General features: G+C 35.2%; 7 protein-coding genes across 9 annotated transcripts in view; 5 read left to right on the forward strand and 2 right to left on the reverse strand.

Annotated features, from left to right (window-relative positions):
• Nucleotides 1-133, forward strand: part of BDCG_17371 (uncharacterized protein) — a gene marked incomplete at both ends in the record, with an annotated part of 342 nt that extends 209 nt beyond the window's left edge. The window contains one exon of the mRNA XM_045426508.1: nt 29-133. Coding sequence (XP_045281803.1) covers nt 29-133 — 105 coding nt within the window. The remainder of the gene's footprint in view (nt 1-28) is intronic.
• Nucleotides 134-29,876: 29,743 nt separating this feature from the next.
• BDCG_06682 (mRNA binding protein Pumilio 2) lies at nt 29,877-36,724 on the forward strand. 3 transcript variants are annotated; one of them, XM_045422435.1, is made up of 7 exons: nt 29,877-30,405; nt 30,754-31,902; nt 31,996-32,287; nt 32,379-33,878; nt 33,949-34,227; nt 34,290-34,845; nt 34,912-36,716. In XM_045422435.1, exons 3-7 carry the CDS (start codon nt 32,249-32,251, stop codon nt 35,334-35,336), a joined length of 2,799 nt encoding a protein of 932 aa, XP_045281804.1. In that variant the 5' UTR covers nt 29,877-30,405; nt 30,754-31,902; nt 31,996-32,248; the 3' UTR covers nt 35,337-36,716. The 3 variants fall into 3 exon arrangements, with proteins under 3 accessions (XP_045281804.1, XP_045281805.1, XP_045278074.1); XM_045422436.1 differs by having other exon boundaries at nt 29,877-30,415; nt 34,912-36,501; XM_045422434.1 differs by having other exon boundaries at nt 29,877-31,902; nt 34,912-36,724.
• BDCG_06683 (GTPase activating protein) lies at nt 36,121-42,872 on the reverse strand. Its single transcript, XM_045422437.1, has 2 exons — nt 42,524-42,872; nt 36,121-42,332 (listed from the first exon to the last, which is right to left on the reverse strand). Exon 2 carries the CDS (start codon nt 42,267-42,269, stop codon nt 37,482-37,484), a length of 4,788 nt encoding a protein of 1,595 aa, XP_045278075.1. The 5' UTR covers nt 42,270-42,332; nt 42,524-42,872; the 3' UTR covers nt 36,121-37,481.
• A 277-nt stretch (nt 42,873-43,149) lies between these two features.
• BDCG_06684 (chromosome segregation protein Cse1) lies at nt 43,150-47,954 on the forward strand. Its single transcript, XM_045422438.1, has 8 exons — nt 43,150-43,426; nt 43,487-43,797; nt 43,862-44,032; nt 44,105-45,429; nt 45,496-45,578; nt 45,644-45,947; nt 46,051-46,230; nt 46,296-47,954. The coding sequence occupies exons 1-8, from the start codon at nt 43,357-43,359 to the stop codon at nt 46,744-46,746; spliced, it is 2,895 nt and encodes a 964-aa protein (XP_045278076.1). The 5' UTR covers nt 43,150-43,356; the 3' UTR covers nt 46,747-47,954.
• A 111-nt stretch (nt 47,955-48,065) lies between these two features.
• Nucleotides 48,066-50,426, forward strand: BDCG_06685 (transsulfuration enzyme family protein). Its single transcript, XM_045422439.1, has 2 exons — nt 48,066-48,348; nt 48,456-50,426. Exons 1-2 carry the CDS (start codon nt 48,190-48,192, stop codon nt 49,494-49,496), a joined length of 1,200 nt encoding a protein of 399 aa, XP_045278077.1. The 5' UTR covers nt 48,066-48,189; the 3' UTR covers nt 49,497-50,426.
• BDCG_06686 (uncharacterized protein) lies at nt 49,355-51,728 on the reverse strand. The gene is made up of 2 exons (XM_045422440.1): nt 50,832-51,728; nt 49,355-50,176 (listed from the first exon to the last, which is right to left on the reverse strand). Exons 1-2 carry the CDS (start codon nt 51,000-51,002, stop codon nt 49,757-49,759), a joined length of 591 nt encoding a protein of 196 aa, XP_045278078.1. The 5' UTR covers nt 51,003-51,728; the 3' UTR covers nt 49,355-49,756.
• An 8,186-nt stretch (nt 51,729-59,914) lies between these two features.
• BDCG_06687 (uncharacterized protein) lies at nt 59,915-60,232 on the forward strand (the record flags this gene model as incomplete). Its single annotated transcript, XM_045422441.1, has 1 exon — nt 59,915-60,232. One exon carries the CDS (start codon nt 59,915-59,917, stop codon nt 60,230-60,232), a length of 318 nt encoding a protein of 105 aa, XP_045278079.1.
• Between the last annotated feature and the right edge of the window lie 11,857 nt (nt 60,233-72,089).

Raw genomic sequence — 72,089 nt, forward strand, 5'->3', positions numbered from 1 at the left:
CAATGAAACCAACTATCAAGTATGAAAGATTGACATCTTGACAGATATGAAGATGATTGATGAAACTGATATCTTAATGAAGAATCAGCAAGTGTTATCTGAAGAATTAACAGCTCTAGAGAATGAGTGTTAATTAGTGTATATAAAAACTCTATATTAATGTATAATACAATCACTCTTAGAATCTGTCTGAACTACTATTGGCACTCTAGAGCCAGATAATGCAGCAGTCTTATGAGAGAAGATAGAGACAGAGTATGCTATCTCATTAGCAGAGAAATATATGAATGTTATCAAGAAGCTGATCATATTGTATATCAAGAATAATGACTATCTTATTTATCAGAGAAGATTTCACTATCTTGTTACATGTTATAAGAAGCTCACAGATGATCATAATAACTTCTATTATGACATGTTTCTTAATGACTTGTGAGACTATTAAAAGGTGTTTGTTAAGACTAAGCTAGATGACTTCTTTGTCATGAGTCAAGACTCTATCTCAAACATTGATATTGATGATTTAATGAAGCAGTTGATGAATTGTATAAGCAAGACAAAAGACACAGAGTGTCTGAAGTCTTAATAAGTAAATGTCACTACTACTACATTGAATATGACTACATTCAACTCATTCACTCTCAAGTGTGAGATCTGTGAATCATCTAGATATGTGAAGAATATATGCTGGTAATTACATTCTGAGTTAGCAACAGAGTGTTGAAGAGAGTTGAATAAGAATAAGATTATCACAGCAGTGAGCAGTGAGAACACTGACAGCTGCAGATGAAGAGATAAGAAGAAGAATAAGAATAAGAACTCAGATCTCAAGAAGGATGAGAACTCAGACCTTCTAAACTCTTAACTCAATGCAAATACTGCTATTGCATTCTCTGTGTTAAATGAGATCATGTTCAAGCCTTGATATCTTGATATGTGCGCGAGCTTTAATATGATAGATGAGAAGAATTCACTTAGCAGATGAAAGATATATGAGAGTGATTTAAAAGTTACTACAGCAGATGATGACAAAGAACAGATCAAGGAGATTGAAAAGGTTATTCTAGAATTGAAAGATGATGATATCATTGTTCACAAGGTTCATTGAATTCTCAATCTCACAGTTAATCTACTATTATTTATGAAGCTAGAAGATCAAGGCTTCTGATTTGAACTATTCTTCTTATCATCATTCTACTTCATTATAAGATCTCTCAATGATGTGATTCTTAATGCTATTCACATCTTCAAGATCAATATCTATAGAATCATTGAGTGAGAGCAAGAAGTCAACTTAAATCATGAGAGTATGGCAGTTCATTATATCATGAAATCATATGAATATGATAGCTCTTTGACTTTTGTAACAATCAATAATTGTCTGAATCAGAAGCTCATCAATCAATCTGACAATCAATCTGATGATTGCTCAGTGATTAAGACACTCACAGAATGATATACTGATCTAGGTCATATTCATATGAAAGCTATTATAGTACTAGTGAAGAATTCTCTATTCAGCATACAAATTAGAGACCTCAAGATGAGCTTCTTTTACAATAGCTGTGTCAAGGCAGATATGATATGAAAGTTCTCACAGACCTTCATGTCACAAGCTCTATACATGATGAAATGAGTTTATATCAATCTCACAGGTGATGGCTGTATACTAGATGAGATGACAGATCACTCTATTAAATCATATCAAGAAACAAAGTATTACATGCTTCTGACAGATGATGTCACTCACTACAGATGAATCTATTTTTTACATATGAAGAATCAAGTCATCAAGTTCTATGAGTATTGAGTTCAGTTCATGTGTAATCTTGACTTCACACTCTCTGTATACATTAGAACTGATATTGACAGTGTCTTTTAATCTGTGAGAATGATAGTGATAATAATGAATCATGACACTGTTTGAGAGTCTACAATCTCTCACTCACCTCATCAAGATGATGTCTCTGAGAGAGGTATTTATACAATTATAAGAAGGGCTAGAGCAGTTCTAATTGAGAAAAATATATCAAAGAAGTTCTGAGCAGATGTTTTGAAGACAGTAGTTGTAATTACAAACAACATATTTACATCTACTATCTTATACAATGAGAAGTACTAGTCTCAGAAGAATGAAGAAGTTGTTCACAGTTTTCATACAATTTTCTTCTCTACATTGATGAATACTCTGCCCCAAGTTACTCATTTCTGTGAGCTAGGCACAGAGATGTATGCTCATCTCCATGACTCTCAGAAGTCAGTAGATAAGTTGTCTGTCAGAGCAGAGTTCTACAAGCTTATTGAATTTCACAGCAGATCTATCTATCATCTCTGAAGTCTTACAACTGACAAGCTACTTATTACTAGCAATGTCATTTTCTCTGTGAGAGAGACAGTAGTTCTGTGAGAAGAGGTCAATTCTACTGCTAACATCTCTATTTCTATGACTGTGAAGAGTTCATTCAATCTGGTCACTCATTTGATGAATGATATTAAAACTCTCAAGATCATGAATCTGAATACTGTGTGAATTAGGCCTGCAAAAGTGTTTGCAACTTACATTCTCACTCTTATTACAGGTTCACTACTGAAAAGCTATAAGAATGCTGTAGCCAGATCAGAAAGAGTAGATGAATATTAAAAGAAATTGATAAAATGAGAGATCAAGAACTTGATGAGATGAAATACTTAAACACTCATTTCTTACTCTGACATCTCATCAGATAAATCAGTGATACTCAGCTGCTGAGTATTCATGAAAAAAGACTGCTCTGAAGATCTCAACACAGATGAAGACAGTATACTGTGTAAATCTCATTGAGTAGTGTGCAGTAATTGACTTAAGAAGAGTTCTTAAGAGAAGATGTACACACTTATAGTCACTGATACTATAAATAGAATGATATTTATAATCACAGCACTGTGAGGTTGAACACTCTGTTAAGTTGATATTATGATAACATATCTACACAGATGACTTGATAAGACAGTGTATATAAGACAGCCTACTGAATTTGAAGCAGATGCTTTATAAACACTTATCTGCACAGTTGAGAAATCTCTCTACAGATTGAATTCTGCTATAAAGATCTGATACAACTATCTTACAGCTCTATTATAAGAGAACAATCTTATCTCTAGCTCTTATAACTCAGCCCTCTGACATCATAAGACATGGAAACACCTCTATATAATGATATATATGAATGATCTATATATTATCACAGAGGATTCAGTGAACACAGATTAACTAGTGAAGATACTGACTAGCAAGTTAGAGATCAAGAACTTGAAAGAACTCATGAAATATCTAGACATGAAGATTAGTTGTGAAGAAGAAGACATAAGATTAACACTTTGATACTATATCAATTGATTGATAGAAGACTTTCATCTAGAAGACACTGTCACTGTCTGTATATCTATAAATGAGAGCTTGTGAATTGATGATATCTCTGTCTCTGAAAGAAAAGAAGGTTTTATGAAGTAATGCTATCAGCAAGGTGTCAGATGTTTGCAATATCTTGCAGTTAAACTATGTTCAGATATTACACACACAGCATTTCTACTGATACAGAAGAATGCAGCTCTCATCTCTAAGACTTGAAAGACTCTGCTGCATGTCATATGATATTTGAAGAGAATAAAGAATTTGAGTGTATTCTATACAAAAGATGAAGAATCTGCTGATGAGTTTCTGCATATCTTCTATCTTCTCAACAGATATACAGATTCTGATTGAGCAGGCTCATTGAATGATGAGCAGAAGTCTATATCTGGCTTCATTTTTAAGCTGACAGACACTTCTATCTCATGATATTCTATAAAGCAGCCCTGCATCTCCTTAAGCTTCAATGAGACAGAGTATATGACTCTTAGTGAGGCTGTATAAGAGATGACTTAGTTGTGAAATATGATGATGAATTTGGGATTTATACTGGAGAATCTGTTATCTATCAAGACAGATAATAAGAATTCTATCAATCTCACTGCAGTGACAGTGATTACAGCTCACAGTAAGCATATAGATACTCACTTTCATTACTTATATACACAGTTGAATGAGAGAGTTATCTCACTTGAATATGTTTCTACAGAGGATATAACAGTGAACAGATTAACCAAACCTCTGAGCACAGTGACATTTGAGTGTTTCATTAATTTGCTAGGCCTTACAGATGGAAGCAGTGGAAACAACTAAATCACTGTATATAGCATGTTTTAGGGAGGTTCAAGGATAGGATAGCTAGGCTAGGTTTCTCTATTAGGTGTCTCTCTTCACGTTTCGCACGCTGCGTGTGAGGGGGGGTGTTGGGCAGAAGCCGCCTAGCGGTCGCCCTAGCGAACGTGGTACGTGACGTAGCGTATATAGATTAGCTAGTTCCTACACGAATACAATGAATCAACCATCTCACAATATTCTCTTATAAGATTTAATTACAGAGTTAGAATAACTGATGAGTAAGCTTTTATCTAAAGACTCTCTTAAAGAATAATGTTATTGTGTTATATATTGTAATCTAACTACGCGAGTTACACTAAATGAATAGATTGAGATGGCACGTGACTAGGATAGGTGTAGTAATCACCAACACTCTTCCTTGCTACACTGTGGCCTATAATAAGCCGCCACCCGGGGCCTTCTTCATTCTCAAATCTTTCAAAAATGCAGTAATACTTAATTACATGAATCAGACCCTGATTTCCTCATTAGAAAAGGCGTCCGTACAGCAATAACTGTAAAAATCAAGAAATACATGTAAAATTCATTGATCTGCTGTATTATTATTATTATTCAATCATTCCTTCTTCTCAATTTTCTGAATGCCAATTCTTTTGACAAATTCTTCAAATGCAGGCTTCGCCAGTGACTTGGTAAGCTCATCAGCTATGTTCACTGTAGAATCAACATGTTTCATCATGATTTTCCCTTTTTCAATCAAATCACAGAGAATATGATATCTAATCTTGATATGACACGACCTTTGTGTTAAGAATTCTCTCTTTGCTAAATCAATTGCTCTCTTATTATCAACTTGTAGATGTGAGCATATTTTCACTTTTTCATCATTCATCAACTCAGTGTCATATAACAGGTTGCATTGTCTGTTATATTCAATCAATAACTTGCATCTTCTCTAGTGAGAGTGTTATTCCTGTTGAAAAGTGTTTTTCCACCCTCTGTCAGATTGATGAAGAATCTCATTACCAGCTTAACAGCTCATGTCATAGATGTGAAGGTTGAATATGTCATTTTTACCTGAACACAGACTTTGCAGAATGATAAAGCTCATTGATCAATAATTCTCATCTCTAGATATAAGTCTGCTATTATTTTTGCAATATCTATGAGATTTAGATGTTCTAGCTTTTAATGTCATTGCATCATTGTAAGTTCAGATCAAGTCTCTGTATATAACCAGTCTTTCTATCTCATAGATATTATTCTCATTTAATCTTGCTGTAAATAAGAATATGTAGTTGAGAGATATAATTAACATAGTATGATTATTCTCATATATCAACTGCTTATAGATATAACTCTGATGTACAAGCTTGCTCATACTCATGAGATTCACTTCTAGCTTTGAAATATAGCAGACATTATTTAACAGCATATTCATTTCTTCTGCTGAAATCTTTGTATCTTCTATAGCTGTATGTCACGCTCCCGGCCGCGTCAAGGCCCCGTTGCGGTTCCACACGGCCCATCACTTCCATGCGGATGATTTCATTCTGTCTGAACTGGTTTCCAATCACTCTATAACATCATTCAGATATATCATAGAAAGATCTGATTGATAAATATAAAAACCATGCTTCTATACAAGATTAGCAGATTACTCTTTCTTGATAATAAGACACTGCTGAGATATTGCTTCAGCTATTCTCACTTATGAAATGAGAGAAGAGTATTCACTCATTATCTATATAGAATAGCTAGATACTGACTTCTTATGAAAGAAGTCAGTAATTCATTTTTCTTCTACTGAAATATATATAAGAGTTACTGTGTGTCTTATACAATCTTCTTAGTATACTAAGTATTATATCTGTGATATTCTTGCAATAATTCTGTAGTCTATAAGCTCACTATTTAAGTAAGATAGTTAAGCTCATCTATACAGCTTTTTAATAACTATCTCTACATAATACTACTGACTAGTCACTGCTTCAGTTCTGTCACATTACAATTCAAATCACTTAATCTGATTATAAGTTTGAATCAGTCAAGCTCTAACAGACTGATATAGTCTCATGTATCTATACTAAGATTAACTCAATCTCATTCTCTGAAGAAAATACTACATTATTTTCTAGAGTGTATACATCTCTACTCTGACAGAAATCTGAGATTTCTGAACCTGCTGCACATTTTGACATGAGCTCTTCAACTGCTCTGTCACTGCCGCGGCCTCTACACACCTACATCTATCATGAAGATAGAGAGAGATTAAGATCAGAGATTCTCTGAGATATAAGAGAAATATCTTGTCTGAATTTCACAGCTTTATCTGTATTCTTGAATGAAAATTTCACCTTAATCTGAGCCAGTATAATACTTATAAGATATAAGTAATATACACTATCAACCTTCTTGAAGACATCTCTGTGACTACTTGAGTTATCAAGAAGAGAGAGCTTGAGTATATTAATACTATTATAACTTGAGAAGAATTCAAGAACTTTCTACTAAATCAAATCAAAGATTATTATAACTGTGACTTCACAGTGATACAGCAGTTCAACTCATTACATTAATAAGATAATAAGAATTCTTTTAATTTTAACACAAGATTTGAAGAATATTGAGAGGAATTAACTGATGATTTGAATTAATTAAAAACACAGCTTTATCTTATGAAGCTGACTCACAAGATATGAATAATAATATCATAATATCAGAGTTTATTAATTAATCACACTGAGCTTGTCAATCTGACTTCTTAGATCTATTTAAATAATCAATTCTCTAAGAAAAAGATTAATAAGATCTCTTCTAAGTAATTAATAATAGAATCTAAACAGTGTCATGACAGCTTTAGTGCAGAGAAAGTAAAGAAGAATTTCAAGTATTCTGATTCTTCACTCACTGTGAAGAAATAATAAAAAAGATTTGATAAAGATCTCTGTTTTAACTGCAGAGCTGATGATCACTATATCAGTAATTATAAGAAGCTGAAAAAGAGAAGAAATTAAGAAGATATCTTCTCAAAGTCAACTCCTCTTCTGACAAATGTATTCATAGAAGATAAAGAAGAGAAAGAGAAGAATTGATAATTCTTATATCTCTGAGTTCATATTACAATCACAATGTATACTCTGAATAGAGAGATACTAGTGAGATGTCTACTCAACTTCAGAGTGAATATTAACTTCATATTCTATTTCTTTTCTTTGATGAAGAGTTGAAAGAAGATAGATTCATCAGATTATGTAAAATTTACTGATGAAACAAAATGTCACTGTTTTAACATAATTCAAGTGAAGTGTGTGATCACAGACTTAGAAGAAATCTTCAAGAAGAGCAGTCTGCTTCTTCACACAGTTAATATTATAGATAAGAACATCATTCTAGATCTCTTATAATTGAGAGAAAACAATTCTCTCATTGACTGAGTCACTCAGATATAACAGTATTATCTCACTGATAAAGAGACAGTAATAGAGGAATCTGAAGAGTTTCATCAGAAGAATCTTGAGAAAAAGATTGAGTTAATATACTGTGTAGCAGGTGATTAAGACTTGAGAATAGATGAAGAAGTCATCACTCTTACTGTAAGATTAGCAGCAGTATCTGTCATTGAAGACAGATATACATGATATCTCTTTACAGATTTTAAGAATATCTTTTCAGAAAGAGAAGCAGTGAAGTTTCCTGATATTAAGATATAATATAAGATTTGTCTTGAAGACAGTGCAACAGTATCATACAGATCTCTTTACAACTTATTTATAAAGAAATTGAATGTTCTGCACAAATATCTTGAAGAAGTGCAATCAAAGAACTGAATACATTTATCAAAGAGTTCAGTGAAGCATCTATACTTTTTATACTTAAGAAGAATGATAGACTATATCTATGCATAGACTACAGAGACCTTAATAAGATGACAGTTAAGAATCACTATTCATTACTATTGATTAATAAGATAATCAATCAATTATCTGAAGCAAAGATATTCTCAAAGATTGATATACAGAATATCTATCATAGAATCAGGATTAATAAAGACAATATTTGAAAAACAGCTTTTTGTATCAAGTACAGTAATTTTGAATATCTTGTTTTATCTTTTAATCTTTGTAACACTTCAGTCATCTTTCAGATCTATATAAATGAGACACTGCAGAGCCTTGTCAACATCTTTTGCATAGTATATCTGAATGACATTCTAATCTTCTCAAAAACAGAGAAAGAACATGATACTCATGTTCAAGAAGTGTTGAGTCACTTGAGACAGTATCAACTCTATACAAACACTGAAAAATACTCATTCTACATGCAGGAGATTGATTTCTTAAGTTATATTATTAGAATAAGTGACATTTCAATGAATAGAAGCCAGGTCTTCATTATTAAGAACTGGCCAGCACTGCAGACATATTGCAAGATGCAGGTATTTCTAGAATTTACAAATTTCTACAGATAATTCATCTATACATATTCATGAATTACTGTTTCTCTTACAGATCTGTTAAAGAGAAGTGTGAAAGATAGAAAAACAGAACTGTTTATTCTCACTCAAGATACTGTACAGATGTTTGTGAAATTGAAACAAGCTTTCACAGATATTACAATACTGAATCACTTTGACTCTGACTTACTCAGTCAGTGTGAGACTGATGTATTCAAGAATGAGATCTGTGAAATCTTTTCACAGTTGACATCAAAGGCCTTTCAATATTGAAAGAATCAGAGAATAATTATCTCTGAGAAAACAGACAATGAATTGTCTGTGAAAGAAGACTTTTTCACAGAGTCTATAAGACACTGTCAATGAAGATCAGTGATTTTCTTCTTCAAGAAGTTATCACTCATGCAGAGAAGGTATGATACTCATGATTAGAAGATATTAGCAATTATCAAATTCTTTAAGATCTGATGATATTATCTTCAGAGTAGTAAGTATTCAGTACAAGTTCTCACTGATTATACAAATCTGCATTACTTCTTGATAACAAAGAGCTTGACAGAATGTCAAGTCAGATGAGTGAAGCTGCTTTCAGAGTATAATTTCTATATTTAATACTGTTCAGATTGACTTAATTCTGCTGATATACTATCTAGACAGTCTGATTATAATATTATTGATGTGAAGAAGAATTCTATAAAAGAATCTCTATTATCACTGTAGAAGAAGCTGGCTGTAGAGAGTTGAGATTCTCTGAAGCTCAGAAACAGTGCTGAAGAGACAGCTGTATAACTCAGTATAGAAAGTGAAAGAAAACTCAGATCTCTGCAGAGAACTGATACTGAAGATCATAAGCTTCTCATATCATATCTTACAATTATTGAATTGATAAAGAACAAAATGATCTACAATCTTTTAACTTAACTACTTTTGAAATTCATTGATCAGTTATAGAAGAGAGACATCTCTACTACAGCTTGAATTCAGAAGTTGAAGAAGAAAGAATCTGATTTGAACTTGAAAGAGACAGACTCTGAGCAGAGCAGTGCTGCTAAGAAATTAAGTCACTGATAACTAGAAGAATATGAACTTCTACTGCTGAATAATTCAGTCTTCATCTCTTATAGTAGAGTGATGTATCAGAAGTTATTAAGAATTTATCATAATAATTCTCATACAGAGCACTTCAGATTAGAGAAGACTGAGAAGCTTCTAAAATATAAATATACTTAAGACAAGCTCTGAGCAGATATCAAAGAGTATATTAAGACTTATAATATCTGTCAAAGAATAAAGATTTCATAGTATAAGTAATATAGTGAGTTAACATCACTGCCTGTTTCAAAGAGCTTATGATAGAATCTATTAATGAATTTCATAGTTGACCTGCTGAAGTCAACAAGAGTCAAAGAATATGACTTAATTTTAGTTATTATTAACTGCTTTATGAAGATGATCAGATATATCTCTATTTATAAAAAGATTAAAGCCTCTGAATTGACTGATCTGTTTTTAGATATCATTATTTATAATTACAGTGCTCTGAAATCATTGATAACAGATTAAGAATTCCTCTTCATTAGCAAGTACTGATCAGCTTTTTACTATCATCTTATAATACAACATCTTCTCAGTATCACTTTTCATTCACAGACAGATGATCAGACTGAATATCAGAATCAGACACTAGAACAGCATCTTCAAGTATTCTATTCATATTATCAGAATGATTGACTCAAACATCTTCTGATCACTGAATTTGTATATAACAATGCAAAGAATGCAATCTTAAAGATATTCTCTTTCTATACTTATTATGAATATAATTCTTCATTACTCAGTAACATCGTGGATGATGTTTCAAAGAGAGAAATAGACAGTCAGAATGTCAGACAGGTACAGAGAATGAAGTATTTCTCAGTATTAGAAGTAAAAGTGAGATTGAAACTTTTGAATAAAATTCATAAGAAGACAGTGAAAAGCATCTACTATGTTCAGAAGCAGTAGATAAAATACTATAATTAAAAACATCTTTTAATGAAGTTCTTAATAGAAGATCAAGTACTACTTTCAGTAAAGAATATTAAGATAATAAGACTGTATAAGAAGCTCAGTGAGTAGTGACTAGAATCTTTTCTAATAATAAAAGTGATGAGTAAGCAGATATATAAGTTAAAATTATTCACAGAATTGAAATCAATTCATTCTATTTTTCACATTTTCTATTTAAAGTTCTATAAGCAATACTCTGAGACAGAGCTGTCTCAGCTGAATAATATCAAGATTAAGAGTGATACTGAATATCTTATGAAGAAAATATTGAATAAGTAAATATATTACAGCAAGCTTCAATATCTTATTAAATGAAAAGATTATTCATTATCAGAGAATTTATGAAAATCACTTGAGTATTTGAAAAATGCTGAGCAAGAGATTACAAGCTATAAGACAGCTAGTAAAGATCACTCTATTACACATCAGAGATATTAAGTAAGAAATATCACTTAAAACTTCTCATTTTTCTCAAAGAGTTTTTTAGAGATAATCTTATGATAATAAGTCAGTGTCTTATAAGCTCTGTAGCACTCTTCTTTTATTTTCTCTCAAAGAGTTTTTAGAAGTTTAATGAGACTACACAAGTGTAAAATTCCTGAAGTGATTAATAAGAAAAGAAAGAAATATTTGAAATCAATAAAGATTAATATTATCAACTCATAGATTACTGCTATTCTAATAAGACTGCAGCCTGCTGAAAAAGTAAAAAGAGAGAATCTCAGAATCTACTTATTAATAATTATATCTTTATTAAACTCATTCTTCACTGTTAAAGTCTCTGACACTGATATTTTTATCTGTTAAGAAGTTAGTACTGCAGTGCTGTAGAAAAGCATACTGTAGAAGAGTATAAGAGATACTTGAAGTATTAACTTATTAATTTATAAAGCATTTCAATTATCTGCTTTAATTAAAGCAAGATTCTCTTCAATCAGTGATTGATCTTTATAATACTTTCAACAGCAGTACTGATTAATCTCTTCTTAAGATCAGTCATTCTGAGATGTTTTTTTATCTTATAGATTCATACTTTCATCTTCTTTTACAGATGAGTAAGAGAGATCTCTTTAGTCTTAATAAAATCTGTTAATACTTGAAGCTCTGAGATTCTCACTCTGTACTGCTTAAGCATCTGAACTTCTTATCAGAGCTGATATAATGTCTTCTTATAGAATAGATAATACTTACAGAGAGATAGAAGTTATTATTACAGATATAACAGAAATAACAGAAGTGAAAGAATAGATAGATGTATAAAATTCCTCTCTTCTTCAGCTGCTTAGTGCAGTGCAGACAAGTAGCAGTGTCAGTCAGAGACTGTATCAGAGTCTCTTCACAGAGAGAAGATAAAGAAACTGCAGAACTCTGCAGACTCAACTCAGCAGTATTCTGAGCAGAGCTCAGATGTGCTGTGAGAGAGAAACTATGAATTAAGCTTCTCAGAGTCACTGTCTCTGAAATCAAGCTCTCTCTGAGTTTCTCTCTGAATGATCACACAGAGTCATATGTCATCATATTGAATGAGAGAGAGGGCAGTGTCGCAACAGTGATGAGAGAGGCAGGGAATGAACCGGATGCAGACACATCAGTCAGCAGAAGAAATGACACTTCACTGCAAGGCATAGCAACTACTGCCACAGCTGCAAGAGAAGCAGAAGAAGATGTGACAATGAGAGTGATACTTTCACAGCTCATTAACACTGTCATCTTCAACCTGGCTTTCTTGACAGTCATGAAGACTGCAGCTGCATCACAAAGACATTTGTTACTCACTAGACAACATCAGAATAAGCTTCTTATTATCTTTCAAGAATGATGCTCTCATGCACTCACTATTACAGATGAAGAGAGAGAAGAGAAAAAAGTGTCATAGAGAGAGAGAATCTTTTTGAAAAAATCCTATCACTACTGTTAGCTTTGTCTCTTAAACACATTACTTTTGCAGAGAATTTCATATATAGAATGAAATATATTGAGAGATCTGTAAGTCACTTATTAACTACATTTTTCACATTTCAAATTGATATATAAGGAACTCACTTATCACATGTCTGATTTGAATGAAGATGAGAAAAGAAAGATATACACAGTCAGTAGAAGAACTTATCTATTTCTTTATATTATACACAGTATATGCACTGTTAATCAGTTGATAACTGTTACTATATAACAAAGATAATTTCTAATCTGATAATCTTGAGAACATAGAGACTATGCTCTTAAAGAGAAGAATATTGTCATACTCTCAGTCATGTCAAGACTCTGTTACAGTTTTACATAACTTATCACTTTTATACAGATGATTTCATCTCATCTGAACCAGTTTTCAATCACTCTATAATATTATTCAGATATATCATAGAAAGATCTGATTGATAAATATGAGAATCTCACTTCTATACAAGATCAGCAGATTACTTTTTCTTGATAATAAGATACTGCTGAGGTATCACTTCAGCTATTCTTACTTATGAAATGAAAGAAGAATATTCACTCATTGTCTATATAGAATAGCTAGATACTGACTTCTCATGAAAGAAGTCAGTAATTCATTTTTCTTCTACTGAAATATATACAAGAGTTACTGTGTGTCTCATATAATCTTCTTAGTATACTAAGTATCATATCTGTGATATTCTCACAATAACTCTGTAGTCTATGAGCTTGCTATTTAAGCAAGATAGTCAAGCTCACTCATACAGCTTCTCAACAACTACCTCTATGTAATGCCGCTGACTAGCCATCACTTCGGTTCCGCTATGTTACACTGTAGCAGAAATCACTGTTCTATCTGTTATTTTCAACATCACTTTCACTTTCTGAGGTTTTATCATAACAAGATCTCTGTGAGGTGTAATGTGAGTGCCTGATTCAGAGTCTAGAATTCAGGTATCTTTTTCTGTCTGATTACTTACATAGATCTTTTCCTTGATGTAAAATACTTACTCTATAACATTGTAAACAGAAGCAGTATCTGTATTCTCTGCATTCTTGTCTTTATTCTTGTTCTTACCGCGGCTAGTAGAGTGTTTTTCAGGAAATTTCAATCAGCAATCTGTTTGAATGTGATCAATCTTCTGACAATGATAACATGTTTTGATAGCATTATTACTCTTTCTATTCAGCTTGATGAAATCTTTGTTCTTGTTCTCAGAGACCTTCTTCTTCTTCTTATCTTAAGTATTATTTGCAGGGGTCTTTTCATCAGAGATGAGAGATTCATCAGTAGCTGACAATTGTAGAAGAATATCTTAATATAATCTCATGAAATTATCTTTAAATGTTCTAGCATTCTTATTCTTCTCTATTACATTCATTCAATTCTTTATAAAAGACAATCAATCTTTACTAATCTCTATAAGAAGTCTGTGAAAAAACATGAAATCTTCAATATTATATTTTAATCAGATATAATCAGTTCTGATTGCAATTAAATGTTCAATAAATGCATGATCAGAACTCTTTGATTTTGATATTATCTCAATCAATTCTTGAAACAGACAAGTTCTGCAGACAGCAGGCCTCTCAGTGAAATTATTCTCTATAATAAATTATAGATAATAAGCAGATAGTTGAGACTTCTTGAGTATAATAAAGTGAGATTTAGTCTGCAGAGTAATCACAGATCATATATAGTTATATAATCAGATATTTTATTCTGATTAAAAATGTTACATATTTATACTGATATTCTTGTCAGAATTAATCTGCTTATTATTAAGAATATCATCTATTTCAGATTGCCTTGCTGTGAGCAGAATCTCTTCTTTTCATATAGAATAATTTACAGAGTCAGTGAGTATAACAGACTTCTTTATAGATCTTACTTAATCTCTGAATTCATTAAGAATCTTCATCAATGTAGATATTCTACTCTTCTATTAAAGATAGTTTATCAAATCTGTACTAAGCTCTTCATTTTCATTTCTATCTGTCTTCATTTGCTTGACTTCATGCTGAAGTCTTGTAATTTCTAGTCTTATATGAGTCTTCTCACTCACAGAGTTATTGTTATTTCAGTCACTTAAGCTCTCTGCATTGTCTGACATCTCACTGATATCTTCAACTGAGTCTTTATATATATTGAACTTATCAGACTGTTTCTCTGTGATAATGTCATTCAGCTCAAACACTTCAGAAGCCACCTTCTGATTTATTATTAGTATTAACAGTGATCTGTGATCTTGTGTTTACTGCTCTGACATTTTCTTATTTCTCTGTCTTGAAAGCATGTATTCTTTTGTTAAGTTAGGCGTTCCTCTGAATCTTAGATTAACCATGAGTTCAATCACTCAATAAATTATCTAGACATGCTTGTAACAATGTGTGAAGATATCAATTACACATTATTTTACAGCTTTTCATTGCATAGAGAGCTTCATAACCTCTTGAAGAATAACATTGTTATGTTGTATATTGTAATCTAACTACGCGAGTTACACTAAATGAATAGGTTGAAGTGGCACGTGACTAGAGTAGATGTAGTAATCATCAACAGACTCAGTGTCTGCTTAACTAATTAAGACTCAGTGTTTACTTAACTGATTATTTATTTCTCTTATTTCTTATATATTATTATATGTTCAGATATCTTCTCAATGAATAATTATTTCTAATAAGAAGATAATGAATATTTTTCAAGTATAAGAGATCTATACTGAATAGATCAGTATAATATTTATAGATCTTATATAATAAAGTGAAAAATATTAGAGAAGGAAAAAAGAGAAAGTGTGAAAATCAGTGATCAGAGTGAATATTTATATATTTATATATAGTAAAGCTTTGAGATAGAAGAATAGAAATTCTATAAGTTTTTCAACTGAGAATCAGTGACTAAGAATCAGAGCTTTCAGTAAAATTTATAAAGTGTAATGAAATAGTCTATATAATTAATCAGATACAGTTTGTCACATCTACAGATAATTATTCAGATATTTATAGCTTAATATAATATATATTAATAGCTACTAGAGTATTCACAGTAGAAAGATAAAATATAGAGATTAAATATATAATAGTATTTAAGCTAAGTTATAAATAGTATTTATGAACTTCAGTCTATATAGTTGTTTATAGTCAAGAGCTGCTAACTCTATTGATTATATAAAACATAGAAATAAAGGTAAAAAATCTGTGAGAAGTGAGATTTCTTACAGCTTGAATAAGAGATAATATACTTCTACTCAGTATTAAAATTTAATTCTTGAATAAGTATAAAATTCACTTTTTATTCAAATGTAATTTGAAGATAAGAATAAATATAATTTTTAAAGAGTTTTTAAACTTTTTTTATTATTTTTATTATATATTCATAGTAAAAGAAGATAGAGATTAAATATAATTTAATTACTATTATCTGTTAAAACAGTTATATATTATTTTCAAATATATTTTTTTTCTTTATTTTTATTTTTATTCTGTTTTCTTTTTCTATCTATAGATTTAATAAGTTTATTTTTAAAACTTTTTTTTTCTTTTATTATTATATTTTTTAAATAATTTCAAAGTATTAAAAAATGTTGAAAATTCTGCAATTTATTAAAAATTTCTATATTAGAAGCTGAAATTTTCTGATTTTACATATCTGAAATTAATATTATTATTCTTCTTCAATTATAGATGTATACCGTAGCGTACGCCGCTACGTAGAGTTAGATATAAGAGTAAAAACTCATCTGATTCTCTAAAAGATGAGAGATGAGTGTATACTCTTACATATACAGTGATTATTTTATAGAGATTAACTCTTGTAGAAGAAGCAATCATCTATGAAGAAAAGAACAGAGGCTCTATAGAGAAGAAGTGAACACTTTTATAGAAGAAGTGATCACATATGAAGAGAAGAATGAAGACTCTGTAGAGAAGAAGTAAAAGCTCTCATAGAAGAAGCAATTGTATATGAAGAAAAGAACAGAGAGAGAAGATAAAAGTGAAAGCTTCAGAAAACAGCAAGAAATGAAGTGAAAGCTAGAGTTGAATAGAGAATTGACTTGAATAGAGAATGAAAGCATGTCACAGTCCCTCTATTTAAAAGAATATGTTCACAGAGAAGAAAAAATGATGTTGAAAAAAGATAATAAGTATCACAGATACTAGGCTCAAAGAGGTGAATATTATTCAGAAGTGCTAGTCTGTTTACATATACTGCAGATATCATAGAAAAGAAGAGACTGAGTGATAGAATTACTTATTCATACAAAGAATGATCAGATGTAAGAATTGTTTATTCATATAAAGAATGAAAGATGTAAGAATAACTTGAAAAGAAATGATAAGAAAGAGATAGAAGTTCTTTAATCTAAAAACAGCTGTAAGAAAAGAAAGAAATTGTAAAGAAATTACAAGAAGCTTGAATAAGAAAGAGTTCTTTGATGAGATAGATAAGAGTGAAAGTTTTATTATGATGAGAGAAAGGTTCTATAAGTGATAGAAATCAGTGTAGATAAAAGATTATATCAATATATATATTATAATTACTTTCTTCTTACTCTTCTCTTATTTCTCACATCATCTTGCTAAAATTTAACATAGTGAAATTAGTGAAAATCACAATATATAGAAGATTAGATCATGAAAATGATGAGTCTTAAGAAGAAGTTAACAGCTGTGAAGATAAGTGTAGTGAGTATGATAAAAAAGATCTTGATTTTAGAAAAATTATTTCAGTTGTTAAGCTAGAAGAAGCATGATACTCTTCTTCATATGAGTGATAGAGAAGAGAAGACAGATAAGAAGACTGATAAAGAGAAGATAGATGAGAATAAGATAAAAGAAAATAATAAAGATGAAGAGTTAGAATTCTGAATAGAGAGTGAGTCAGAAATCTTCAATTCTGATAACTTTGAAGATAAGCTTTCAATACTATCAACTTATCTTTTCACATATGAAGTGATCAAAGACTAAGATAAGAAAAAGACAGTGATGTCTTATTATGACTCAGCTAGACTGCATGATACTGCTGCAGAAGAGTCAACAGATGAATTACATAGTAAAAGCTCAAAGAGTCAGAAAGAGTCTAAGACTGTGATGTGAAAGCTTATAACATTGTTTACTTATTTGAAAAAGTTGTGACTGTTCACACACTGATTTTCAGAAGAAGATATTGAGATGAATGAGAAGAGAGAGAGTCAGAAGACTGCTGTAAGAGCAGTCAGTAATGAAGAGTCATAAGTAGAACTGAAAGCAGAAGCTGAACAGACAGATATAGATGCTGAAGAATCATTATTAATGAAAGAGAATAAGAAGTACTGAAGAGCTAGTTGAAAGCAGTATAAGACTCTGAGTGATGATGTTTTAAGAAAGTTAGAGTAGAAGAAGAATGTTGAGAATGATCAGATGTCTTGATTATATAATATAGCATGTATGAGATGTCTGCATCACAATAATAAGACTGACTTGCACTTTTATCAGAATGACAAGCTCACTCATCTGAGTGTGTCAATCATGCAGAATCTGACTGTGAAGAGGCTTGCAGATGCTGTCTCAATTATTGAAAGACTTACAAAATGTAGTGAGAAGATGTCATTTATCAATTGTGAATTTTTTATTTTACTCAGTCAGTGATTAATTAAAGATTTAAGATAGTTATTCATCAAGTGAAAGTTGCACTGATAAATGAATAATAATAAGCTAATCACTTCACAGACTGTTAATTCTAAGAATTCTGCTAATTAGAACATTGTTATTCTGCAGACTCACAGAGAAATAGCTTCTATATCATGTCAGTCTTATATAAAGAGTCAGAAATGATTTAAGAAATATGTGATTATCTCTGCAGATAATAAACAGATATGACAAGAATATAATACTTATATTAACTGTTAGTGAGAAAATAAGAGATTCTACTGCTCTTTAAATTACCATAGTCAGTATAAACTTGAGTGAAACATGAATAACTTGCTATTTGAAGAGAGTGTGTCTGGATTTGAAAAGACTGTGACTGAGAAGACAGATATTGATAACATCATTGAGATCAGTGATACAAGAGAGAAGAATGATTCATCATTCAACTATAGTTTCAATAAAGTGAATGTCTACATCTTTCAAGTGCAAGGTATTGAGTTCAATTGTGCTGAAACTCTTGAAATGTGTTCAAATTAGTGAGCAGAGTATCATCTTGACATCTGTGAAGATAGACAGTGAGATGAAGACAAGTTATTCAACCTCTGCTAAGATGATTGATGAGGCTAAGATGAGTGATGTATGATGATCATTGATTCTGTCTTCTAAAGACTGTATAATTGATTGTAGAGCTCAAGATTTGAAGATGCTGAGACAGCTGTCTAACTCTGATAAGTATAATCTGAACATTATTCAGATCATGTAAAAGAAACTGAATAAGATAGCTGAGTTCATCAATGTGATTTCAGCTGTAGAGAATACTGTGATTAATAATCATTTCTTTAAGTTACTCAGCAGAGTGTGTTTCAGTAATCTTATAAATGAGAGATTATCAGTGAATATTATATTCTGAGATACATATCTCACTGAGTAGAAGGTCAAGCTGCAGGAAGAGCTTGAAGATAATTGATAAGAAGAGACAGAATGAAATGATGAAAAGAGTAAAAGATAATAATTTTCTTATTTTCTTTGTCTTCTTATTTAATAGCTAAAATTAGATTGTAATATATTTTCTTTCTTTCTTTCACTCTCTCTCTATTTTACTTTTCTTTCTATCTTTTACTCAGCTGACTGTGAGACTTCTTAGTCATGAAGACCTTGATCAGATGTGAGATGTCTTATGTGATAACTTTAAGAGACTATCAGATCAGATCTTTATATTTCTTTCACTTAATCTGAAGATAAGTCTTATCATTCTTCATACACTTTCTTATGATGTTTTCAACTTCAAATTGTAACTGATTATCAATGTGTACTGATTCTGATGATGAGTGTTTCATATCTGCTTCTATTAACACAGTCTTTTTCAGATGAATAATATAGATTACTGAGTACATTCATCAATCAGCTGACAGTTTCAATTGAAATATGATATCTGATATCTTCTGAAGAATGTGAAATAAGCCTACTTATAAGAGTGATAGCTTGAACATCTCTTTTAATGTATAGCTCTTTTAAGCTTTTTAAGTGAGGTTCAAGAAGACTCAATTATCAATCTGAATAGTTGATTGAGAATGAAATTAATTGAAGAACTCAGTCATTCTAGCTTTTATCAGAGTGTATGAGTCAAGAACATCTTACTACACTATGTCTTATATAGTGATGAACTCAGTTATATCTAGTAAAGCTTTCTCATTATTTAATAACAGCTATCTAGACTTTACACCTGTGAGCAGTTTAAAGAAAGAGATCATTGCTGACTATACAGCTACTGAGTTTAATACTCTTTTTACTTATTTAAGCAGAGCAGTTCAACTTACTTCATATTCATCTATAAGAAGTATTCACAATGTGACTTCAATTATGAGATTAATTTACTTACTTTGACTGTTTAAGTAAGAGTTGTAGACAGTTATCATTCAAATCTTAATTCTCATGAGTTGAAGAACTAACTTTTAAAATTGTAATGTAAATTTAAGATCTCTATCTGAAATAATTATCAGTGAGAGCTGTCAGTAGTAGATTATCTTCTTATAGAAGTCTTTTACTTATCATGAAATGTCTCATCATTTCTGTTTTATAATTAGAATTACTGCTTTTGAAAATTTGTCTGTGACTGTCAATATAGTGTTATAATTGTCACTCACAGATAATTCTGTAATAAAATTGATTGAAAGAACTTTAAACAGCTGTTATAAGAGTAAGATGAGGTGTAATTTACTCTTTGATGAGTGATTCAGTGATTTGACTAGTTAACAATTGAGATATTGTAATAGATGATTCAGAATTCTCTTTCAGACATGAGAAAGAAAGAAGAACTGATGAATAAGATCTTCTGTTTGATGAAGATCAGAGTGATCTGCTGTGTTATAACATATACAGATAATATCTTACATCAGTGATTTGAGAATACAGAGATATAATTCTTCAAAGAACAATAGTCTGTTTCATACTATAAATAACTGATATTGCTCTTCTTGACTGATCTTATGAAAGACCTTTTCCAATGCTGAATCACAGAAAATATCTCAGTATAGTTACTTTTTAAATTCATCAATGAGCTCTATTGCTGTAGTTGAAATCATATATATCTTCACTGAAAATGTGTCTGTTATCAGTTCATCTATCTGATTAATGATGATCTGGCAGATTTTTTCCTGCTCTTTAGAAGAAATCTCTTCTGAATTATTATCTAGACAACACAATCTGAATAAAGTGTCAGTATTAGTATATATAATGTTCTTGTGATAGTGAATTGTCATCTGTGAGAGATATGAGCTTAGAACTAAGACTCAATTCATCAGTTAATTGCTATAATAATCTATTACTGATAACTGAAAAGTGAATATAAGAGTAACATTATCAGTGATAACTGTAAACTCACTGTCTAAATACTATGATAATTGAGAAATCTCTTCTGAATTATCATCTAGATAACACAATCTGAATAGAGTGTCAGTATTAGTATATATAATGTTCTTGTAATAGTGAATTGTTATCTGTGAGAGATATGAGCTTAGAACTAAGACTCAATTCATCAGTTGATTGCTGTAATAATCTATTACTGATAACTGAAAAGTGAATATAAGAGTAACATGATTAGTGATAACTGTAAACTCACTGTCTAAATACTGTGATAATTTCTGCAGAGCTCATATGAGTTTAAGACACTTCAATTCAGTTACTCAGTAGTGCTATTCAGTCATACTCAATTAATGAGAGAGAAATAGAACAGATCTTTCAATGTTATTTATTCTGACTTAATGTAGAACTACTCTGATATCTCTTTACTTACTAGCATTCATATACAATATGAAGAAATGTTTAAAGTTGAGATATGTCTGAGTGAGAGCATTTATCAAGACTTGCTTTACTATGTCAAATAAATGTCTGACTTTTATGAGCAGAGTATAAAACTGCAGTGAGTTTTCAAATCTCATCAACTTGATCTTAGCTATATATAATGCTCTTTTCTGGCCTGTTTTTGAACTGTTATACAGTAACTTGATCTTAAGAGTTTCTAATGCTTTCATCTGATCTGTATAAAAGCTGATAAAATTGTGATAATAATTGAAGAGACTGATGATTTCTTCTAGTTCTCTGAGTATTATAGAGAAGGTTAAATTAGTGATAGCAGCTACTTTCTCTTCTTAGATAGATATATCATATATCTAGTCAGCTGATATGATGACTCAGCAAATGCACTGAGAAGTATGTGAAATGATATTTAGTTAATGACATTGTTATCTCAGACATCTCAAGATCTGCAAAGACTTGCTGTATATAATGAAGATATTCATTCAGTGAGTGAGAGAAGATGATGATGTTGTCTACATAGACTAATGTGAATTATTATAGAAATTTCACTAGAATCTTCTTCATATGCTGTTGAAAGAACTCAGATGAGATTATCAATCTCATTATAATAACTGTAAAATGTTCAAGATCTCAGTGTGAAGTCATGAATATGATTTTGAAATGATCACTCTGTTCAATCACTTGTTGAAAGAAGTCTTAGTGAATGTTTATAAATAAGAATACTATAGAATCACTGAGTGATTGTAACATATCTTATTATATCAGTAGAAGATATGCATTGAGAAGTAAGTGTGTGTTTACTTTTCACAAATTGATCATCACTCTCAGCTTCTCTTCAAGTTAGATCACAAAGGCAGGCAAAGCAATGAACTTTCTATCTTCAAGAGAAATATATTTAATTCTTCTATCTTACAGAAGTGAGTTCAGAATCTGATCAGTGACTTCACAATCTCTTTGAGATAGAGAATAGAGTCTCTGTTTCAGGCTGGAAAAGTTGCTCTCATCAATGAATTACAGTGATATCTTAATATCATCTGAAAATAAACCTAGGCTGAAGCTAAATAGTTTGTGATGTCAGTCAATGATTACTTAAATAACTGCTCAGTCTTCTGCTGCTCAGTGATCTGATATATTCATTTAAACCTGCTCAGTGAGAGTGTCTGCTGTGAGAATTTGAAGTGAATTATTCTGATCTTTCACATCTATTAAATGCAATTTGATGTACAAGATAGAAAACAGAGAATCTTCTAAGTCAGAATGATGAATGATGTCAGTATTAATAATATAAATAATAATCTTCTTCTGCTGTCAGAGCAGCTGTGAGTTTAATAGATATCTATTCATGTGAATAGTATCTCTGATAATCTTAATATTTATGAAATATCTTCTATAAAATATAACAAGCTCACTGTGAATATTAATAGTTACTTTCACTGATGATAATATATTATTAGCTATAATTATATTGCATCTGAGATATTATACTAAGTGAAATTCATCTTCAACAATGAAAAGAGAATCATCATCTGTCTTCAAAATAAGATCTGTTATTATGAATAAATTTAATTCATCTACTTCTGAGTCAACTTCTCAAATACTCACACATTGATTATATGGCATAGGGATCAGTCAACAATGAGGGAAGAATAGACTTGCTATTATTATATTAATAAGTAATATATCTGTACCTGTATCTATATAAACAGAGAGATCATCTTGTGATGTAATTAGACTGGCCGCTGAGACCATGAATTTCACGTTTGATCTCATTTGATCTGGTCCCATACATTTCTTGGCGTGAATCCCGCTGGGACTGGCTATCAAAAAAACATGTAAAGTGACTATATATCAGATCTTAAAATGGAACCATGACTTGAAAAAAATGAGAAAGTGGTTTCATTTGGTCCCATTTAGTCCCATTCTTGGCATAAAGTTACTATTTTTAGACATTTTAAGATTTTTTTTAGACTATTTTTAATTTTTTAAAAAGTAATGCTTTTTGGTAACACTCAAATGAGATTTAAAGTCATTTAAAGCAATAAAAATAATTTAAATTGAGAAGTGGAAATCATAATCTCATTTGGAAAATGTGACAAGAGTAGACAGTAAGTCTCACTGAGACAGTATGAGACCACTATATAATGTTAAAACTGTGTAATGAGATCAGTCGAATTGGTAATGAGACTATCAAAAAATCTGGTCCTGGTCTCAGACACGGTCACACGGTCAGTCTAGATGTAATGATAGAAATGATGAGAAAGATGTAAGACAAATACTGTAATCTACTAATATATTCTTAATCACTTATAGAGATGTCACACGCTGCAACTATATATATATCAGTATTAAAGATGTTCAGATAATTATCTGAGAAAATATCTGTAGATGAGATGAGCTTCTCAGTATCTATCTCACTGATTATTTTTCTAACTCACTATCAGAATCTAGACTGAGATCTAGATTCAGCAGCTTATCATCATCTTCTCTAATACTCTTCAGTGTAACTTGATTTGCTGAATAATCACTGTTCTTCTCTTTTTTAAGACAGTGATTAATGTAATGAGAGTCTTCACATATGTAGTACTCTGCTACAGGTATCAGTGATCTTTCTTCTTCTATTATACACTGAATCAGTAACTTACTCATTGTGAGAGTACTTGAAGAAATCACTGCTGTCTCTGTGACAGAGACACAGACAGCTTTGTAGCCTCTGTCTGCTTAAACAGAGAGATGTGATATAAGTGATGATCATTATTCTGTTTAAAATATCTGAAACTATGCATGTAGTCAGTGAATTAAGTCTTTCAATCAGTTCAGATGCATCAGATGACTGACTTATTATCTCTAATTTATTATCAGAAGTTATTTAATTGTTTGACAGAAATAAGTGATGTGATTAAGAAAAGATTGAACTCTAAACTCTCTCACAAGAGTCTCTTTATCATAACAGAGTCAGAGATTGCAGTGACTTACAGTAAGTTAATCTTCTATAAGATGTATAACATCAGAAACAGTTTGTCTGACTTCTTAAAGAAAAAATACAGAGTCTGAGCTTTCATTCAAGCTTTCTCTTCTGATAGCTGAAACTTGTGTTTTAACTCATTGATGATAATAGAAAGAGAGGCATTTATATTCTTTCTCATTTTAATAGATAGACTATTATATCATTTCAACACCTGACTCTTCAGATATAGAGAGAATATGTGAAGAACTGTGTTATCTCTCTTCTATATAATAATGAATTTCAAGTGACTGATAAATGTTATTACATCTGTTTTCACTGAGTTAAATAGTATAATATCATCAGTCTGTAATCTCACTGACCTATTATCACTTCATGTGAATGAACAGAATTCACTATCAAGTAAAAGATCAAGATTGTTATAAGTGAGTGTCTGATCTCTATGCATTCAGTTTCTCTCTGAGTTATAAGTAAAATATGCAGTGTTAACTTCTCTGAGGAAATTAATTCTATCTCTTATTAAATTATGATGATACATTCTGTCTTCAGCACTGTATAGTTTCTGTGAAATTATCAGTACTCATCAGATTCTAGAAGATAATTCAAAGCCTTTCTCAAAGAAAGCATCTAATTACTGTACAAACTCATTGAGAAAATCATCAGCTCTGATATCTGTTCTGTCAATCTGAGCTAAATAATCTGTCTACTGATAATGATTCAACTTCTGTCTTTGAGTAGTGAGTGCAGCTTTCTTAGTACAGAAGCTAGTTCATACTTCTATTAATCTACTTCTTTCATCTGTCAATTATTTAAGATTATCTTGAAGTTTGCTGATATATTTATTAACAAGAGTAATACACTTATTCAACTGCTTCTTTTACTGATTAAGCTGATATTCATGTTCATTGAGCTCATTCTCTTATCAGGTTAGTCAGGCTTCTAGCTGTTCTAACTTCTTGATTATATCTAGTATTGCTACTTTATCAGAAGAAGTGCAGTTCTGACAGTTAAATTTATGAAAGCTTGAGACTATTAAATTCCTCTTCTTAGTATTCTTTGTAATGTCTGTGTGAAAGACCTGTAATCAGAGATTAATGATGTTCTTTCATTCTGCTATTAGAGTAGAGTTAAGAACTGTTTTTATATTATTATAATGTCTGACTAATACACTCATAAGAATATCTTTCACTTTGATATAATTGTACAGTGTCACTTGACTTTTAACACTCTTATACTATCTGTCTGTGTTCTGTCAGACTTCTGCAATTATAATAGCATACTTTTCAGCTATTGCTTATGAGTAAGTTTATTCTGAGTCAGGTTTATCAGTAAATTCTCAGATAAGTTGTTTAATTCTGTTAATAAGTTTATTCAGTTCAGTGAAAGAGAGTAACTGATAGAAGCTGCTCTGAGTGATTCATCTATTCTGCTTCATTATTGTAATGAGACTGATGAAGTTATATAAGAGTGTGAATAAGATAAGTTTACTGTGACTATGATTATAATCTAGACTGATCACTAGTACTATAATATTCTGAAGTGAAAGATGTTTAAATAATTATCAGCTAGATCTATCATCAGCTGTAGTATTAAATAAAGTAGATTTAAATAACTACAGATCAGATCAATCACTAACTGCAGTACTGAAGAAAATAGAATAGCTGAATAATTACAAGCTAGATTAATTACTAACTGCAGTATTAAAAGAAGATAGAATAACTAATCAGACTGATTATCAGCTAGTCAATTCTCAGTGTTCACAGCTCAGTTCAATCATCAGTGCTATGTATATTGAGAACAGAGTGAAAGCTAAAGAGGCTAGAAGAGCTTGATTCTTAACAAGACATACTATCAAATTGTAGTGTATAATACTATATAGAGTCAGATATAAGAGTAAAAACTTGTCTGATTCTCTAAAAGATAAGAGATGAGTGTACATTCTTATATATACAGTGATTATTTTATAGAGATTAACTCTTGTAGAAGAAGTAATTATCTATGAAGAAAAGAACAGAGACTCTGTAGAGAAGAAGTGAACACTCTTATAGAAGAAGTAATCACATATGAATAGAAGAATAAAGACTCTGTAGAGAAGAAGTGAAAGCTCTCATAGAAGAAGTGATTACATATGAAGAAAAGAGCTGAGAAAGAAGATAGAAGCAGAAGCTTCAGAAAACAGTAAGAAATAAAACAGAAGTTAAAGTTGAATAGAGAATTGACTTAAATAGAGAGCAGAAGCATGTTATATATACAGTCAGAGACTATAATATCTATCTGAGAACTTTTAGTTCTCAGAGTTTTTTCTATATCTATAAAGTTAACTATTATACATTCATTAATTTCAGATATGTAAAATCAGAGAATTTCAGCTCAGAATATAAAAACTGTTTATAAATTACAGTATTTTAACATCTTCTGATACTTTGAAATCATTTAACAATATCATGACAAAAGAAAAGAGAACACAGTCTTAAAGATAGACATATTAAATAGATAGATTAGAAAAGAATAGAAAGAAAAAAGTGAAGTAAAGAGAGACTGTAATAAAATAAATTATTAAAAGATAGTATATAGCTATTTTAACAGACTATATCTGATCAATTTTCTTCTCTTTATATTCAGATATTTCTGAATTTAGTCATTTTCTTATAGCTGCTTGAGTTTCTGATAGAAAGTCTATTAAGTATTTAATTTCTGTCTCAGTTAAGAATAAGAATCTTATATTTAATTAATTTAAATTATACTTCTCTTTTAATCTGACTCTGAGACTATTATATAATACACAGTGCATTATAATATACTTAGAATTCTTATTTATATTGCAGAATGAGTATTCTATTGAATTAAATCTATTATTAAATCTTTATATATATAATTTGAAATAGTCATATTCTAGTTTCAGCTGCATTATAGATGAGAATATTTTCTTTTTATATTTAATAAAACAAGATTTTCACTTAGATTTTATTTTAAATCTTGAATAATGTATAGTTTTCTTTTATTTCTGTCAGCTTTTATTTTACTTATCTAAATAAGATTCTTTTATCTTTCTCTTTATAAAAGATCAGAATATAATTTTTTAAATAGATCTGCTTAATTCTGAATCTCTTTTTACAGCTGAATCAGCTAATTCATTGTCATGAATATTTATATAAGCAGAAACTTAGTGTAGATGAATTATCAGCTTTAATATTCTTCTCTTTTGAATTTTTAAAACAGAGTTTAAAATCAGTTTAAAATTCATTTGATTATTATGAATCTGACTATTTCTAAGTCTTTTTAAAGCAGCTTGACTATCAGAGAATATTTATATCTCTTTCAAACTATTTTCTCTTTTATAAGATTTTATTTTAATGAGTTTAAAAGCTTTCACTATTATAAATAGTTCAGTGTTAAAGACTTAAGATTCACAGTCTAAATTTAAGAAATCTGAGATAAAATTGATATTATCTTTAGTATAAGTAATGTCTGTGTTTAATCTATTCAAATTCTTATTTTTTGACCTGAAATTGATAAATATATAATAATTAGCTATATAGATATTAGAAGTACTTTAAAAATTAAAAGTTTTCAGATAAATATTATAATTTTTAACTATATATATTTATAATTGAAAAATAATAATAATAATAATAAACTTTAAATAAATTTATAAATGTAAGAAGTTATTAATTTTACTAATTATTTTTATGTAAAAAGTTAGTATATATTTATATTCTTAGACTAACTCAGATATTTTTAAATTGTAAAATAATAAGTTCTATTCTTACTTTCAAATTTTTTATACAGATTCTCTTCTCTGTATGAAGTACAGACTATACTAATAATAAAAATCATATATAACTTAAGTTTTATCTTACTTTTAGTAACAGTGACACTTTTAACACTTTTAATCAAAATCTAATCAAATTATCAGCTGTGTACATTTGTATTTATTTATTTTTGACTTATTTATTTATTTTTTGAGTTGTGTTACTTTGCAACATCATATTCATGCAGCAAATACTAGTCTTCATTAAACCTAGCATCACTTAATAACAAAGTTACAGCAACTGTTGGCCCCGGTTCTTAGATCAGTTTAAGTTAGCTCAAGAAACGTCCAAGAGATCCCATCTCCATCTTGTCTTAAACTGATCGGCGCTAGAGGGGTAACTCACCGGGGGGACGGAAAATAGCAGAAGCTGGCTGGGTCGCCCGAAGTCCGCCCGTTCGCGGCATTTGTCCAGGGACCACTGTGTGATTGTTTGTGTGATTGTTTGTTAGGTAGTAATAATAATAATAATAATAAGTTAATAAATTTCTCACTTGTAACTGAGTTGTTTAACAGGACGCCAGGGCTATCAATATTATTAATAATTATATTGGTCCTGTACAAAGGTGTTCCTGGTTTCAGCAGGCTACAGCAGTGGGAGGGTTAGACAGCCCAACTGCCAAGCTCACCGCGTATCCGATCGCCCTTTGGGGTGTGGGCGAAAGAAGCACTGACGATGGCCCACAGAGTCACAGACCATGGATGGTAGCAAGGGGTTGGCTGGGTGTGGAAAGAAAGTCCTGGTTTCAGGTTTTAACGATTTTCTCTAAATTTTCTTTTTTCCACCTTTTCCCTAAGGGGTTCTTCTTTTCCCCTTTCAGATCTTGCGTGGTACTTGTATCTAGGTGGTAATGACATGGTGTTACTCGGTACCTGTCCAACGTTGGACCAGGGCAGGCGGGAAAGGGAAGAAAGGAAAAGCAATAAGCAAGGAGGGAAGGGAAAAAAAAATCCACAAAAAGGTTGGTTTTTATGCATTGCAATGTCGGCCGGTTTGTTTTTGATTCTTGGAATTTCTCGTCCTGGTTTCCCCCATAGTAGAGATATTTCTCGAATCTTCTGAAGAAATATATTTATTTCCTTTGTCAGTAATTGAGGCATATAATGTACGTAAAAGTTATCAGATCTTTTTCCTTTCTTCCTGTGGAATTATGGCCTCTGCTGGCGGCCCACTTGCCGTGGGTTTGGTTGGTTCGATGCTATGAATATGCTATGAATAGTCTACCGGACTCGATTAGCCTTTACGGCCAAGGAGGGGTGGGTTGGCGGGCCTTTCACTAAAAAAGTTAGTTAGTTAAACCCGGGAGTTTACCAGTTGGAACCTTTGGATTTAAGCAGTTTTGGCCCTTGGGACAGTTTGGGGACAGTTAGGGACGTTTTGCCTCGAAAGGTTGGCAGGGGGCGCGGGCCTCAGTACTAAGCAGGAATAATAATATATGGAGAAAATGTAGAAATGGATGGGTAATATTTCGGGCTAGAGCTAGCTTGGTTTTTTAGAACATGGATAAATAAAAATTAAAAATTAAAAATTAATAAAAATATAATAAAAATATAAAAAAAAAGCCAAACCGAGCAAAGATAAGAAGTGCAAAGAAGAAATGAACATCCATCACAACAGGGAACAAACGAACTCCGGATGCAGAAAAAACGAAAAAGCAAAGAAATAAGAAAGAAAAAAATCAAAACAAGTGGGAACAGGAAATCCTGGTTGCCGCGTTTGGAAGGAGGCCACCACCGCACCTTCACTTCTCTTGACCCCAAGACTCCAACAACAGCAACAGCAGCTCCTTCCTTGCTGCGGGAGTTGGCGAGTTATCAAACCATCCAACTTTCAGCCTCCAACCTCACCTCAACCTCCTCATCCTCAACCTCATCCTCATCCTCACTTCCTCTCCTACCTACCTACCCCCTTACGAGCCTTCTGTTCATACTCTCTCTCTCTCTCTCTCTCCCGCCAGCTCGACATACAGAGCTACTTCTTTATCTCTCTACGCACCACCCACCGGTCGAGAGAGCAATCAGGAACAAGGGAAGGGAATGCTGCCCGCTCTTTGCTCGGTGTGAGTCTTTGTACGCCCTCGTCTCATCCACTGTACCACTCTTCTTCCCTCCCCCTCCTCCACCCCAGCAGGCCCAGCAGGCCCAGCAGGACCAGCACCCTGCTAGCTGTAGCCCGTCTATCTGTGTGGTTCCCCGATCTTCGTCACCCAAACTTCCCCCAAGCACCAACGACCCAAAAATAGAGAGAGGAAAAAAAAATGTAGCCAAGCAGACAGACAGACAGACAGACAGCCAGACAAACACACAGGAGAGAAAGAACGAAAGAAGAGAACGGGGAAGATACCTACCCAACACATCTCTTGCTAATACCTCCAAATAACTAACTAACTAGTGTTTGTTTCCTCCAGTGCACTGAATTCCCTTGCACAAGGCCTGCAGTGCGATCATGCTTCCGTCTGTGTAACAGCTCAATGCGTGTTCCGCTTCTCTTTGTCTCCCTTCGATAGCCTTCCCGCCTGTGTCTTGCTTGCTGCCTCCCTCAAAAACACTTACCCACACTCTCTCGCACACGCACTTTTCCTCTTTCACCTTCTTCCTTCCCTCCCCTCTTTCTGCCTCCCGTGTCGTGATTGCTCTCGCCCATTTCTCTCCAGTCCCTCATCCCCCCTCCTAAAACTGCCTGCTATCACCCAATAGTGGTCCTCTTTGCACTTCCTCCCCACCTCGTGGTTCACATATCCACCGGTCTTGAGCAACATACGCCGCTCTCGACTTCTGAAACCTATCCTCTCGTCTCTTTCCTCACCATTGCACAAATATCAAGCGACTAGGGCATTCGCGTCCTTCCGTTCTCCCTCCCTGTCCCTGCGACCCGCCTCATTCGACCGATTCGTTTATATCCTGTCCCATAAAGAGAGAATATTATATATCCCAATGAGCTATAGGGTGTCACCGCTACGCTAATCGCGCTTCCTCTCAGGGCAGGTGAGCAGTGAGTTGAGTTGACCTCACTCTCGACTAGGCAATTCTTTCTGCTCCCTCACCCCGGCTGCCTGCGGCGATTTCTGCTGGCAAACGAAGACGGTGATTCTGTTCTTTCTTTCTTGCCCGTCCCGTTGTCCGCTTTGCTCTCAGCTAGACTATCGTTCTTTCCTAGTACATCCCTACCCTACCTCTGTACCTAGCACTTCTCTACCGGTGCCTTTTCTTCAATCCCTGCCACAGCAAATATATCCTTTGATGGGCTTTCTTTCTTCCCCTAATCTTCTTGACTCTCAATTAATTTTTATATCTTTCCCTCCTTCTCTTGCTCCGCTTCTTCGAACTGACCTCCTCCTATCCTCAGGTACCTTTTGATTCCAGCCCCGGTAACCCCTTTTCCCTCTTTCAAACGCTGTATATTGTGTGTACATGACCTGGTTATCTCCGGCATCAAACTGATCAAGAGCATCTCCTTCTTTTCTTTTCTTTTTTTTTCTATTTTTTCTATTTTTTCTTTCTTTTTATTCTTTTTATTTTTTTATTCTTTTTATTTTGAGTTCTTCTACCTTCTGGTGGTAAGTATAATAATTAACTTCTTATGTTCCATGGTGAACCTTCACTCTCCGAGCCATTCATTGTCTGGAAAAGCTAACTAACGTGTTTGATAGTCATATATATTACTTTTACCATCCCTCTTGATTCGCGATTTATGCGCATGGTATCCTGCAAATATATCTTCTCTGTGAACGTTTTATCTCTCTCTATTGTACCGCTGCCCTGTTTATTCTGTACCAACAAAACTTTCCTCAAAAGCTGCAAATACCCTCGAGATACCCTCAAGATACCCCTTCAAAGGCATATTTGATTTATCAATAGCTTTCACAAGCTCGTTCTATTTGTTCTGAGCTGCTTTTTCCCAAGATGACCTTAGCCTTAGCAGACAGTGGTGTCGCTCAGAGGGTAAGTTTTGCCCATCTTTCTTTCTTGGATATCATCGCGCTCTCGCCTATTGAAGCGAGAGCTTTACAACTAACGATACCAAACCTTGCAGAGTCGTGGCCAACCTTCTAATATCGGCTCTGCGTCCGCCATGAAGGAGAATGATCGCTCACACGTACCCCAGACTTCAAGTATTTGCAAAACATTTGGTACCCCCAAGACAAACTGGAAAAATAACATCTGGAGCAATGGTTCTATCCCTGAGGTTCCAATCGAAGGCAAAACCGGATCCGGCTCTTTGTTGTCAAGTTCAGAATCTGACTGTTGGACTGGACGTACCACCTTGCCCTGGGATCTCTCCAATTCAGCATCGCAGCTACGGGATCCGTTGGCTAATCATCCTGGCCAACCTGGCCCAAATGATCAAGGCACTCCGCTGAACATTAACAGTACACCTGGCGTCATGTCGTCTCCATACTTTTCCGTTTCTCGATCATCGGCTATCGGTAACCCCTCGCATGCTCCCAATAACAAGTCATTTATCACACAGCCTGATATGTTTCCCTCATCCCCAGCCCAAGATAGCTCTGGTCTCGTGGGGTTTAATGCTTACAGACCGGATGACGCTAGTCGTCGCCGTATCAATGGCACCCCTCTGAGGAATAATTTAGGTCCACGTCTACAAAACAAACAAGGCCTTCCCTTGGGCGACATGGATGCGCCATTGTCCGAAAACAGCATCAAACCGCTGAATCTCCGTTCTTTCTCCCCAAACGGTACCGATCAGGCCTCTGGGACAAGGGATCATGCACAGTATGGCCACATCTCCCACAACTCAGTTTCGATTGTTCCGCAGAGGCCCGCCCACTCAGCCCATGCTTCCTTCCATTCCGATTCGCATGAAACTGTTCCTAGATATGCCGTTACTCAAAACGAGCTTGCGTCAGGCATGAGCAAACTTCATATGCAGGATGATGGCTACCCCTATAATCACCACGTTTCACCTCAGCGACCGCCCTATCACTCCCACGCGTCATATGATGTATCATTGACCCGATTCAAACCCTTTATGGGAGCAGACGATGGACACAGTATCCACACGTCCGATGAGCAAATTGACATCCCAGCTAATCACCAATTCAATGCGCCCCGCTTGAACGATAGAGGTCCTGCTTCACCGACCATTAGCGATTATGGTCGTAGCGTGCACAGCTTTTACTCCGCTGGAGGGACTCCAATAACCAACGGCCAGTTCCGGACATCCTCTGGAAGTCGGCTGACAGGGCAATTGCCGGATGGACAAGCAGAGCTTCTTGAGCGAAAGCTTCGTGGCTTGCAGCAGGAACAACAGGATTACATACAATCTACTGCAAACCCACTCCACGCGCGTCTTTCCATTGCCCGCGGTTATGGATTTCCGGGTTACCAAGGGGTTGCCAGAGTGAACCCGCTTTCCAACTACTATCCCGTTGCACCTTTCGGTGGACTAGGACCGGCGTCCATCCTACCTCGTAACTCCCATCGCGACCAGGATCCAATTCAAGTCATTCGTAGTCCACTTCTTGAAGAGTTCAGAATAAACAGCAAAAATAGCAAACGTTACGAGCTGAAGGTATGACGGCATGGTTTTGGTGTTATCTAATTCTTACTCCGACCTTTAATGACTAACGTTATCATAATAGGATATCTATAACCATATCGTGGAATTCAGTGGTGATCAACATGGGTCGCGATTCATCCAGCACATGTTAGAATCTGCAAATAGCGACGAAAAGGATCAAGTCTTCCGGGAAATCCAACCTAACTCTCTTCAACTTATGACAGATGTCTTTGGCAACTATGTCGTTCAAAAGCTTTTCGAGCACGGCAATCAGTCGCAGAAAAGGATACTAGCAAACCAAATGAAGGGCCACATACTTGCTCTATCGACACAGATGTATGGGTGTCGAGTTGTTCAGAAGGTACAAATTGAGTGCTCAACATCCATTTTTGTAGGTTTTCTTACGCTAACAATACCATATAGGCTTTGGAACATATCCTCACGGATCAGCAAGCGTCGATGGTGAAAGAGCTTGAAAACCACGTCCTGAAGTGCGTCAACGATCAAAATGGGAACCATGTAATTCAGAAGGCAGTCGAAAGGGTTCCTACCGTTCATATTCGGTTCATCATCAATGCCTTTAAGGGACAAGTTCACCAATGGGCAGCTCACTCTTACGGTTGTAGGGTCATCCAACGAATGTTGGAACACTGTAAAGAACCAGATCGGCAGGCTATCCTTGCAGAACTCCATGCTTGCGCTGCCAGTCTTATCCCAGACACATTCGGCAATTACGTGATCCAGCATGTCATCGAGAATGGCGAGGAGCATGACAAGGCAAAGATCATCTCCATCGTTATCTCACGGTTGCTTGTGTTCTCGAAGCACAAGTTTGCCAGTAACGTGGTTGAGAAAAGCATTGAATTTGGCGCGGAGGGCCAACGAACCGAAATTCTACGTCAATTGACGACACCAAATGATCGGGGAGAGAATCCACTCCTGAGCCTCATGGGGGATCAATACGGGAATTATGTCGTTCGTAAGTTATATATCCTATTCCTACGTTAAATTAAGGCTTCATTTTCTAACGTTCTGGGTTCTACAGAGACAGTTCTTGGTGAGCTCAAGGGGCCAGAGAGGGAAGCTCTTGTCAAGCAAATTGAGCTGCAATTGCCCGAGCTCAAGAAGACCAATTATGGAAAGCAAATCGTCGCTATAGAAAAGCTCATCTATGACTCACACAGCACTGGTGGCCGATCTGGGGACAGCCCTTCCCATCGCACAGCCGGATCTCACACTTCCCTGAGTGAGTTGAACACCTCTCCGTCCAGTGCTAATAGTAGCGGAGCACCAACATCTCCTGCCGTGGGGACTCAGAGCTCCAGAGCAAGCTCTCTTCCAAGCACAAACACCAGCGTTGTCGAAGGTTCTATGTACCAACGAAAACAGAGTACAACTCCAATCTCGGAGCGCAATGACGATGTACAAGTTTCCGCAATCGAGAACTCGGGTCTGAAGTCCGCACGTTAGTATTGATACTATCTCGATCATACACTTCGGGTTGTGATTATTATCGTTATCATTATTATTATTCTATTCTGATTCCCTATTTTCTTTCGCTCGCACATTTACGATCGCCACATGTTTCTCCGACATTTCACCACTATTTAATATGCCGCAGTATAAAAACACTTCTCTCCTACCCCGATTGTGCGTACTGGCTCGCGGATCGCCGCAAAATAATCGAAAGGAAAACATAGAGATCTTCCGTGGCAAAATAATATATCTCATGAAACGTTGCTCCCTCACATTTGCGGGTTTATTATATTCATGATATGACTGATACCCACTATGCATTTACACCTATGAATTAGAGCACGCTGGTATATTATTTTTTTTTTCTTTTTTTTCCCGCCTCCTCCCGAAGAAGCAGAAGCAGAGATGGTTTTCTCCCTTTCTATACCCATTTTACCTCTACTATAATATCTTCGAATATCCTTTGCGTACCTTTTTCCATCCTCGAGCTGCATCCCGTATTCTTTCCCTTTATATTTAGTGTTATATTTGACACACCTACGCCCCTTTCGATGCGGGTAATTTATTAGCCGTTTAATGGTTTGTCTTCTATTCCTCTCGGGTTTCCATTCTACACTTTGATTTTCCGTTTCTTTTACCTTGCTATTACTTTATATTGTTACTTTTATATTTTTACAGTTTTATTTTGTTCTTCAACTTCCTGCTGAAACCGGAAAAGGATAAGCGAATGAGCGTGGGGTTTTGTTTTGTTTTTATATTGTCCGTCAGGTGTCATGGACTGCTTTTGTTTGTATCTTCGCAATACTTTGTGTCTTTCTCTTCTGTGATTTAGTTTGTTTCTTTATGATTTCCTTTGCGTGGGAAAATTTCACTTATTTTACAGTGAAAAATAAAAAGAAGTCGCCCTTTTTCATCTCTCATTACTCCTTTACTGCTCTATATACATAACTAATCCAATGGCTTTTCTCAACGCCTGTTTTTTCTCATTTCCGTTTTACGGTGCAATCTAAATGCTTTTTTTCACTTTTCTTAATTTCAAGTGATATTATGGATGGTAGACGAGGTAGAAAACAGAAAGTAGACAAAACAAAATGGCAAAGAATTACTTCGATATTTGTCACTAGAGGAAAAATATTCGCTTGATAAGCTTCTTTCCTCTTTCCAATGTTGTCTACAAGTGGGTGGTTTCCATGAAAGAGCATTACCGCCCGCATAGATTGATTGATTGATAGCTGTTAGTCATTGAGTGAAGACAGGAATGAGTACTTGCTTTGTTTGTTCCAGGTGAAAACTCTTCTGATTCTTCTCTTGAGTTCCTATAGATATAGTTATTATCATTGATTCCATAATAAGAATGCATGAGATTTATGCCACTACCAGAGATTAATTAACACTGTCATTCTATTAAGTCATATTAACAGTATACCTCCCTTTTCTGGCCCCTCACTCGGAAGGTGAAGAGCTTATTGGCGGCCCTCCGCACCCAGTCGTTAAACACAAGGTTCCACATCCAATTCTGTCCGAGCTCCCTGATCGAAGATATCTATGGATAGTATAGTATCGATGCTTAAATATTTTAATCAAGAAATAAGGGAATAGGTAAACAATAGACAAGTTTCAGAAAGTAATTACCTAGCTTTTTTGCAGAGCAGAGTAGGGGGTATGGATGTACTGTCCTGGACGTATGGAGACATAAATGTAAAAAGGAATAAGAGAAGCAGGAAAGCCTTTGATAATGCCCACTTTTATTTTTTCCGTTCTGCATTTTTGTGACACAATTGCGGATATACATTTCGCGAATGAGGGGAAAAGCTAATATAAAATAAAAGCGAAAGGTATATATGTATATATATACAATTGAAGGTCATGAAAACTTGGAACAAGAACGAAAAAATGCTGCTGCGACCCGATTTGCTTGCTTTTTTTTTGGGCCTCATCCTACCCGTCGTCGTCATTTTCTCCTTTTTGGGTCTTTTTGTAGTTGTATTGGGATACAGGAAATATTTTTTGGGGTTATAATGCCGGATTCATTCTTCCATGATACCTCTTTTCGGTCCTTTTTCTTTTCTGGGGCAAATTGTATGTTTACAACTTGTCACCATGTATGTACATCATCATGTCTTTCTTTTCGATGCATCATCATCGACTCCATCGTGAAAAGTCCAAGCTGGAGAATACACTGGTCTCTGGTTGCGGTGCCCATTCTGAGAAAGGGGCCGGCCTTCCGGTAGCATAAGTGGTCATTTCTTCAGGTTGAATAATAGGTTTCGTATTCCGCCGGTACGACGCATACGAGCCGCTTTCACCTGGGCCATCAGTACTGCCCTCCACCCCTCCGTGCGCAAGTTGTGATGCTGACGCTGATGCACTGGCGCGATCGCGTAGCCGTCTGATCTCACGGAGACGGTTATGCCAAGACGAGAGGTGCTCGCCTGAATCGCGACTCGAGACTAGCGAGTAGAACGAAGCGTTGAGTGCGATGATGCGGACGAACGAGGCTAGATTCTTGCAGGAGATAACTTTGGGTATTGCAGAGGGGGATAGTTCTGGGAAATCTGACTTGGTCATAACCTTCACGACGTAGAAGGTTTTGCTGAAATCGGGGGTATCGGTGAACTCGTGCTCGGAATCACGTCTGTGGGTAGGGCTGATTCGGGAAGCGGGGCTGATTACGATATTGACGAAGTTGAACTGCGATGGGATGGTATCGAAGTTAAAGGCAAGGTTCGAGTGATTGAAAATGATGTTCACAAAACTGTTGCCGATGTGTCGTTTCTTGTTTACGCACTGCGGGTCAGCCTCGAGATTCGTTGGCATCATTGTCGCAACGTGGTAGATAATTTCTGTCACTCGATCGCGCCATGCGTAGGTAAATTCACCATCGTCGCCGCTGTGCAATCCCTGGGTGTTGAATTTAGCATCCTTTAATGAGACCTTCGTTCCAAGACTTGAGAGAAAATAATCGTAGTCCGGACTTCCTGCTACGTTAGCAAGAATCTCAACCTCGTTGGTTTGACCTTCGCCGATATAAATGACACCAATTTTGTGCCCATCCACAATGTCATTCCTGTCAAATGAACTGATTGCCCGGCGAGTAAAGTCATCGTCTGGTAGTGGTATAGGCTGCATGCTAGTTGGCATGGGCATTGCAGTGGTTGTCATCTGAAGGAGGACATGGCCTGGGAAGATTGCAGTCCGCGAAGACCGGTCATCGCTGAGTGAGTGAGATCCAGGGTGTGCTGGTATCTGATGCGGAAGAACTGGCGCGGTTCGTTGTTGATAGGTAGCGTATGTGGTTCCTGAGGCTTGTCGCTTCGTAATCTGTGTCAATCCACTCGCGCCTGCGGTTTCGATGGTAACAATGCTCATTCCAACGATCCAAGACTTCTTGATAACAGGCCCGTCTGAGTCAGAAGGGGGGAATTTCTCGAAAGGGATTGTGTCACCCAAGTCTGAGAATGTTACTCGCTGCATAAAATCGATAAACACCTGGCTTTGCTCATCAACTACGTCATTCCCATGCTCGTCCATAAAGATTAGGCGCTTGGAAATCCAATTCACGTGATTCACTCTATCTTGGAGTTTGAGAGAAAGGAACCAGAATACCATGACGTGGTACGTTAGAATGTAGACGTATTTCGACAGGTCATCGGCTTGAGTCGACTCCGTGGATTCAGCGGGTTGATTCGAAGCTAGGTCTTTAAGCCCTCCACTTAGTCGCGAAGGTAACGAACTCGACCTAAAACTCAAAGGATCGCCAGACTTGTATCTCTCCCTGGACGTTTGTATAAATCGGACACAAATGCCGAATAAGGGGCGTATTTCTTGCTCTCGCAGATTGACGTAGACGTCGGGTAATCGAGCTAGCAGTGCCAAAAACTCAAGAATGTGAACAGCAATATTTGATCGAGTTATTATTTTCGACATCTTATCGAGTATAGGGCTCAGAGCTTTGGTAACTGAAAGGGGTATCTCATGGCAGCAAACAGACAAAGCATGTATACAACCACGCGATGTTCCTTCCCAGGAACCGATACCGTGAATAAATGTCCTTACAATCTCATCCTGTTCGCTTTTGGCAAAGTGTTGATGAAAACTGATTAGCATAGTAAGGGAGTCGAGGATACAAAGGGCAATATCCGCCTTCTTCACGCCGGTCCAGCCAAGGGGCTCTAGAAAGCTTTCGTTCTTTATTTGTTCACAGAGGACGCTGCGCAGGAGCTTGATTTGGGGGACTGCACTCTGGAAAAGGTCCCTGTTGATTAGTTGAGGGCCAAGATGTGCTAGCACATAGCTGTACACGTCCCAGTCTTTCTCCTGTTGAAATAGAGAGATGATTGTTTCCAGCCATAGATTTATCTTAAGAGGAATTTTCCGCGTCTCATCCGGCTGGCCAGTCATATGGTTATTCAAATATGCAACAGTGTGAGGGCTGGCAAACGATGGGGGTTCTTCAGGCAGGCCTCTTGGTTCGGCATAAGTCCAAATAGGCGGCGTCCATTTCAAAGTCCGAAGTTGGGTGCTTGTTCGGACACCAGAGGTGGAAAGTGATCCAGATCCTGGTTCTTTCAGCGACAATCTACCACCTTGGTTCAATGGCGAGTTCTCTTCTGTTTTTGATGTACGTTCTGAGGCAGAATCGTCGTTAACACTTGTCCTCGACGAAAGGTCAATTGCCCGACATAATACAGCAATCAAGAATTCATTCTCAGTCGCGGACGTCACATAGATGGCGCCGGCTGAGTCGCAACGGAGCCGGAAAAGTAATTTGAGAGCAGTTAGGCGCGAATCAGTCTGTCTACTTCGTGATTGGGCGACCTCCAGCAGCTTCTCATAAATAATTCCAGCATTCACTGGTGCGTCCTTGAGCGATCTGAGAAATATTCTAACCAAGCCAATAACCGCAACATTGGACAGTGATGCCTCCGATCCGTTTGTAGATGAAACAGGCCTTGATGTAGAATGAGAAGGGGCCGGAGCCGATAATGGCGAAATTTGCTCGATAATGTCCTCATCCTTTGAAATGTGAGAGCCAAATGTTTCCACCAACAACCGAAAAGTGTCCTCATTGCAGTTTTTAGATGCTTTTACTAAGAACGACACCAATGCATCGAGGAAATGATATGAACGTTCTTCCGTAAATTTAACAAGTAGGGACTGTATAAAACCTTCCTCGTGGAATAGGCGGGCGGCATTTTCGGATGATGTATAGGCGTCTTCAAATGTGCTAAGGGCTTGCATGCGGACTTCCATGTTCTTCTCTTGAGGTAAAATGAAAATTTTAACAAGCTCCCGACAGAAATGAATCCATTCGGGGCGTTCGGGATAACCAAGCCGTTCGGTTTTGCAAAATTCGAAGTAAAGGTGGGCTTGTGATGGATTTAATTGAGAATGGGCGACAGAAAATAGATTGCTCGAATTAAATCGCTGTTGTTCATCTAACTTAGGCCAAAGAGATTCGATAGCAGTAAGGATACGGCCGATATTTGCAGATATATTCAACTGCAAGTCATCGACCGTAATAGCCCGTTGGGGTGAAGTTTGTCGCATAATAGCTGGGTCGGGACTGGGGGGCAGAATATGTGCATCTAAGACCCTTTGAGAACATATGAGGATTAGGCGAATGAAGTCTGACCAGGAATGCTGCAAAGTCGTTGACGTATATTCGCCCTGTATCATACTCAAGCATACATCCAAAATATCAGTATTAATACGACCATCGTGCCTTTTAGCCGCACTGTGGAGAGAGGCGATGAGTGCGTCAAAGGATATAGTCGGCATCCCATCTTGGCCATAAGCAGCCAACAAATCTCTAAATATATCCACTGCGCCGCGAGTCACATTGAGGTTTCGATCTTGACGTTCAGATGTTTCAAGAAGGAAGGCATGTAGTAAAGAAACCATTTCTGATTGTTTCCGAGATTTTGCCAAGTTACGGACTGCTCGCGATGTGGGACCAGCCAAAGACTTAACGGATGCATGAATGCTACACAGCACCTCCAACAAGCCGTTGAGACTTGGGTCTGGAATGTCCGAGGTGTGGATAATCGCATCAAAAACGGAAAGCGAGTTTTTGATGTCATTAGCAGCAGTTGTTTGCTTGCAAATAATAAAAATCTGGTCTAAGAGTGGCCCGAGTTCCTCCGGACTTGGAGGGTGGCGCTGCAAAGTAATAATATCAACGACCAATTGAAACAGGTCGCCCAAAATGCCATCATTTAATCCGGTACTGTTTTGGCGGGCCGTCTTCGACTTTTTCAATTTTGAACGCGCCGAGGCAACTGCATTATATAGAGGAACTATCCAAGCGGCAATGGTGAGCAAGACCGGCTTATCCGTAAAGTCTAACTTCCTCCCATGGTCTGACAATGAGATTAAGGCGTTCACTTGTGCTGGGATGACATCTGGCTGGAAGGATTGTGAAATACAATGGAATAGAATTTGACGAGCCGGCAAAGAAAGATCTTGTCGACGGCATATGGCCTCTAGAAGGTTAGAGCCGGCTTTTCGAGCGTCTGCTGAGGTGGAACAGTCGATAAGATAGCTGCCCGCTTCCCACAGTGACAATGCCTGGTCCGCATTGAAGTAGTGTAAGGAGCGAGACGCAGTTTCTGCTACCTCAAGTGCGCTGGAAATTGGATGTTCATGGCTAATCCCTTTGTGTAAAGCGTCGTAATCGGGGGGTTCTTGAGGATCCGGGATAGGTGCTGCGGATCCACTCCCGCGATGCAACGACTCGAAACCGAACGTGACTCGACTACCCCTCCGGCCTTCCATCTCCTGTGGCAAGGCGTCGCCAATGCTGTTTCCATGCGGTACAGGTGATTGTGATTTAGGGCGGCCACTTGCTAATGACTTGAAGACATCTGCAAAAGCTGACGAAGATGATTTATTTTGGGGAGGCGAAGGAGCATCCCCAGAAGGCATGCGTCCAGTGGGACGAGCGGATCACTGAACCGAAGTGGACGGAGGTGGAGAACAACCAGATGACTATCAAGGTGTAACATAAGTGTGAGTTGATCCTAGCATAACAAAAAAAGGTGAAATACTTTCGGAGACGAGCTCAAAGTGGAGTGGGGAGCGAGCCAAGAGTCGCCAGCACAGCAGATAAGTAGAGTGTGGGGTTGACTAAACAGCAAAAATCAAAATCAAAAATAAAACATTGCGAAGAGAGTCCTTACGTAGAAATATCGAATGCACGTAAAACAAGTAATCCGGCTATAGTTTCCGACCAGGGAGAAAAGCTGTTGTGTCTGATAGGAAGCGCGGGTGGGAATACATAAGATTTTGGGTTGAATTGAAGGGTTGAGGAGGATCACGGCGGGGGATGAAGTGTTGCCCTGAACACAGTAGAAAAAGCACAGCAGATGTGGAAGGATATTACAGAGGAGAGGCGGATGGGGATACAGCGGGCGGAGTGCAAGAGTGTGGTGAGCGGAGAGAGGAGAGGAGAGGAGAGGAGAGGAGAGGAGAGGAGAGGAGAGAAAAGATGGGGAGGAGCAGATTGCAAGAGTGAGGAGGCGGGCGGCGGGATGGTTTGGCGCAAAAAATAAGGCTCGGGCCAGCAGTAAATCCGGGGAAACCTTCAGGCAGATCCTTTGACTAAGCCTTGGCGTCAAGCCTCTGCCAAGGGGTGTCAAGTACTAGCTAGATTGGGATCGGGCTATCTTTAATCCCTGGGAAACGGCAGAATCCCAACACTGGCTCGATCAGGACTAGTGTCATTTACACTCACCGCCTTCATTGCCCCTCCTCGCTGACATAAGCCAAAAAAGCTGCCCCAGCGGGGCCTAGCAACGAGAAAAAAACATCCCGCAGTTGCTAGAGAACCTCCGCAGGATACAAAAAGCTAGAAAGCCCTTCCAAGATTTTCCCCCCCTTTATTTATAGTGGCAGATCTATTATAAAGCTGTTTCTTGGAAGTCTTATTGCTCTCCTTTTTTACCCATCTAACATCAATTACCCGCCCCTTTCGTTCGGTTTCCTACCAGGAGCTCTGCTCATCCCTGCAGCCATGGCTGGTGATATAGGACCTCTCTCACAGCTTCTTGAAGCAAGTGTGGACCCAAGACAACACAAACAAGGCAAGGCCTCCATGTCAGGATATCAAATATGCTCTCTGTTCTAATGTTCTCTAACTACAGCGGAGGCAACACTTCGTCAGGAGGAGGCAAAACCTGGCTTTTCCATTCTCCTACTACAGATTACCGCTTCCGCTTCTACTCCCTATAACACCCGTTTAGCAAGCGCATTATGCTTCAAAAACTTTATCAAGCGCTATTGGACCGATGAGGATGGCAACTATAAGCTTCCGCTCGACGAAGTAACCACAATCAAGCGAGAACTGATCAGCTTAATGATTTCCGTACCTGCAGGCATCCAGACTCAATTGGGCGAGGCCGTGAGCGTAATAGCTGATAGTGACTTCTGGGAAAGATGGGATACCCTTGTGGATGTATGGAGTAGCATCCGTTCTTCTAAGGAATGGGAAATGCCCGCATGCTTACACGACGTCATAGGATCTGGTTTCGAAATTTTCACCCGACAATCCCGTTGTGAATATTGGTGTTTTGCAGGTGGCACACTCGATTTTCAAAAGATGGCGACCCTTATTTCGGTCGGACGACTTATATATTGAGATAAACCATGTCTTAGGGAAATTTGGGAATCCATATCTGTCCCTGTTTGAGGTATTACCTATCTATAACCCTACATTCGTAGAATCTTCATGGAAATGCTGACCCGGAATATCATCTTTAAAGTCGCTTGATACCTTCCTAGAACAGAACAAATCCCATAAGGAACAGCTTACTCAGGGTTTCACACAGCTCAATTTGATGATAAAGCTGCTTTATGACCTATCTTCCCATGATTTGCCGCCAATGTTCGAGGATCACCTTTCAGCAATAGCCACCCTCCTGCTAAAGTATCTGGTATACGATAACACGCTACTCCATACAAACGATGAATCGGAAGCAGGGCAACTGGAGTTTGTAAAAGCTGGAATCTTCCAGGTTTTGACGCTCTATGTACAAAAGTATAGCGATGTATTTGGAAGCCATGTTCAACAGTTTATCGGGAGCTCCTGGAACCTTCTCACGACGATCGGAGAAAATACAAAATATGACATATTGGTTTCCCGAGCCCTCCAGTTTTTGACTTCTATTGCGAGAATTCCAGAGCACGCTGTCGCATTCCAAGACGAGAGTACCTTGAGTCAAGTCACCGAAAAGGTCATCCTTCCTAATATCAGCCTGCGTGAGTCTGATATTGAGATGTTTGAAGATGAGCCAATTGAATTCATCCGCAGAGATCTAGAGGGCTCAGATAGTGATACGAGGAGGCGGGCTGCTACGGATTTCTTAAGGCAACTGCTGGAAAAATTCGAACAATCGGTCACAAAAGTTGTGACCCAGTATGCGGATCATTACCTCGCGGAATATAACAAGAACCCATCAGAACAGTGGAAAGCGAAAGATACTGCAGTCTATCTATTTTCGGCTATAGCGGCGAAAGGCGTTGCCACCGCCAGCCACGGAGTTACAAGCACTAACAGCTTGGTTAATATCACTGATTTCTTCCAAAAACATTTGGCATCTGATCTGGTTGCAGAAACTGGTATACAGCCGATTCTTAAAGTGGATGCCATCAAATACCTCTATGCATTCCGGAGTCTGATAACAAAGGAACAATGGCAGGAAGTCCTGCCCCTTCTGGTGAAACATCTTGGTGCGTCGGAATACGTCGTGTACACATATGCCGCTGTGGCAGTGGAGCGGATACTATTCCTTACGGATGGCAAGGGTCAACCCGTCATCCCGCCTAGCTCGATTACTCCCTTAGCTGGAGACCTTCTTGAACACATCTTCCGATTAATAGAGAAAGACCCAGCTGCACCGAAAGTACAAGAGAATGAGTTCTTGATGAGGTGTGTCATGAGGGTACTTATCGTTATCAAGGAAGCTGTCGTCCCGCTGACGGACAGCATCTTACGGCACTTCATCACTATCACTCAAATTATCAGCACGAACCCGAGCAATCCAAGGTTTTATTACTACCATTTCGAAGCTCTGGGTGCTTTGATTAGGTGAGCATCCCAATATGCCGTTTGAAGATGCAAGTTTGAATTAGCTAACAGTATATATCATGGCAGATTCGCTGCACCAGCACAGCCAACGAAACTCGAGGAGGCGTTGTATCCTCCTTTTGTCGCAGTTTTACAGAACGACGTGCAAGGTGGGCTTTTTCAAAAATATCCCGAAATATCAAGACCCTTTGTGATTAACTAGTACAATTATCAGAGTTCGCTCCCTATGTATTCCAGCTTCTGGCGGCATTGCTCGAGACCAACCCATCCGGGACACTCCCTGAGTACTATCAGAACCTAATCACTCCAATAATCATGCCAAACATGTGGGAGTCGAAAGGCAATGTTCCAGCCCTTGTTCGCTTGCTATCATCGATTATCCCGCGTGGAGCAGACTCCATTACGAAAAATAATCAAATTGAGCCCATTCTTGGTATTTTCCAGAAGCTCGTCTCATCAAAAGCGAATGAGAGCTATGGTTTTGATCTTCTTGAGAGTGTCATTGCTAACTTCCCTTCGTATGTCCATTCTTCTTCCTTTCGTCTTATAAAATCCCACCTTGGCTCTGGTTGTACGTTACTGACTGTCATTCCTTTTCTCTTTTGCTTTTTTTCCGACTAGAACACTGCTGGAGAAATACTTTGTTTCTATTATCCAAATAATCCTCACCCGCCTCCAAAACTCCAAGACGGAAAACTTCGCTCTCCGTTTTGTTCGATTCTACCACTTCATTTCTGCCAATGATGCCAAGGGCTACAGCGCCGATTTCTTCATCCAAGTGACAGAGAACATACAATCAGGGTACGACCACTACGTTCTCATTGTCCCTTCCTGGAATGCTAACATTCCTACCCCCCACCTCTTAGCGTTTTCACACCGATTTATCTCAACATAATCCTCCCCGAAACTCAAAAACTCGCGCGCCCTCTCGACCGAAAAAGCGCCGTGATCTCCTTTACAAAAACACTCGCAACCTCAGAAGCTTTTGCCTCCCGTTACAAGAAGGGGTGGGCATTCACGTGTGAAGCACTACTAACGCTGCTCAGCCAACCTCCCCTCCCAGCCACAAAGGACGACATCATTGCCGAAAACGACGTAGAGGATATGGCGTTCGGCGTTGGCTTTACGCAGCTGAACACCATCCGGCCGACAGCTAAGGATCCGTGGCCGGAGGTTCCTGGGCCGCAGTATGGTGTGTGGGCTGGGTCGTACTTGAAGGAGGCGGATAAGAAGCATGGAGGGAAGATTTCGAACTTTGCGCAGGAGAGATTGAGCCCGGAGGCGAAGGCGGGGTTGGCGGCGTATATTGGCGGGTGATATTTGGTATCGCGGGGATTGGAGGTGGAGGGGAAAATTTCGGAGGGGCTATTTTGATTAGATGAATTGATCCTGAGTTAAGGGGGCCGATGGGTGGGACGACCTGATGAACATGAGGCTGGGTTAAACGTAAGAGGGATATAATATTTTCACAGCTTGCTCATCATACTCTGAGAGACGTAAGAGAGACGTAAGAGAGTTCTCCTTACACATGTGCGGAATATAAGAATATAGCATCACATATGCTTAACCGGTAAATTTTGTTTTCTCGCCGTTTACGCAAAACACAGAATCAGATGATAGTGTTCTGACGAGGTTGATGATGCCTTTCAATCGGCTCCACGGTAACTCTGCAATAAACTCTCCCGTTTCTCTTTTATTTCAAATACTTAGGCCTGACAGGTATTGAATGAATGTATGATACGATTCCAGTTTGGAGAAAGAGAGCCGGAAAGGATAGATAGGATAGCATATCATGAGATATATCAACAGCGCATAGACACAAATATCCCCCACGGTTTAGCCATCCCATTCTACAGCCCATAAACCCCATCCCACCAACCCACCCCACCCAACTGGCTATATCACAATGCATGGAAAAACATCCACTCGTGAATCATGCTGGCCCTTCCCATCCATTCCTTGCTAAAATCAGATAAACCTCCCACCAATCCCATCATCCCTCCACATTTCCCAACATCCAAGTCATTCGTTACATGGTATATCCGCATCCGTTTAACGGGTCCAGGGATAGGATTAGGGGGCCCGCTGAGCCATCGATCAAGAAAAGGGCCAACGAAACAAAAATGCAGAACCACCCCCCGTTGTAAATCAGTTTATACGGGGCAAGACTAGGCAAAGTAGCGAACAAGGTGGGGGGTATTGTTAGTTCATGTATGTACTATTCTTTGCATGGAACAAAAACGAAAAACCAAGAGCGAGAACGAGAACGAGTGGTCTTGAGGTAGAAAAGATGCGTATACTCACGGCACCGCAAGAAGTGCACTTCTTGACTTCTCCGGCGGTGGTGGCTCCGCATTTTGGGCAGTTGCCTTCGTGCATGTTGAGGGTTTGGAGTTGGTGGTGGTTTTGGTGGGAGGTTTTCGTTTTCGTTTCTTTCTTGCTTTCTTGTAGATGAATGGATGGGTGTGATTTGTGTAGAATGAGGTTTGTATGGTCTGTTATGGAGTGACGGGAGGAGGAGGAAGTATTTATAGCCCGGCTGATATAGATGGCTAAGATTGGCGGGGGCGGGGGAGGGGGAGGGGGAGGGGGAGGGGGAGGGGCAGAGAGAGTATTTAACTAAACGACGGTCAGCTGGGCAATGGGAGACGGAGTTATAATATTTACACCAACTCATGAAGAGGTCTGGCTTGCTTCATCCGCATACAAAATTACTAGGCCTCACAAATCCCAATTCTATAATACCTAGACCCTATCAAAATGGTTCTATCAGACGATATCCATCATCCGTCGACTCGAGCAATCCATGCGGATGATGCATTGAATTTGGTGGACGATGTTGCACCGCCAATCCATCTGTCCACCACGTTCAGATTCCCCGATGACCCAAAGCAATTGGTCCCTAGTGAAGACCCCATTGTAAGTTATATATTAGTCTCCTGTGCTACCAGACAAGCTAAAAATAAAATGAAAATAAAGAAGTAAATAGATAGATAAAAGGGACAAGATAACTTATACATATCCAGGCCGACTTCAACGGCAAAAACTATGTATACTCTCGCGTATTTGCGCCAAACGCAACGCGCTTCGAAGCCATCTTGTCATCCCTCCTAAATGCCCCCGCAGTGGCCTATTCCACTGGCCTGGCAGCTCTGCACGCTGCACTGGTCCTCCTGAACCCGCGCCACATATCAGTGGGCGACGGGTACCACGGCAGCCATGAAGTGATTGCTGTTATTTCCCGTCTCTCCGGGCTCCAGAAACTGGCCCTCGACTGCCCGGCCAAGAGCTTGGAGGTGGGGGATGTGATTTTGCTCGAAACACCCGTTAACCCGCTGGGCACGGCTTTCAATATTGAAGAGTATGCTAAGAAGGCGCATGAGCGCGGTGCTTATCTTATTGTAGACAGCACGTTTGCGCCGCCGGGGCTGCAGGATCCGTTCCTGTGGGGCGCGGATATTGTGATGCATTCTGGCACAAAGTATTTGGGCGGGCATAGTGACCTTCTCTGTGGCGTGCTGGCGACCAAGAATGCAGAGTGGGTAAAGCGGCTCTTTGAAGATCGCGCGGCCATGGGTAGTGTTTTGGGAAACCTGGAAGGTTGGTTGGGCGTTCGAAGCCTGCGGACGCTGGAGGTTCGTGTGCAGCGAGCCAGCCAGAGTTGCGCGGAGTTGGTATCATGGCTCCATGGCGCGTCGAAGAAACGAAATACACCGCAAACCGAGGACGATGAGGACATTTTTGTCCGGGCTGTTGTTGAGAAGATATATCACGCCAGTCTACAGAAGGATGAACCGTGGTTGCAGCGGCAGATGCCGAACGGCTTCGGGCCTGTATTCTCCATCGTGCTGCGGACTCCATACTTTGCTCGGAGGTTACCCAGCAAGCTCAAACTATTCCACCATGCCACTAGCCTTGGTGGAGTGGAATCTTTGATTGAGTGGCGTGCAATGTCGGATCCTAGGGTTGACAGGGGGCTGCTGAGGATCAGTGTTGGTTTAGAGAATTGGGTGGATTTGAAGAACGATTTGCTGCAGGCGTTTATATCAACCATTACGGAGCTATAAGGGCGGCGCGGCAACTATACTTCTGCTTGTTGTAACTTAATAGGTCAAGATTGCTGCATCACATCTTGAGTTGATGATATCTGAACATTTGGTGGGATCTCATTGCGCTATAAGTACCATACGCCACGCCATGTAGTTCTCGGGAAAAGGGGAGAAAATAGTAATACAGCACAGTTATCAAAACTCTATATGTGTCCAAACCTTCACAAATCAGCGCCCGCGCTCAACGTTATTGGAACTCTCCCCGTCCCTCTGCTCGCCTATACCGTACCCTCCTTATCCAATATCACCCCTTCTTCAGACCACCTCTTCCCCCGCCCTTCTTCCACCGCATCCGACTCCGTCAACTCCATTTCCACCTCCGCTTCCCCCTCTGCCTTCCCCTCCACTTCCCTCTCCCCTTCTTTCTCTCCCTCCACCCCTAATCCTCTCATCCTCTTCTCCTCCTCCAACTTCCTATACTTCCTCTTAGCCTTCTTCTCCCTACTAGCCTTCCTCTTCCTCTTCGTCTCAGCCTTGATAGCCGCCCGACTTTTCTCGCCCTTGAGCTGCAGCTCCACTTTCTCTGCAAGGATGCCCATGGCGATCTTCTGGTTTTGCGTGCGCGATCGCGTCGCCTGGGATTTGACGACGATGCCGGTGGGTTTGTGGATAAGTTGGACGGCGGAGTTGGTTTTGTTCTATGTGGTGGGTTCATTAGAATGGAGGGAAAGAAAGTTGAGACAAAAAATGATAGGATATTTTTAATATGGGGTATATATATATGTCAAATACAATGTTTCAGAAGGGTAATCGGGGGAACGGTGATAGGGGTGCATGGGATAATAACTGATCCGCATATCCTTTGCCTGGCCGGTCGACTCGCTTCCTTGGGGTTCAGACATATAATGGGACCCCCCCCTCCCCGAAGCGACAAAATTAGGGAATATATATCGGAGCATATATATAATATTGCGACAAGCGCAATATCCAATTGGTCCGTTGGAATAATAGAAATCAAGATTGAAGCGTATCAGATGGGTGGCAATAGTGTAGCGGTACCAAGGGCAACCCAATCAGGGCTCAAGTAATGGAAAATAGAATCATGCTGGAGCCAGAAGAAGAGCATCCAGTAGGAAATGAGTGATACCAATTCAAACAAGCATGGGTGTACCAGAAAGGTACACAGAAACTCCAAATGGCCAAACATTTCGTCTATAAACTATCGTCTATAAAACGACAGAAAAAGTAACAACTCATTGCCTATAAACTCCACAAACAAAAAATTCAAAACAAAAAGAAAACAACTAACGAGCAAAGTAACGATATAGAAAGGAAGGATATATATATACTCACAATAGCCTGTCCTCCAGGACCTGTTCCCTTCAGATAGCTGCCGGTGACTTCTGACGGGTCTAGCTTCGGGCGGGGTGGCATTTGCTTCACAAACAGCCGGCAGCAGTGCGAGAACAGCCTCAGTATGCCATTTGGTTGCCACCATTGCGGTCTTATTCTCCATAGAGACATAGCTGTGTGGCGGAGAGCAGCACCTTGCTGGAAGGTGCTGGAGGGAATCAGAGCTCCCTTACGGTTTACGCATCAGAAGGGTGTGTATAGTGAAACACCTTTGAGGGGAGGAGGAGAACCAACCTGCGAGTTTTGAGGCAGATGATAACTATCTATTAGATACAACACTGGAAGTATCTTTTCTGCCGGTTAGCGGGGCGCCCAGCCCGCCGAGCCCCGCGATCATTGGCCCGCCTTGTGTGCCATGCCTGTTGGGGTATCGCCGTTGCCGCTTCGGGGATGGCGCCTGCCTCGCCGCTTTTGTGCCATCTCACGTTGCTCCAACGCCGCCGCTCGATCTATAAAAACCCGGCCTTGCCCTTGGTTTTATAGTTTCGACAAAGACAAGTCTGACGAGGCAGAGCTGGAAGGTGCACAGCTGGCGCGCGAGAGGCTGTGAAACAACCCAGTTCCTCTATGTTGGGGGATTCCACACCGATGCCTCTTTCGATTGATGATGGGCCGCAGCAGGGATTGCAGCGCCATCGATGCACCTTGAAATCATGAATTTGGAGATTCGGAAGCATCAACCCACGGAAGTTGCATCAGTGATCTTCTAGGCAGTCGTGGCGCGCGTGTGGAATAACTTAATCTGAATATAGTGCCTCGGAGTTTCCACTCATTGTTCAGGGGAACAACGAGGTTGGGTTTCAAGAGGTCTCGTGGCGTCGTTGGGGTGGCACAATACCATTCCAGAAAAACGTAGGCTGATTATACGACCGGGTTATGGTTGTTCCGCCGTGCCAGTCGCCGACACTGTCGCCGAACTGTAAAATATAATATAATGATGAATTAGCTGTGGAATCACTGTAAATGAGTTATGAACAGAACAAAATCATCATTGTATTGACAATGTTACTGATTCCTATCTATATAATCACTAATTCTAAAAAATGTCTCATTTACTGAAATTATTCTCTATTAAAAATCTGTCATATCTCTCTGTAATTTCTTCTGAATTCTCTGAACTATCTCTATATTATTGTTATCATTTTCTATCATATTCATATCAACATTTATTTCAGAGAATTGTAAAGTGATATTGAAGTTTGTAAAGAGTCAGTGTCAATGATCATTTATCATTTAAGAGAGAGAATTTCAGAGAAATTGAGAGTTATACATTTATTCATCTATATCATTATCAACTTCTGTATAAATCTGAGAATCATTTTATCAATTCTAACTTACTTTTTCACTGAGAATGTTGAGAGTTTCAGTACTGCTTATAGCCAGAGAATCAACTGAAGTTGAAAGATTGAAGAAGAAAGAGAGAAAAGAATTAACAGCAGCAGTAGAGATATCAGTGAGAGAGATAGAAAGAGAATTATCACTGTTATTAAATTTCTCATTACTGTTACTACTATCACTGACTATAACTGAATTCTTATCAAGATAATCTATAAATCTCTGAACATGCTTCATTATTTTATACATCTTAATAGTAATATAACTAGCTTCAGTATTGATATTATTTATTAAATTTATAAAATTCTTCATCACTGATTTTTATTCTTTAATATAACTGACTATTATTCTTAAAAGCTCATGATACACTCTAAGCTTAATAATTTCAATATTAAGTTTTATCTTTTTAATTATGATTTTCTTCTTTTCTACAGTAACTTTTTTCTTTATAATTTCTAATTTTATTCTTTCAATATTCAACTTAATCTTCTTAATCTTAATTTTAGCTTTTTCAGTGATACTGATAATAATATTCAGAGCTTTCAGAGTAATAGTGATACTCTTTATATATTAAGCTTTCACTTTTTATTAGTAAGTTTTGACTTTTTTAATCTATTTTGAAAGATTCTTCACTAATTTTAATATAGCTCTCTTTATTGTTTTCTTGAAATTATCTAATATAGAAAAATAAAAGTTATGAATTCAGATCAGATTGTTAACTTATTCTTTTAATTCTTCAGAAGTAATTATATATCTCTTTTTCTTATAATTATAATTTATATAAGACTTTGAGCTTTTCTTCATCTTATTATAAGCAGTATTTAAATGACAGAGAAAAATATACTCAATACAGTACTCATACATTATTCATTTACTAAGCTGCTTTATCAGAATATTCAGATAACTGCTTACTTTCTTCTCTTAAGTCTTTACAGCAGTAGTACAGATATACTTGAGAATGTTGTTTATTATTTTAATACTGCTACTGTTATTATTATTACTGTGATTGATACTGCTACTGTTATTATTGCTGTGATTAATACTACTGCTGTTATTATTATTACTGTGATTAATACTGATATGATGAATTGCTGATGTTCTTGATATACTATACAGATAAGATATCTTGATTAGAACTTTTCTAATTAAAAGCTTTCTATTACAACTGACAGAATACTAATCAGTGTCACGCTCCCGGCCGCACCAAGGCCCCGTTGCGGTTTCACACGGCTCATCGCTTTCATGCAGATGATTCCATCCTGTCTGAACCAGTTTCCAACCACTCTATGACATCATTTGAATGTATCATAGAAAGATCTGATTGATGAATATAAGAACCTTACTTCTATATGAGGTCAGCAGATTACTCTTTCTTGATAATGAGACACTGCTGAGATATCACTCTGACTATTCTTACTCATGAAATGAGAGAAGAGTATTCACTCATTATCTATATAGAATAGCTAGATGCTGACTTCTCATTAAAAAAGTCAGTAATTTATTTTTCTTCTACTGAAATATACATAAGAGTTACTGCATATCTTATACAATCTTCTTAGTATACTAAGTATTATATCTGTGATATTCTCATAATAATCTTGTAGTCTATAAGCTTGCTATTCAAGCAAGATAGTCAAGCTCACTTATACAGCTTCTTAAATAACTACTTCTATATAATATTATTAACTAGTCACTGCTTCAGTTTTATTATATTACAATTTAAATCACTCAATCTGATTATACATTTAAATCAGTTAAGCTCTAACAGACTGATATAATCTTATACACTTACACTGAAATTAACTCAATCTCACTCTCTGAGAGAAATACTACATTATTCTCTAGAGTGTGTACATCTCTATCTCAGCAGAAATTCAAGATTTCTGAACTTATTGTATATTTTAACATGAGCTCTTCAACTGCTCTGCTACTGCTGCAGCCTCTACATATCTACATCTATTATGAAGATAGAGAGATTAAGATCAGAGATTTATCAAGATATAAGAGAAATATCTTATCTGAATTTCACAGCTTTATCTGTACTCTTGAACAGAAATTTCACCTTAATCTGAGCCAGTATAATACTCATAAGATATGAGTAATATACATCATCAACCTTCTTGAAGGCATCTCTGTAACTACTTGAGCTATCAAGAAAAGAGAGCTTAAGTGTATCAATACTATCATGACTTGAGAAGAATTTAAGAACTTTCTACTGAATCAAATTAAAGATTATCATAACTGCAGCTTCACAGTGACACAGTGATTCAACTTATTATATTAATAAGATAATGAGAATTCTTTCAATTTCAATACAAGATTTGAAGAATATTGAGAGAAACTGATTAATAATTTAAATCAATTAAAAACACAGCTTTATCTCATAAAGCTGACTTACAAGATGTGAATAATAATATCATAATATCAGAGTTTATTAATTAATTACACTGAGCTTGTCAACCTGACTTTCTGAATCTATTTGAATAATTAATTCTTTAAGAAAAAGATTAATAAGATCTTTTCTAAGCAATCAATAACAGAATCTAAACAGTGTCATGACAGCTTCAGTGTGAAGAAAGTAAAGAAGAATTTCAAGTATTCTGATTCTTCACTTACTGTAAAGAAATATTAAAAAAGATTTGACAAAGATCTCTGTTTCAACTGCAGAGCTGATGATTACTATATCAGTGATTACAAGAAGTCAAAGAAGAGAAGAAACTGAGAAGATATCTTCTCAAAGTTAACTTCTCTTCTGACAAACATATCTGTGAAAGATAAAGAAGAGAAAGAAAAGAATTGACAATTCTCATATCTTTAAGTTTATGTTATAATCACAATGTATACTCTGAATGAGAAGATATCAGTGAGATGTCTACTTAACTTCAGAATGAATATTAACTTCATATTCTATTTCTTTTCTTTGATGAAGAGTTGAAAGAAGATAGATTTATCAGATTATGTAAAATTTACTGATGAAATGAAATATCACTGTTTTGACATAATTTAAGCAAAGTGTGTGATCACAGACTCAGAAGAAATCTTCAAGAAAAGCAGTCTGCTTCTTCATATAGTTAATATTATAGATGAGAACATCATTCTAAATCTTTCATAATTGAGAGAAAACAATTCTCTCATTGACTGAGTTACTCAGGTATAACAGTATCATCTCACTGATGAAGAGACAGTGATAGAGAAATCTGAAGAGTTTCATCAGAAGAATCTTGAGAAAAGAATTGAGTCAATATACTGTATAGCAGGTGATTGAGACTTGAAGATAGATGAAAAAGTCATCACTCTCACTGTAAGATTAGTAGCAGTATCTGTCATTGAAGACAGATATACACAATATCTCTTTACAGATTTTAAGAATGTCTTTTTGAAAAGAGAAGCAGTGAAGTTTCCTGATACTAAGATATGATACAAGATTTATCTTGAAGACAGTGTAACAGCACTGTACAGATCTCTTTACAACTTGTCTGTAAAGAAGTTGAATGTTCTGTGTAAATATCTTGAAGAAGTACAATCAAAGAACTGAATACATTTATTAAAGAGTTTGACAGAGACATCTATACTCTTTATACTCAAGAAGAATGATAGACTATGTCTATGTATAAACTACAGAGATCTTAACAAGATGATGATTAAGAATCACTATTCATTATCATTGATTGACAAGATGATTGATTGATTATCTGAAGCAAAGATGTTCTCAAAGATTGATATACAGAATGCTTATCATAGAATCAGAGTTAATAAAGATGACATTTGAAAAACAGTCTTTCATACTAAGTATAGCAATTTTGAATATCTTGTTTTATCTTTTGATCTCTGTAACACTTCAGTTATCTTTCAGATCTATATAAATGAGACACTGCAGGGTCTTGTCAACATCTTCTGCATAGTATACTTAAACAACATTCTAATCTTCTCAAAAATAGAGAAAGAATATGATACTCATGTTCAAGAAGTGTTAAGTCACTTGAGACAGTATTAACTCTATATAAACACTGAAAAATGCTCATTCTACATGCAGGAAATTGATTTCTTAGATTATATTATTGAGATGAATGACATTTCAATGAACAGAAGCTGAGTCTCTGTTATTAAGAACTGGCTGGCACTGTGAATGTACTGTGAGATGCAGATGTTTCTAGAATTTGTGAATTTCTACAGATGATTCATCTATGCATATTCACAGATTACTACCTCTCTTACAGATCTGTTGAAGAGAAGTGTAAAAGATAGAAAAATGAGATCATTTATTCTCATTCAAGACACTGTGCAGGTATTTACAGAATTGAAACAAGCTTTTACAGATGTCACAATACTGAATCATTTTAATCCTGACTTTCTCAGTCAGTGTGAGACTGATGTATTCAGAAATGAGATCTGTGAAATCTTTTCACAGTTGACACTGAAGATCTTTTAACATTGAAAGAATCAGAGAATAATCATCTCTGAGAAAACAGACAATGAATTGTCTGTGAAAGAAGGCTTTTTCACAGAGTTTATAAGATACTGTGAATGAAGATCAGTGATCTTCTTCTTTAAGAAGTTATCACTCACACAGAGAAGATATGATACTCATGATTAGAAGATGTTAGTAATTATTAAATTCTTTAAGATCTGATAACATTATCTTCAGAGTAGTAAGTACTCAGTGCAAGTTCTCACTGATTATGCAAATCTACATTACTTCTTGATAATAAAGAGCTTGACAGAACATCAAGTCAGATGAACAAAGCTGCTTTCAAAGTATGATTTCTATATTTAATACTGTTCAGATCAGCTTAACTCTGCTGATACACTGTCTAGACAGTCTGATTATAATATTATTAATACAGAGAAGAATTCTACAAAAGAATCTCTGTCATCACTGCAGAAGAAGCTGGCTGCAGAGAGTTGAAGTTCTCTAAAGCTTGAAAATGATGCTGAAGAGACAGCTGCATGACTCAGTATAGAAGGTGAAAGAGAACCTGAATCTCTGCAGAGAACTGACACTGAAGATCATGAGCTTCTTATATTATATCTTACAATCATTGAATTGACAAAGAATAAAACAGTCTACAATCTTTTAACTTAACTACTTTTGAAATTCATCAGTGAATTACAGAAGAGAAATATCTCTACTACAGCTTAAATTCAGAAGTTGAAGAAGAAAGAATCTGATTTGAACTTGAAAGAGACAGACTCTGAGCAGAGCAGTGTCACTAAGAAATCAAGTCACTGATAACTAGAAGAATGTGAACTTCTACTACTGAATAATTCAGTGTTTATCTCTCATAGCAGGACAGTGTATCAGAAGTTATTGAGAATTTATTATAATGATTCTCATACAGAGTACTTCAGATTAGAGAAGACTGAGAAGCTTCTAAAACATAAATACACTTAAGACAAGCTTCAGACAGATGTCAAAAAGTATATTAAAACTTGTAATATCTATCAAAGAATAAAGATTCTGTAGTATAAGTAATACAGTGAGTTGACATCACTGTCTATTCTAAAGAATTCATGACAGAATCTATTGATGAATTTCATAGTTAATCTGCTGAAGTCAACAAGAGTCAAAGAATATAACTCAATTTTGATCATTGTTAACTGCTTCACAAAGATGATTAGATATATCTCTACTTATAAAAAGATTAAAGTCTCTGAATTGACTGACCTGTTTTTAGATATTATCATTTATGATCACAGTGCTCTGAAATTGTTAATAACAGATCAAGAATTCCTCTTCATCAGCAAATACTGATCAGCTTTTTGCTATCATCTTATAATAAGACATCTTCTCAGTATTACATTTTATTTGCAGATTGATGATCAGACTGAATATCAGAATCAGACACTAGAACAGCATCTTTGAGTGTTCTATTCATATTATTAGAATGATTAACTCAAACATCTTCTAATTACTGAATTTGTATATAACAATACAAAGAATACAATCTTAAAGATATCTTCTTTCTATGCTTATTATGAATATAATTCTTTATTATTCAGTGACATTATGAACAACATTTCAAAGAGAGAAATAAACAGTCAGAATGTCAGACAGATATAGAGAATAAAGTATCTCTCAGTATCAGAAGTAAAAGTGAGATTAAAACTTTTGAATAAAATTCATGAGAAGACAGTGAAAAGTATTCACTGCACTCAGAAGCAGCAGATGAAATACTATAATTAAAAACATCTTTCAATGAAGTTCTCAATAGAGAATCAAGTGCTACTTTCAACAAAGAATATCAAGACAATGAGATTATATAAGAAGCTCAGTGAGTGATAACTAGAATCTTTCTCAGTAACAAGAGTGATGAGTAAGTAGATATATGAGTTGAAATTACTCACAGAATTGAAATCAATTCATTCTATTTTTCACATTTTCTATTTGAAGCTCTATAAGCAACATCTTGAGATGAAGCTGTCTCAGTCAGATAGCATTGAGATTGAGAGTAATATTAAATATCTTATAAAGAAAATATTGAATAAGTGAATATATTACAGCAAGCTTTAATATCTTATTAAATAAAAAGATTATTCATTATCAGAGAATTCATGAGAATCACTTGAGCATTTGAAAAATGCTGAGAAAGAGATTGCAATTTATGAGATAGCTAGTAGAGACTGTCTTATTACATATCAGAGATATTGAATAAAAAATATCACTTAAGACTTCTTATTTTTTTTAAAGGATTTTTTAGAGATAATCTCACAGTAATAAGTCAGTATCTTATAGACTCTGTAGCACTCTTCTTCTATTTTCTCTTAAAGAATTTTTAGAAGTTTAATAAGACTATACAAGTGTAACATTTCTGAAGCAGTTAAAAGAAAAGAAATATTTGAAATTAATAAAAAGATTAATATTATCAATCTGCAGACTGCTGCTATTCTAATAAGGCTGCAGTCTGCTGAAAAAGTAAAAAGAGAGATCAGAGTCTACTCATCAACAATCACATTCTTATTAAACTCATTCTTTATCATTGAAGTCTTCAGTACTGATATCTTTGTCTACTGAGAAGTTAGCACTGCAGCACTGTAGAAGAGCAGAAGAAATGCATGAAATATTAACTTATTAACTTACAAAGCATCTCAGTTATCTGCTTTAATTAAAGTAAGATTCTCTTTAATCAGTGATTAATCTCTACAGTGCTTTTAACAGTGATATTAACTGACTTCTTCTTAAAGTCAGTTATTCTGAGATGTTTTTCTATCTCAGAGATTCACACTTTCATCTTCTTTTACAGATAAGTAAGAAGAACCTTCTCAGTCTTGACAGAATTCATCAATACTTGAAGCTTCAAGACTCTCACTCTGTACTACTTGAGTATCTGAGCTTCTTATCAGAGCTGACACAATATCTTCTTGTAGAATAGATAATACTTGCAGAGAGACAGAAGTCATTATTACAGATGCAACAGAAATAATAGAAGTGAGAGAAGAAGTGAGTATATAAGATCTCTCTCTTCTTCAGCTGCTTGACACAGTGCAGATAAGTAGCAGTGTCAGTCAGAGACTGTATCAGAGTCTCTTCACAGAGAGAAGATGAAGAAATCATAGAACTCTGTAGACTCAACTCAGTAGCATTCTGAGCAGGGCTCAGATGTGTCACAGAAGAGAAACTACAGATTAAGCTTCTCAGAGTCACTGTTCTTAGAATCAAGCTCTTCTCAGATTCCTCTTCAAATGATCACATGAAGTCATATATCACTGTATTGACTGAGAAGGGAGGCAGCATCACAACAGCAGTGAGGAGAGCAGGGAATGAACTGAACATGAACAAACTGACTGGCAGAAGGGACAACACCTCACTGCAAGGCACAGTGACTACCGCCACAGCTGCAAAAGAAGCAGGAGAAGAAGGAGATATGACAATAAAAGCAGTGCTCTCACAGCTCATTGACACTGTCACCTTCAACCTGACTTTCTTGATAGTCACAGAGGCCGCCGCTGCACCACAAAGACATTTATTCACTAGAAAACATCAGAATAAGCCCTCTATTATTCTTTAAGAATGATACTCTCATGCACTCACTGTTGTAATTGAGGAAAGAGAAAAGAAAAATGTTTTATAGAGAGAGAGATCTTTTTAAAAAATCCTGTCACTACTGTTAGCTTTGTCTCTAAAATATATCACTTTTGCAGAGAATTTCATATATAGAATAGAATATGTTAAGAGATCTGTAAGTCACTTGTTAACTATATTTTTTCACATTTCAAATCAATATATAAGAAACTCACTTATCATATGTTTGATTTGAATGAAGATGAAAAAGAAAGATCTACACAGTCAGTAGAAAAACTCATCTTTATATCATACACAGTATATGTACTGTCAATCAGTTGATAACTATTACTATATAATAAAGATAATTTCTAATCTGATAATCTTGAGAGTATAGAGACTATACTCTTAAAGAGAAGAGTATTATTATACTCTCAGCTGTGCTAAGACTCTGTTACAGTTTCACACAGCTTATCACTTCTATGTGAATAATTTCATCTCATTCAAACCAGTTTTCAATCACTCTATGATATCATTTGAATGTATCATAGAAAGATCTGATTAATGAATATAAGAATCTCACTTCTATATAAGATCAGCAGATTACTCTTTCTTGATAATGAGACACTGCTGAGGTATCACTCCAGCTATTCTCACTTATGAAATGAGAGAAGAGTATTCACTCATTGTTTATATAGAATAGCTAGATGCTGACTTCTCATCAAAGAAGTCAGTGATTCATTTTTCTTCTACTGAAATATACATAAGAGTTACTGTGTGTCTTATACAATCTTCTTAGTATACTAAGTATCATATCTGTAATATTCTCACAATAACCTTGTAGCCTATGAGCTTGCTATTTAAGCAAGATAGTCAAGCTCACTTATACAGCTTCTCAAACAACTACTTCTACATGACACCGCCGACTAGCCACCGCTTCGGTTCCGCCATATTACAATCAGACTGAGAGATGAAGAAGAGCAGAGTGAGCTGAGTGAGCTGAGAATGATCTTTGTAATATATTATTATTACAAGAAGAAGAAAGAAGAAAAGAAGGAAAAGAAAAATGTAAGTCTTTATATATATTATTAATTCATCTTTGCAGATTATTATGTAATGAATGCAAATGCTTTCATATTTCATCTCTGAGTGTAATTGACATATCTGATGAATTTCATTCATATCTTAATACTTTTTACACAGGCTATCACTGATTGAATTACAGCTATTTTGAATATAAAATCATTTCTATTAACTAGAAACAAGTATTCAATACACTGTCAGAAATATATCTACAGAATTCAAGATTTTCTGATACAGTGAAATCAGTGAATTCTTCACAGCTATAACTATACAGATTATAAGATAGAGAATATAACAACTTTCTTCAGTGAATATCAAGACAGGTATATTCTAATTATGTGTATTAAAGTATATATTAACTAATTTATATATAAAACTCATAGAAAACTAAATATATTGAAATATAAATAGATTGTGTTGAAAATCTCTATATCACTGATCTGTCTTTCACTGAAAGTATCTCTGAAAATTTGATCTTTTTTCACATCTTCTCTTACATATCTTTTATCAGATGTCTCTTTTTTACTGTCAGAGTATTCTGAATTATCTCAGTAAAGTCATCTCTGACAATTTACTGATATTCAGAAATATCACTTATCAGATCTCAGAATATTAGAATATTTTATCATTACAGTATAGCTGCAGTGAAATTTTCATTTATATCAGTATTATCAAATATTTTAATCTGAGTTGCAAGATTGACATATATCTCTATTTTTCAGAATCAGTTTCTAGTTTTTCAATCTGAAGTTTTCAATTCAATATCTTTAACTAATGAATATTCAACTTACATTTCATATATCATTATTCTTACTCAGAGAATCAATCAAAGTTAATGATTCTTCACACTCAGTAAAAAACCAGAAAGAACTTTTCAGTGATAAATGAATCATAGATAGACTGACCGTGTGACCGTGTCTGGGACCAGGACCAGAATTTTTGATAGTCCCATTGTCAATTCGACAGATCCCATTACACGGTTCTAACATTAGATAGTAGTCCCATACTGTCCCAGTGGGACTTACTGTCTACTCTTGTCACATTTTCCAAATGAGACCATGATTTCCACTTCTCAATTTAAATTATTTTTATTGCTTTAAATGACTTTAAATCTCATTTGAGTGTTACCAAAAAGCGTTACTTTTTAAAAAATTAAAAATAGTCTAAAAAAAACCTTAAAATGGCTAAAAATAGTAACTTTATGCCAAGAATGGGACTAAATGGGATCAAATGAGACCACTTTCTCATTTTTTTCAAGTCATGGTTCCATTTTGAGATCTGATATATAGTCACTTCACATGTTTATTTAATGATTAGTCCCAGCGGGATTCACGCCAAGAAATGTATGAGACCAGACCAAATGGGACCAAACGTGAAATTCATGGTCCCGGCGGCCAGTCTAATCATAGAAGTATTCAAAGATGATTAATTCTTTATAACAGTTATATAATCTGATTACTGCTGAACTTTCTCTGCTCTTTGTCTTCTTCTATTGAATATAGTTCTATATTAATAAATAATTAGCTAAGTTGATCAAAAAAATTTTAATATCTCACTGAAAAGTTGATATATTTGCTAAAATTTAATACTACTTCTCTTCATTTCTTTGAGAGTTCAGAACTTTCATGTTTTAATCACATTCAGTATCATTATTCTGCTGAATGAAAAGATGTATAATGTTTTATTCTTTATTTTTATCACACTTATAACTGTTCAATTCAAATTATCTTTATTGAAAGAAAGAAAATACATTCATTTTATCTTCAGATACAGACACTGCTCTGTCAGCTGAATTTCCTTCTCATGCATTTCTACATTCAGATGTCAAGTTCAGTGATGCCTTTTTAATGAACTGCTTAATATCAGTGATGAGTTTGACTTCTTCTTGTCTGACTGATATTCATCATTGCTATCATTATGTTCATTCTATGTTCAGATATATCAATATTGAATTTCTTTTGAAATCAGTGATTTGTCTTATTAAACCTATCAGATGAAAGAGTTCAGAGAGATCTAGTAGAGCAGAATTCATAACAATATTCATTTTCAGAATCTTGATAAAACTCTGATAAATTTGTGATATGAATTTTGATAAATTGCAGAAATATAATTTTAAAACAAAGAAAGTAGTTTGATTATTAATATTAAATTAATGTAGATTATCACTGATTACAGCTCTTATTGATATATCTCTTTTTAATAATTCAATCTCATCTCTTTATTTTATCAAGACTGCTTATTCACTTTATTTATATCTTTTCAACTACACAACTTTTTTCTATAAATCATATCAGAAAGCAAAATATCACATCTATTTAATTAAAATCTGAAATACTATCTGCTATCTGTCTCTAGATTATTATTATTATTATTATTATTATTATTATTATTCTTCAATTATAGATGTATGCAGTCAGAGACTATGACATCTACCTGAGAACTTTTAGTTCTCAGGGTTTTTTCTATATCTGTAAAGTTAACTATTATACATTCATCAATTTCAGATATGCAAAATCAGAAAATTCCAGCTCAGAATACAAAAACTGTTTACAAATTGCAGTGTTTTAACATCTTCTGATACTTTGAAACCATTTGACAATATCATGACAAAGGAAAAGAGAACACAGTCTTAAAGATAAACACATTAAATAGATAGACAGAAAGGAATTGAAAGAAAAAGATAAAGTAAAGAAAGACTGTAACAAAATAAATTATTAAAAGATAGTATATAGCTGTTTTAACAGACTATATCTGGTTGATTTTCTCCTCTTCATATTCAGATAATTCTGAATTTAGTCATTTTCTTATAGCTGCTTGAGTTTCTGATAGAAAGTCTATTAAGTATTTAATTCCTGTCTCAGTTGAGAATAAGAATCTTATATTTAATTAATTTAGATTATACTTCTCTTTCAATCTGACTCTGAGACTATTATATAATGCACAGTGTATTACAATATACTCAGAATTCTCATTTGTATTGCAGAATGAGCATTCTATTAAGTCAAATCTATCATCAAATCTTTGTAGATAAGATTTGAAATAGTCATGTTCTAGTTTCAGCTGTATTATAGATGAGAATATTTTCTTTTTACATTTAATTAAACAAGATTTCCACTTGGGTTTTATTTCAAATCTTAAATAATGTATACTCTTCTTTTGTTTCTGCCAGCTTTCATTTCACTTATCTAAACAAGATTCTTTTATTTTTCTCTTTATAAAAGATCAGAACATAATTTTTTGAATAGATCTGCTTAATTCTGCACTCTTTTTTACAGATGAATCAGCCAATTCATTGCCATGAATATTCATATGAGCAGGAACTCAGTGCAGATGAATTATCAGCTTTGATATTCTTCTCTTTTGAATTTTCAAAACAGAGTTTAAGATCAGTTCAAGATTCATTTGATTATTATAAATCTGACTATTTCTAAGTCTTTTTAAAGCAGCTTGACTATCAGAGAATATTCATATCTCTTTCAAACTATTTCCTCTTTTATAAGATTTTATTTCAATAAGTTTGAAAGCTTTCACTATTGCAAATAGTTCAGCATCAAAGACTTCAGATTCAGAGCCTAGATTTCAGAAATCTGAGATAAAATTGATATTATCTTCAGTATAAGCAATGCCTGTGTCTAATCTATTCAAATTCTCATTTTTTGAGTCATCTGAATAAATCAGAATAGAGTCTTTTATATTAATTATAGAAATTCTCTTCAAATACTGTTCATATTCTTTCTCTTTTGATAGTTCACTTATTTATAAGTTTATAAGAGATTCAAGCTTTTCTCTTCAGAGAGATAACTTCTCATGATTAACTTTTTCAATATTTAAAGAAGAAAATTGATTTTTAATCAGAGAGCATAGTCTGTACAGTTGAGAAGACATTTTCTTTGAAGAATTATTTTCATTTCAATCAAGAAATCTATTTTAATTCAGTTCATTTCCAGAGTTAATTGATGAAAATTAAGAAGAGACTCTTTCTCTGATTATATAATTTAAGCTCATCTTTACAACTCTCAGAGCATAGTTCATACAGGTCTTTTCAAATCTAATAGCAGAAGGAGGAATTGAAGCTTCAATTTTCATTACTTTAATAGAAGATGATTTGAATGCTCTCAGAATTCTTCTCAAGACTCTGTTTTACAGACTTTGAAAGAGTTCAGTGAAATTCTCTTAATTATTTCATCAAACTTGAACTTCATAATCAGCTACTGATGTAATACAGACTATATATAACTGTCTCATAGTCTGAAAGAATAGATCTCTCTCTGTATTTGATAGTCTGATTATATTATTCAATAGTCTTTCTGCATTGACAGTTCTTTGTTGAATGTGATATTTAAAATTCAACTTAGAGTTTAATCATACTTCTAATCATTTGACATTTACACTGGGTTTAATCTCTCTATTTAAAAGAGTTAGAGATAGTTCTTTCTCATTGAATCTAGAAAAGAAATAAATTAACTCAGTTTTATTCATATTAAATTGAATTTGATTAATATCTACTCTAATAAAGATTTTCTTTACAGCTTCTTCAATTACTTTCAAAGTCTCTTTGATAGTTTTTGAGCTGTAGACTAGATCAATATCATTCACATAACTCAGAGATTACACTATTCTCATATTTCTATTTTTGAATAGATATGCAGTGTATATTGTAAATAAAATAGGTGAAATTGAAGATTCTTATGATACTTCTATGTTTATCTCAGTCTTATCTTGTTTCATTTCATTAAAGAAAAGTTGTATGATTCTTTTAGATATAAAACAGTTAACTTATTTTATTAGAGAAAGTGGCATTTTTAACATCTTCAAAGTCTGAATTAACTTTGACTTTGAAACATGATCAAATGCTTCTTTTATGTCAATAAAAACTGCAGTTGAGACCAGATCTTCATGCTTTGCTATTTTTATATTATGAATAACTGAGAGAACAGTGTCAATTGCAGAACATTGTTTTCTATCTCTCAATTATTCACTGAATAAAAGAGAGTTATTAATAGAGCTTATAAAAGATAGTTGAGTAGCTATTATCTTTTTCAAAATCTTTTCTAGACAGTTTAATAGAGATATTACTCTATATGACTTAGAAATTAAAGTTTTTCTATTAGGTTTTGTAAGAATCACTTCAGTGACTTCTCTTCAGCATTCAGAATGATATTCATTTTTCAAGAGATTGAAAAAGAGCTCAAAATATTCATTCTTTAAGTAGGAATATGTATTTTGAATAATTAAGTGATTAATTGAATCAGGCTCTGCAGCAGTTTTAACAGAACTTGAGATGATAGCTGACTCTAATTCATCTTGTGTAAGATCAGATCATTCTCAGTCATTTTCATCAATGTAGTTGAGAAGTGATATATTCTCTTCGTCTGAATCTGAATCTGAATCTGGTGAGTTCTGAAAGAGAATTCTCATGAAAGCTTAACATTTTTTCTCAAAAGAGTTTGCTGTATATAATTCATTCTGAAACTCATATTCTAAGACTGGAAGTTTTGCTACACTTCTTGTTTTAGTATAGTTAAAAGCTTTAAAAACTTTCTTCTCTTATGCTTTTTCAAGAAATTTATTCCAGTAGTCTGTTTTAGCTCTTTTAATATCTGAAAAATATTCATTTCTGACAGCTTTGAACTCTTCATCAGATATTACATTATTCTTTCAATCTCTTCTAGCAGTAGCTAATTCTTTTCTTTTAGATGAGATATTCTTATTTTATCAAGATTTTGAATACTCAGAAGATTTTCTCTTTGAAATATTATCTCTAACACTTGTTATTATAATAGATGTAATAAGCTTCACTCTATTCTCAAGCATTTCATTTGAGATATCTTGATCAGAATTTCAATATAGCTCATTCTGTCTTTCAGATTTTAACAGTTTTATGCTTTCTTTAACTGCTTTTCAATCAGCTTTTTCAAAGTTATACTGATTAGAGAGAAGAGGATTTTCACTCATTTGTTTTTCACTCAGTTCAACATTAAATTGAATAATCTCATGATCTGATTCTGATGTCTCATTTGAATCAATAAATCAGTTTACAAGTTTTCTTTTCATTAGATTTTGTGATATGAAGATTAGATCTATAATAGATTTCTGTTTCATGCCTTTTCTAAAGAATGTTTGTTGATCAGACTTATTAACCAAATCTATTGAATGCTCAAAGGTTTATTTAATCAGATTATCAGCTCTTACTACTCTCTTGCATTCTGAATTTCATCAGAGATGATATGTATTGAAATCTTCTACAATTATAGAGTTTCTTGATGAAGTTATGTTCAGAAATCCTCTATCAATTGTTCAGATATTGTTATTTTTCTTCAATGACTTTTCATTATAGATATTTATGAGCTGTATAGTATCAAACTCATTTTCCTTATCTATAATATCACTCACCAGAATATCAGAGTCAGACATGATATTAAATCTTAGATTAAATTGATATCTTGATCTCTTTCTTCCATAGATCACTACTCTTGACTTTATCTCAGACTTTTGAGGTAGAAAGCAGTAGTAGCTTGAATGAGAAATGATGTAATTTTGCTCAGCATCAAAATTCGGTTTCTGAAGTAGTACAAAATCAACCTGTCTCTAGATAAGAATCTGGGAATGATCAATCAGAATTTCAATCTCAGAGCCTTCTTTTCTCAGAAACTGTAAATAAAGATTTCACTGAAAGTGATTCTGATAATAATACTTCTGATGAAGAAGTATTGCTATTTTCAGTAAGTTTATCACTTTTGATGTCTCTATTGTTATAAAAACTAACATTCTCTAAAGACAGAGTCATATAATGAGAATGCTGCTGATAATATTGAGTATATTGAGTGGCTTTTAAAAGCAGCTGCTGAGAAGAATATTTCTGAAAATGATGATTAAGAGAATTCTGATAAGTCAGTCACTGATGATATTGAAATACCAGCTGCTGATGCAATTGCTGTTACTATTACTGATTAATTTATTGATTCTGATTCAGCAATTGATATATGTCACAAATACAGTAACTTTGAAATGAATTCATTTATTCTGACAATGAAACTCTGAGCTGAAGAGTCAGATATTTCCTAAAAAAACTATAAATTATTAATGCAAATTCTGTGTTTATTGAAGAATATATCACTGATAAGTCTGCTCTCAGAAGATCTCTCAACTCTGAAAAAGTAATACAGAGTATAATTTCTGATTTTATCAGTTAAGAAAACCTCAATTTCAATAGTGTTATCAATGTAAATATCAACTCTGAGTTCTGCTCAGAAAAATCTTGCTGAATTCTTCATAAGATTACTCTACTTTTAAAATCTGATTCTCTTGATATCTGCTCTTCTCAAATCCCCAACTTTCCAGCAATAAATGCATATAGAAATGATAGAAATTGTCAACAATTTCACAAAGTTATGATAATCTCACAGTTGAGAAAGCTCAGTCAAATATTATTCTAATGACTTTGTATAATATTCATTAAATAAACCTATTTTTTCTTTCAATTTTATTCAGTATCAGTGTGAGAATCTCAAATGCTTTTATAAATCAGAGTTGAATGATATATCTCATATTGAGAGAGTGTATTTTATCAGATGTGATCACTGACATTCAGACATGAGATCTTATATAATAGTTCTGAAAGTTCAAGAAGCTGTTCACTATACTCTGCAGACTGTACAAAGATTATTATTCTTAAATTTATTATTTAGTCTCTTTGAAATAATCACAATAAAGAATGAGATGAAATATATCTTAATTACTCAAGTTCTTAATCAATTTAATATTTATATGAATATAGTATTTGAATCAGGTTCTGATCTACTGATATATAAGAGTCAAGATCAGTATTTTCTTCATCAGATCATGAGAATCAAAACTGAAATTGTTGAGATATAATTATATTGCAAATCTTCACTAATTCAGACTGAGTTGAAAATTGCAGCATATGAATAAGATCTTTTGAAAAGCATATTTTATTCTGATATACAAGTTATTTCTCTGTCATATCAATTGTTTATTGATGAATTTGATTTATATCAGAACATGTACTGAAGCTTGATGAGTTTTTATTTAATTTCTGCACTGAGCACTGTTAAGTACTCAAAATGAAATAATATTTTTACTCTAATCTTTGATTCTCATAACATCAATTTTTCTGACACAGTTGCTGCATTATCACATGACTTATCTATATTAAATTGTGAGAGAATTATAATGAATATTAATGAAAAAAAGATAAGAGTGATTGCATCTTGTATTACATTTCTTAAAGATATGTCATAGTAAAATAGTAATATAGAGATTAAAGAATCAACAGTAAGAAGATTATATCAAAACTACTTTATTAATGACAAGAATTAACTGAATCTGAACTATGATCTATGTAATAACAGCTGATTTCACTATCATATACAATATCTTCAGGCTAAACTGAATGATCTGCTAAATTTCACACACAGAGATCAAATGTGTCAAGAGTAAGAAATGACATTACAGATTATATTTCTTTTTCAGATATATTCAAGTTTGAATTTGATCTCTTTTTTCTCATCTGATTCATGTCATAGTGAGTTCACTGATATATCAGAGATTTCACACTTATTACTAATCAGTACTGTCTTATCACTGTATATCAAAATAATGTGAATAGAAACTCAAATTGTATTTATTCTTGTCTTCAAATTGCATTTGAATAAAAAGTTGATTTTATACTGCTTCAGGAGCCGAATTTTGATGCTGAGCAAAAATATGTCATTTCTCATTCAAGCTACTACTGCTTTTTACCTCAAAAGTCTGAGATAAAGTCAAGAGTAGTGATCTATGGAAGAAAGAGATCAAGATATCAATTTAATCTAAGATTTGATATCATGTCTGACCCTGATATTCTAGTGAGTGATATTATAGATAAAAAAAATTAGTTTGATACTATACAGCTCATAAATATCTATAATGAAAAGTCATTGAAGAAAAATAACAATATCTGAACAATTGATAGAGAATTTCTGAACATAACTTCATCAAGAAACTCTATAATTGCAGGAGATTTCAATGCATATCATCTCTGATGAAATTCAGAATGTAAGAGAGCAGTGAGAGCTGATAATCTAGTTGAATGAATCATTAAGCATTCAATAGATTTGATTAATAAGTCTGATTAACAAACATTCTTTAGAAAAGACATAAAACAGAAATCTATTATAGATCTAATCTTCATGTCACAAAATCTAATGAAAAGAAGACTTGTAAACTGATTTATTAATTCAAATGAGACATCAGAATCAGATCATGAGATTATTCAATTTAAGATTGAACTGAGTGAAAAACAAATGAGTGAAAATCCTCTTCTCTCTAATCAGTTTAACTTTGAAAAAGCTGATTGAAAAGCAGTTGAAGAAAGCATAAAACTGTTAAAATCTGAAAGACAGAATAAGCTATATTGAAATTCTGGTCAAGATATTTCAAATGAAATGCTTAAGAATAGAGTGAAGCTTATTACATCTATTATTCTAACAAGTGTTAGAGATAATATTTCAAAGAGAAAATCTTCTGAGTATTCAAAATCTTGATGAAATGAGAATATCTCATCTAAAAGAAAAGAATTAGCTACTGCTAGAAGAGATTGAAAGAATGATATAATATCTGATAAAGAGTTCAAAGCTGTCAGAAATGAATATTTTTCAGATATTAAAAAAGCTAAAACAGACTGCTGAAATAAATTCCTTAAAGAAGCATAAGAGAAGAAAGTTTTTAAAGCTTTTAACTATACTAAAACAAGAAGTGTAGCAAAACTTCCAATCTTAGAATATGAGTTTCAGAATGAATCATATACAGCAAACTCTTTTAAGAAAAAATGTCAAGCTTTTATAAGAATTCTCTTTCAATACTCATCAGATTCAGATTCAGAGAAAGAGAATATATCACTTCTTAACTATATTGATGAAAATGACTGAGAATGGCCTGATCTTTCTCAAGATAAATTAGAGTCAGCTATTTTCTCAAGTTCATTTAAGACTGCTGCAGGGCCTGATTCAATTAATCACTTGATTATTTAAAATACATACTTCTACTTAAAGAATGAATATTTTGAGCTCTTTTTCAATCTCTTGAAAAATGAATATCATTCTGAATGCTGCAGAGAAGCCACTGAAGTGATTCTTATAAAGCCTAATAGAAAAACTTCAATTTCTAAGTCATATAGAGTAATATCTCTATTAAACTGTTTAGAAAAGGTTTTAGAAAAGATAATAGCTACTCAACTATCTTTTATAAGCTCTGTCAGTAATTCTCTTTTATTCAGTGAATAAATGAAAGATAGAAAACAGTGTTCTGCAATTGACACTGTTCTCTCAGTTGTTTATGATATTCAAATAGCAAAGCATGAAGGTCTGGTCTCAACTGCAGTTTTTATTGATATAAAAGAAGCATTTAATCATGTTTCAAAGTCAAAGCTAATTCAGACATTGAAGATGTTAAAACTGTCACTTTCTCTAATAAAATGAGTTAACTGTTTTATGTCTAAAAGAATTATACAACTTTTCTTTGATGGAATGAAACAAGATAAGACTGAGATAAAAATAGAAGTATTATAAGAATCTTCAATCTCACTCATTTTATTTGTAATATACACTGCATATTCATTCAAGAATAGAAATATGAGAATAGTGAGATCTCTGAGTTATGTAAATGATATTGATCTAGTCTACAGCTCAAAAACTATCAAAGAGAATTTGAAAGTGATTAAAGAAGCTGTAAAGGAAATCTTTGTTAGAACAGATATCAATCAAATTCAATTTAATATGAAT

This window comes from Blastomyces dermatitidis (genome assembly GCF_000003525.1).
Source record: "Blastomyces dermatitidis ER-3 genomic scaffold supercont1.7, whole genome shotgun sequence".
Taxonomy (NCBI): domain Eukaryota; kingdom Fungi; phylum Ascomycota; class Eurotiomycetes; order Onygenales; family Ajellomycetaceae; genus Blastomyces; species Blastomyces dermatitidis.

Bases quoted from the DNA above. Each gene is read 5' to 3' on its own strand.
- BDCG_06682 (XM_045422434.1), top strand. From the start codon at position 32,249: ATGACCTTAGCCTTAGCAGACAGTGGTGTCGCTCAGAGG. The intron at 33,879-33,948 runs GTATGACGGCAT...TTATCATAATAG, and splicing joins GCAAACGTTACGAGCTGAAG to GATATCTATAACCATATCGT. The intron at 34,228-34,289 runs GTACAAATTGAG...AATACCATATAG, and splicing joins GGTGTCGAGTTGTTCAGAAG to GCTTTGGAACATATCCTCAC.
- BDCG_06683 (XM_045422437.1), bottom strand. From the start codon at position 42,269: ATGCCTTCTGGGGATGCTCCTTCGCCTCCCCAAAATAAATCATCTTCG.
- BDCG_06684 (XM_045422438.1), top strand. From the start codon at position 43,357: ATGGCTGGTGATATAGGACCTCTCTCACAGCTTCTTGAAGCAAGTGTG. The intron at 45,430-45,495 runs GTGAGCATCCCA...ATATCATGGCAG, and splicing joins GCTCTGGGTGCTTTGATTAG to ATTCGCTGCACCAGCACAGC. The intron at 46,231-46,295 runs GTACGACCACTA...CCCACCTCTTAG, and splicing joins ACAGAGAACATACAATCAGG to CGTTTTCACACCGATTTATC.
- BDCG_06685 (XM_045422439.1), top strand. From the start codon at position 48,190: ATGGTTCTATCAGACGATATCCATCATCCGTCGACTCGAGCAATCCAT. The intron at 48,349-48,455 runs GTAAGTTATATA...ATACATATCCAG, and splicing joins TCCCTAGTGAAGACCCCATT to GCCGACTTCAACGGCAAAAA.
- BDCG_06686 (XM_045422440.1), bottom strand. From the start codon at position 51,002: ATGTCTCTATGGAGAATAAGACCGCAATGGTGGCAACCAAATGGCATA. The intron at 50,177-50,831 runs GTGAGTATATAT...CCCACCACATAG, and splicing joins GTCCTGGAGGACAGGCTATT to AACAAAACCAACTCCGCCGT.